Here is a 72,089-nt window from a genome sequence, read left to right as displayed (position 1 = left end):
CTCTGAGAAAGACCCTATAGCTATATGTGAAACGGCTTTGAGATTTGGAGTCTGTTCTCAGCAATAGATAATTCGGTATTAAGAGTGAATGTGTTACAGCACCTAATAATATCAGATTGTCTGACAGTAAATATGTAGATCTAGTATACAGACAGCCAGCAAGCTGCAGCGCTGCTCGGTTTCCACTTGAGGTTAAGACAACTGTGAGAACGGAGATGCATAAATGTATAAAGATACCAGAAAAAAACCTGCACTCAGTCTAAGGTTAAACCTCCACTCTACACAAAGTTGACAGACCCTGTTTGTCATTGGCTGACAACTGACCAAACAAGTGGAACATATTTATGATTTTGGTTTAGCATTTCAGTTGAGTTTAACCACACTGTGTAGCCTGTATTTTTGTATGTAGAGTATATCATGCAGGCCTATATGCACGCACAAAACGGTACATAGATAATAGTATATATATTTATATACTATTTAACTATTAAAAACTATAGTAAATCTAATTGTAAATTTAATGTAGATCTAAGAATAAACAGTATTAAAGGGAATCATATTTGTATTGTTTAATGATTTTTATTAATAAAACAATGTTTTTCCATCCAGAAAATGTTTACAAAGGCACAAAATAAAAACAAATGAATAATAAATGAAGTTATTAAGCCCCCAAACTATCTAAGATGATTTACTGTTAATACAGATTATTTCACAGAGGTATTAATAAAGCATCAATATGAGCAGATTTCTCTCTATTTTTTTTATATGGAAATCTTCTAGATATTGCTAACTCATCGAAAAGCATGTAAACACTCAACCAAACATGCTACTACGATAAATAATGTTTACATTTCTATTTTAAAATCCTTCTAACAAAAGTTTCAACCATTTTTTAAGGTTTTTTTTTTTTTTTTCCAAAGATACAGTTATTGCAAAACAAAGGTCTTCCAGTTGAGAAATGAAAGTAGACCAACTAGTAAGCAAAAAACATTCTTAAACACACATATTTAATCTGAAGCGGGGTTCTCATATGTTTTGATGCCACACACTCCTGAATATTTCTTTTGCAGGTCCCCCTAAAATATAAAGACGGCAATATATTTTATGTATAACATTCTGACATTCATACAACATTCAAACTGTGAAAAAAAATAATATTAATTGAAAATTTTATATTTATTTTTTAGTAAAAAGCAGTTTTTTTCCCCTGCCCATTATTAGAATAATTTTAGATGTACTATATAAACCTAAAGACAGCATAATAATTTAATAATAATAATTAGAATAATTTTAGATGTACTATATACACCTAAAGAAAAATACAAAACTATAGCTTTCAATACAAATGTGATTAATTTCATGACTTCCAAACTTTTAGACCTTTTTACATCTTTAGAAAGCAGAATGAAGCAGTAATATTATAAAACAGCAGTAATATTGTACTGTAACACACGTTTATAATTTTGGTGGCTTTAATGCAGCATAGGTGGTGTTGACTTGGCTAGACCGAAAATTTCTCCGCAGCTTGGAAAAATTCACCTCGGCATACTGAAAGAGCAATGAGGACAACATATTTAGCATTTCAGAAGTTGTTCCTGAAGCAAAAATGAATGTTACAAAATACTATAGTTGGAATAATAGGGCAGCAAGAATCTTCACTTACAGAAATACATTTTATAAATGTAAAAGTTATAATTGTGGTTGCATATAATTTACCTGTAAATGGTTTGGGTCCTGATGTTGTTCTGTAACTTGGATCTGCTGTAGATCAGTGTTGAGTTGTTGTGATTGTTCTACAGACCTTCTTTTTCCAACAACAAAAACTTTTACTACTCCTAAAAAGAAGCAGTGATTCAGTATTTTCTAAAGTTGTATAATTATTTTTAAATTATAAAGTTAAAATATATGAAATAGTCAAATTTAAGAACTTTTGCAGGAGAACTGCATCATATCAAAATGTTTACTCACCAATCAGTACAATGAGCAGAAGTCCATTCATCAAAGCAGATATGATGCTAATAATCTGCCATTGTGTTTGATCCACCACTGTTTGATTGTGACACTCAGCTAGTTGAGCTGATTCTGTAAAGAAAGTGTCCACAGTCTGTGAAAGTAACAACTGTTACTATTGGAACAATGGCTGTAACTTTGTGAAACTGAAAATATAGATAGTATATTATATAAAAAGAATTATATTATTCAGAATTATTTAAAAAAACTGAGACAAAAATTTAAGTGATCATCAATATGTTTTGATCATTGAAGCAATAAATGAACTCACCAGTGATGTATATTCTGGTACTGTTGCTGAGTTTTGGAGGTGTATCTGTGTTCATACAATAATAAACTCCTAATTCATCAACAGTCACATTATTTATTACCAGACGATGTTTAAACTGCACTGAATATTTATTTCTAAATGTATTATTAAAGTAAAAAGGAGATGGTGTAGTTGACATTGATCGAAGAATCAGTGTTGGAGGATCTGCTGTTTTCAGTGAAATCCAATAAACCTCATCTTCATCAAATTCACAGTTTATGGTCACATTTGATCCCAAATCAGTTTGTAGATCTGACACTGCAGCTTGAAAACTGATTAAGACATCTATAAGATAAAACAATAATAATAAAATAAAGACATGCATCATAATTATGATTACTCTTATAAAAAACACTTTATCAAAAAACACTTTAACACTTTTTTTGTAAGTTTACATAGCACATGTAAATATATTCATATCATGTAATAAACTCACAGAGCTGAAGCTGAATGATCTTCATGTTGTTGGCGTGAACAAAACAGCTAAATATAATGAAACGTTTTTCCCTCCACACAGCACTGAAAATGAAGTCTGCTGCAGCTCGGAAGCAAAGACAGAAAAAAAAATTCTGCCACATCAATCAAAGGAAGTCAAGTTCGTGCAGACCACACTGTACACACTTTTTTCAACACCTAATGCTAAACACCTAAAGGACTACCATCATCACATTATATCAAGTTAAGCACTATTATTGTTTCTGTGTGTACTTGGTATTCCCTACATTATGAGGATCAAATGTCCACACAAGTAAAGCTTTCACCTTGTAAGATTTTTTTTTTTTTGGTCCTCATGAGGAAACAAGCGTATAAATTATACAGAATAAAATTTTCTTAATATGTAAAAGTGCAGAAGTTTTGTGAGAGGGGTAGGGTAAGGGGATAGAAAATAGAGTTTGTACCGTCGAAAAACCATCATGCATACAAAGAATCTCCTTAATGATCGAATACTAGTGTGGGTTAAAATTATATTTGATCGTTAAACATATAAACAGGTAAACCTGCTTCAAGGAAGGAAGGAAGGAAGCAAGGACGTGACGTGGCCAAGTATGGTGACCCAAACTCGGAATTTGTGCTTTGCATTTAACCCATCCAAGTGCACACACACAGTAGTGAACACCCGTGGCCTAATGGTATAACCAATACTAGTAACCCTTTATTCATTACCCCCTGGGCCCACTCACCAATAAGCAGCACAACAATGATTGTCTGATCTGATTCACCACTAAATGACTCTCATGAGCCAAATCTATTTAGTTATTTAAAAACATACAGTATAGCACATGCAGTGTAGTCCCATTCACACACACACACACACAAAAGATTATGATCTCAGCATTTTAATAAATAATAAATGTAATTAAAAAAACACTAATTAATGAAAGAAACATGACTAACTGCAGGTTAGTCTATCCTAAAGACCATTTTATAACATATAACACCCATGTATATATTACATATGTTTTTTCCCAATCATAAATTAATGAGCATTAAAAATGTTGGATTATTATGGATAAATATGGATTATAAAAGTATATGGATTATTCATTGACTGAAACTTGGGCCATTTATAGTCAGTGTGTGACCCTTGTCTGTAATGCAGATCTGGGCCACCACGGGAACATCATTCTTTGCTGTATGTGAGCTGAGAGAAAACTGGTTGTGTGAACTGTAATTGAAGCACAGGGTTTAACAGGTGTTACTGGATTAAAATAAATTAATCTTTCACATAACGAACTAACTAAATCCTTTACAGCTGGTAAAGATTTACCAGTGTGTATTTACGTGTGCATTTACGGCATGACAAGATACTTGACTAGCCTATTCAATTTATTTTGCAACGCGGAAATAAGTAAATCTTTTACCTTTACAGCCTCTGGAGGGCAGCAGAGGACAATAGCAATTTAAAAAACATGATACATTGGTTTTGGTTTCATCTACATGTAAGAAACAGACTAAGCAGAACAGGCCTCAAAACTATTTTGCTCAGAAAAGACAAAATCAAATGAGATTGAAACTAATGAAACTAAAGACAATTAGCATTACAACAATAACAAAGAATAGGTGTGAACACATTTCAGTGTTCAAAAGGTTCAATTTAATTAAAAAAAAAGCAGCACATATAAGCACACACAAACAAATGATCAATCAATCTCGCAAACCTTGAAAAGAACTTAAGTCACGACATGACAGTGTATTACAGTCAGAAATACAACAGGAATGTTTTTTGTGTGTGTGTGTGTGCAGTATTTAAACAGTCTGCCAGGATACAAAAACAAGAGAGAAGAAGTATGAGACAGTTCTTTCTGGAGTGAGCAAGAAAAAAAATCAATACTAGAAAAAAAGTAAACTATTTATTATTTTCAGAAGAGAGTTAGTGCTGTAATTCTGTTTTATCAGCTGCATCTTTTGGTGATGGTAACAAAATTTGAATGGCAAATTCCTAATTCATGGAAAAGACAGATTGTATTTCCCGGTTGTTTCAGCTAACCAGTTTTGTTCCCTCCCTCTCCCCCTCCCTCAGGATGCAACTGGAATCTCTGCATTCTTGTCTTGTTTTTACAGTGACAATAAACTGAAGACATGACATGGCATCAAAGACTCGTTGACAGCAGGAATATATGAGACGTCATTCAGAGGAACATTTCACTTGAGGATCAGAATTCAGAATACAGTTTTTCCTGTGCAGCTGATGAGCGGAAAGCTTCACTCTCGTACTCACTGTCGTAAGTTACTGATTAAATTCACTCATTATTATCTTTGCTGCCATTTTCATCAAAATAAGATTATTATTATTAAGATTATATAACATTATAATCTATTATGCCAAATTATATAACTGTTATTTGATTTCATTCATCTTAAATATAATAAATAAAAAAATTAAGCTTCAGATTTTGTAATGTTTCTTGTTTTACAAGCACTGGTCAATAGCTTCGATAGTTTAAATTTCAACGTAACACAAAGCAGCCAAACAAGCCTGACAAGAGTCAATGCTGTCATGGGGTGCCATAAAAAGAAGAGAGAAAGACAGAAAGATATAAACAGAGAGACAGCGAGAGAATGATTTTTTTTTTTTTTTTTTTCAAAACAGATCCAGGATTAGGGAAAATAAAAAATCTTCAGAGCAGAAAACAATGTTCTTGAACATACCCACAAACCTGGCTAAAATCCTAAAACCAGTAACTGAACCAACTGCATTATACTCAAAATTTGAAAGTGCATCCTAAAATATCAAATGACGCATGTACAGCTGAATTGGGACAATACACTTTATTAATCACATAAAAAAATGACCTGAGTTCATACTAGGCTCAAGCTCTGCAATGTCAGGAGCAGAACCTGCACATTAGTGCCCACTAGAAAGATGCCACTAATTCACCTAGAAGACAGAACTCCATTTCTGGACTTATTTTGGAAGAAAACTCCACAAGCAGCAAAATATGTATCACCCTGGCATAAACAGAGTCTCAGACAGTGGACAAAACAAAAGTCAGAAATATACATTTTAACATGTTTACAGAAGATAAAACAACAGGCAAATACAATTTTGGTCTGTAGCCTGTAGAAGTATATAGTGTATTTCTTGAGTACCATGCTAATATTTTGTCTTCTGCACACTGTATGAAGCAGGAATTAATAAATCAGATTTCATAAATGATGTGCAGGTCTAATTTAAATTATTATTTAATAAACTAAATAAAAATACATAATACAAAATGCATTTAATATTTGCAAACACAAAAAAAGGAAAACAAACAAAAACAAACAAACACACAAACACTTGTAGTACACAGGGTTCACACAGATACTGCAAAATGAAATTCCAGGACTTTTCAAGCACTACTTTTCGGGTTTTCAAGGACCAAAATCAGAGATCTCACCTGTCGAACAATATCATTATTATCTTTCAAATTCTAATAAATAAATGAAACAAATTGGTACAAAAAAAGTGCAGCACATGCAAAGCATGCAATGACTGAGGCAATTTTAACATTTGAAAGGACACTATGGCAAAGTTATCGCTTTCCTTATTAATTTTTTTTCATGAATATATGACTGACCTGATAAATTAAAGTTACATCATAATACTTGTCTTCTAATCACAAAAAGCAAAACAATGCAGTTGTATTTTGAAATGTTTTAACTAATCTAGGGCCATAACTAACAATTATTTTGGTAATCAAGTAATCTACGGATTATTTTGACAATTGAGTAATCTGATATTTTTAGTAATAAAAATAGACATATACTCACAGCATATACAGTAAAAGCCTGAACAATATAATGCAAGCACAATTAAAGGTTTCACCACAAACTCTGCTTTACCTTAAGGAGTATCACTGTCACGAGATCTCATGCACTCCTGAAAGCCTGGTTAAATGGCCCTGTATTTATATCAGATGTGCTGCATTGGTAATTTTGCTTCAAAAGACTGTTTAAAAAACAAAAATGAACATTAATTTCACATATACTGCCTTTGAAAAATTTGAGTACTTTTCAAGTACCTTTTACATAAATGTTGTTTTCAAGGGTTTTCCAGTCAAATTCAACTACTTTAGGCACTTTAAGCACCCTGTACGAACCCTGGGTACAGAACTGTTAAGGCACTAACATATTCACAGAATCATGTATCTTTCAACTAAAAAAAAAAAAAATTCGAGATCATTCTGTTATATACTAAGAGCAACGCAGTACAAACAGCAAGAATATAAGAGCACAAAACAGTGTCTCTGACACCAGAATGAAACAATGAAAGCTGTAACAAATTAGTTAAAATAAGTTTTGAAACTTTTACATATTTATTCCTGTCGCTGTTGTTTATCTTCAGTCGTAACAGGAGAGAATATTGCCGCTTTAATTTTTTTTCTATAGATGACGATCAAACAGGCTATAAGCGCTATTAATAATGCAGGTACTCCAATGTAAACCCAGAGCAAAGATGATGATGTAGCATCTTGTTCTGCTTCTTCGTTTCCTTGATCAGCTGATTTGGTTCCATATTCTGTTTTTGGTGATTTGGTTTCATTTTCTGTTGTTGACTCTGCAAAGAAAAAAAGAAAGACCATCATTGCAATGTGACAACGGCACAAGATCTGTCTGTAATGTATATAGAGCAGCATTCATTAATTGAACTACACACCATTGACAATCAGCTTTACAGATGAATGTTCAGATGAGTGTGAGATGAGACAGGTGTATTTTCCTGCATCAGCGTGTTGAAGATTGATGAGTTCAAGAGAGAAGTTTCCTCTCAGATACGCATCAGGAAAAGTTTTAGCTCTGCTCTTGTACCGTTGGACCTGTAACTCTACTGAATCTTTACCACTGATTATATCATACACAATCTCACGGTTATTGTGCCTCCAATGCACATTAATGTCTTGAAGTTTACGATCATGCTGAGTTGAAGAACACGGCAGGACAACAGAACCATCTATTACGGCCTCTACTGTGATCTGCAGACACACTGAAATCACCCAAACTTTAACTGTAAACACACAGTCTGACATTTATACATATTCTTTCTTTTAATGCCATGCCAGATTATTTGGAAATTCATGGCAAAATCCATACTTTAGTTAAAATGTTAAATACGAAATAAAGATATCTGACACATTTCGCTAAATATTCTAAAACAGGTATTAAGTTTTTCAAAAACCCTTTTTAAAGTAATAAGAATTAAACAACACAGAAATATAACAATCCAGTAAATGTTTTGGATGAATGTATCTATTAAATGTTTTTCAGATGCTCACCTTTATTAATCAGCACTGCAAATACACAGAAGCAGAAACTGCAGAAATAGAACAAATAATTTCCATTAATTTCTTGTAGCTCAATCAGTAGATTATCACACTAGCAAGTTTGAGATGATCACATGATCACCACAAGGTGCACGCTAGTAAAAATACTTTCTGACTTTATGGGTGTTTCTTAAACGGATGGCTGCATCCTACCGAGGCTGCATCCCTCCTAGTTTAGTCCTTCAGAGGTTTGTAGACTAGTAGGGGTGGGAACCTTTCGGTACCTCACGATACGATTAAAATTGTTTCTTGGGGTCACTATTTGATTAAAAATTGACTCACAATTTTTCAATCATGATTCACAAAGCTTTTGTGCACACTGGACATTAAATGCACCAGTATTTTAATACAAAAACAAACCAGTCTATAGTATGGATGGTCCTGACTCAAGAAATCAGTGTTTCCTATTGACTTTTAATTTCCTAATAAATCAAAAATATTCCACACTTCTTGTCAGGGATCATACCGTGTTCATAAAAATGTTCCTTTCTGAAGAAAGGAAATAACGTGTACTACAAAACCCCTAAATACGAGATGGGAGAAAAAAAAAAAAAAAAAAAAAAAAAAATATATATATATATATATATGTATATATATGTATATATATACTTCAGTGCTTTCTCTTGCAATTATATCGTTGGGTAATTATACTGTATATAAATTGCAGACATCAGGGAGTAGTTATTAATATGTTTTACGGAGTTGTGACCACTACATTTTTAGCGGTCATAACTTTTGGAGAAAAATTGAGCAGATGGTGGACTAAGATGAAGATTTCTAAAGTGCATGTGTCGACCATCTGCATTCATGTACACCTCAAAAGGAGTATACTTTGAAAGGCTCGCGTTTGACTGTGTGTAGGGCTGTCAAACGATTAATCGCATACAAAATAAAAGTTTGAGTTTGCCTAATATATGTGTGTTTACTATGTGTAATTATTATGTATATAAATATAAACACGTCCATGTATATATTTACGAAATTTATATAGTATATATAAAGTATATAGTATATATAGTATATGTATTTATTATCATTTCTAAATAATTTATATTATATAGAAATACAATTATTTTGTACATAAATAACAAATATCCCTTAAATATATACATTAATTTCTGTGTATTTATATATACACATAATAATTTCACACAGTACACACACATATATTAGGCAAACTCAAACTTTTATTTTGTATGCGATTAATCATGATTAATCGATTGACAGTTTGACAGAGTATTATTTTGTTGGATAGTCAACAAAATAATATTAATAATACTGTGCGTTTGTTGCGGCATTGATGTGACAATGTAGTGCAATATCCCAAATCAGGGCTGTACTTTTACTTTTCTTTTTAATTAAAAAATGTAGGAGCACAGTCAAAAATTTCAGGAGTACCTTAATCAGTAATCAAAAAATCAGATAAAAATTTTTTTGCCTTGCTATCACAAGGTGATATTTGACTCCTTAGAGTGATTTAATTTGTAAATCTGCTTTGCAAAAAAAGATATAATTTAGCAGTAAATGTTCTTAAGTGGTGTATCTTTACACATCTTATCCTACTAGTAAAACCTTGAGAACTCTGAATGCACTTTAAGATTTTACGAAACAAGTTACTTTCAAACAAACAAACAAAACAAACAAACAAACACACACACACACACACACACACACACACACACACACACACAAGCACTGTGACATAAAATGCTAATGTTTAATGCTAGCCGAAAAACTAAATAATAGTAGTTAGTAATAATAGTTAGTAATTTTCCCACGGATACACAAGTAAATATCATTAATTAGTAATTAATGTAATAATGCCGTCCAAAGGCTTTGATTGTAAATTTTAGTTGATATCAGTTGGACAACAACAATACAAAGAACAATAACAAACCAGGCCAGCCGCAGTTACAAGCACACAAACTACGTTAAGTCTTTTTGCACGGACCAGGGCAGTTTCAAAGTGAAACATGTGGGAATAGGCTACGACGTGTTTTGCATGAACAGAGTGTCGTTAAAAACCATAAAACATACCTGATGATCATGGTTAATCAGTAACAGATATTATATTGGAACCGAAAGTATGTTTTCCTTTTCACATTTCCGGGGTCGGCCTTAGCGGAAGTCGTCATAGATATATTTAAAAAATATGTTCAGGTAAATAAAAGACCTAAGCACAAGCTCTTATTAATTACTATTATTATTATTATGTTCATGCTTGCGCTTCCACAACTTTCCAAAACAAGAAAAAAATATAGAAAAATTGATTACGGTTATCAGAAGAAAGATGATGTCAAATTTACATCACTTCCTCAGTTGCTGTATTAGAAACAAGGAGGTCAGGAATTGACTGGTTAGCAGGTTCCTGTTAGACATTTCCGGTCACGTTCCTCTAAACCCCTGCTGGTAGAGGCTGGAACTACACCAACAGATGGCAACTTCCAAAATAGCCTCACATTGTTAACCAATTAAAGAAGGAAAAAAAAATTGCTAGTTTTACAGTGTTAATGAAATACTTTTAAAAATAATACTTTTTAAAAAAATGAAACTATGACAATATCCAATTTATCTGTATAACTTTTAAAACAAAAAAGGTAGAGTTACAGACAGGTGTTATTTCTCCATCCTTTTCAAGTGCCGATGTCATAATTGTGTCAAACATTGTTACAAGTTTTTCAGTTTCTGAGATTTTTAGTCTCAGTTAGTGTGGCCTACATAAATATTCATAAGCTTCATGCATGTAAAACTAAATATTTTACAGTGCGCTCATATCACATTTAAGTTACTGTAATTACAAGAGTCCAATTCAAAATAAAAAAAAAAAAAAAAAAAGAAAAACCCATCATGCCACTGGATAAAATAAAATTTCAACTTCAAATATAACTTCGTCCATTTTTCCTCAATTCCTTTCTACACATTGCATCTTTCTTGGAAAGATTTTATGATGGGGCCAATTTGGACACGATATGGACTTGAGATATGGGCCCTACATGGTTTTGTCCATGGGTTTCATGTCGGCCCTGTCTGAATTAACAGTATTGGCCCCCGTGTCCTTCTACATTTTCTTCTTTTGCCCACTTGTTTTCCTTCTATAGGGTGAGAGACTTTAGTCTCTAAAAATGGTTTCATCCCTTATTCTTGCTCCTTTTCATTTTGGACAATCACAGCCAAATATCAGCTCCATTCTTCCCATGTCTGGGTTTCTAGATCTTTCCAGCCTTGAAATGTCTGGATCACTGATCTCTCTAGTCTTTGGAAAGTGTCCCGGCTCTACTGTTTCTTCTGGCCATTCTTTTACATTTCAACATCTCCATACTCCGAACAAGGTTACCTCCTCATTTTCCCAACAAACCTAATAGAGCAACAACTCATTGGACATTTTATTTCCAAAATGCTTCTATATGTGCAAGCTATAGATTGACCTGCAAATTTCTTATTCTTTTAGTTTTAACTAGCAAAAAGATACACTTTAGTGACTGAAAACTAAAACGCGTGAAATTATTGGCACATTGTTGTCTGTAATTGTTCGATAATGATAAATAAACAACATGATATATTTTAAGTCCTTCCATCCATCCATCCATGCATCTGTTAGATCCTTCCTCCTTGCCATAAATATCAGATCCAGCCATGGACACCAGATCCTTCAGAAAATATCAGTTTTGTCTGGTAACAGAACAACAAGAGAGCAAATTGTCTAACAGCTAAAATCCATTAAAAGCAAGTCTTGTCTGGTCCCTAAAACCAGTGTTTTGTCTGGTAACCAAAACTGTATTAACAGTCTTATCAGCCAAGAAGTTGACTGAGCAAAGAGAAGAGCAGAAGCAGGAGATGAAGTGATGATAATAAAAGGAGCAGAGTCTATTGAATAATCTTAGTTGCATATGTTTTACATGTCCCATTAAAAACTTTGAAATAGATTCTCATATCTCTTACTCATGAACACAAATATCCCTTGAAACCACGCAATCATAAGACTAAACAACAGTGGGGATATATATGACTAATCAATAAAACAATGAAATGAGTACATAAATGGTTTAAAATTAATATTATAAATGATTATAGGATTAAATGGAATAATAAAATGAGTAAATGATAAATAATTATGAATGAATGAATGAAGAATAAATTAACATAAAAGAAAGAAAGTAAATCACAACACAAATGTTGGTCTCTTGATGCAACATCCTTCACATCTATACATACATCCCTTTGTTATCTAAACTGCTTATCCTAAAAAGAAAAGAGTACAGGCAACAGGGTCTTTTAGATCAGCTGTAACAATTCAGCTAAATGTAAAAGAAAGAAAGAAAGATAGAAAGAATATGTAGTAAAGAAGTGAAACTTTTATTACTGTTGCTTATTCTTCAGTCATGACAGAAGAGAATGAAGAGGCTGTATTTCATTATGAAGCACTACAAATAATAATAGTAGGCCTACAGCTAAACTGTAATGCCAGTGCCGTGATTTCCCCTCACGGTCTTGTCACGTTGTTGCTGCAGGATGGAAGACAGGATACAACGTACGGAACAAATCTAATTTTAATTACTTTCACGAGGAACAGACAGGAACACAGAGCGATATCCACACACGTAGAAACACACTAATCAACAATATGCAACAATAAAGACCGACCGGGAACTAAACACAAGGAGGAACTTAAATACACAAACTAATCAGAACATACCCAGGTGAGGACAATGAAACACTCAGGAAGAAACAAGGAGGGCGTGACTAGGGTGACGAGAGGGCTGAGTCCAGGGAGCACATGGTGAAATCACAACAAAAACACACGATGACAAAAAGGATACGTGACATTACCCCCCCCTCTCACAAGGCGCGACTCGCGCCGTAACACATACACTGGGGTGGGGGGGTGGGCGCCCTGGAGGTCCGTGCTGGACAGACACCGGGTACTTAGGGGCGTACCTCCAGGGCGGATCAGGGAGTTCAGGAGGCCATGGTGGATCAGGGAGTTCAGGAGGCCATGGCCGGACAGACAGTTCAGGTGGCCATGGCGGGTCTGGCGGCTCAGGTGGCCATGGCGGGTCTGGGGGCTCAGGAGGCCATGGCCGGGTAAACAGTTCAGGTGGCCATGGCGGGTCTGGGGGCTCAGGAGGCCATGGCCGGGTAAACAGTTCAGGTGGCCATGGCGGGTAGCCCCCCCCCAAAATTTTCTTGGGGGAATTTACAGTACTGCCAGCCGTAGGGAGCGCTGGATGAGGTGCTGGCTCAGGAGGGCGCGCTGAAGGAGGAGCCGGCTCAGGAGGGCGCTCTGAAGGAGGAGCCGGCTCAGGAGGGCGCGCTGAAGGAGGAGCCGGCTCAGGAGGGCGCGCTGAAGGAGGAGCCGGCTCAGGAGGGCGCGCTGAAGGAGGAGCCGGCTCAGGAGGGCGCGCTGAAGGAGGAGCCGGCTCAGGAGGGCGAGCTGAGCAGAGCTCCGGCTCTGGAGGGCGAGCTGGGCAGAGCTCCGGCTCTGGAGGGCGAGCTGGGCAGAGCTCCGGCTCTGGAGGGCGAGCTGGGCAGAGCTCCGGCTCTGGAGGGCGAGCTGGGCAGAGCTCCGGCTCTGGAGGGCGAGCTGGGCAGAGCTCCGGCTCTGGAGGGCGAGCTGGGCAGAGCTCCGGCTCTGGAGGGCGAGCTGGGCAGAGCTCCGGCTCTGGAGGGCGAGCTGGGCAGAGCTCCGTGCTCTGGAGGGCGAGCTGGGCAGAGCTCCGGCTCTGGAGGGCGAGCTGGGCAGAGCTCCGGCTCTGGAGGGCAAGCTGGACTTTGTCTTGGCTTATGAAAAGCACCAGGAACTTGATTTGACTCAGGAGATGTAGCCATGACGTGACTTGACTCAGCCGTGACGTGACTTGACTCAGCCGTGACGTGACTTGACTCAGCCGTGACGTGACTTGACTCAGCCGTGACGTGACTTGACTCAGGAAGGCTGGGCGGAACCAGCGGAGGGTTAAGAAGGCTGGGCGGAACCAGCGGAGGATCAGGAAGGCTGGACGGAACCAGCGGAGGCTCAGGAAGGCTGGACGGAACCAGCGGATGCTCAGGAAGGCTGGACGGAACCAGCGGAGGCTCAGGAAGGCTGGACGGAACCAGCGGAGGCTCAGGAAGGCTGGACGGAACCAGCGGAGGCTCAGGAAGGCTGGACGGAACCAGCGGAGGCTCAGGAAGGCTGGACGGAACCAGCGGAGGCTTAGGAGAATTAGGGGAGATAATAGGAGCAGTGAACTCCAGTGGGATTGCCCTGTCCATAATGTTCATTTCAGCAATCATGACTGGGGACTCAGGCTTGGGGGCCATCTTGGCTTGGGGCTCAGGAACGGAGGCCATCTTGGCCGGGGGCTCAGGAATGGAGGCCATCTTGGCCGGGGGCTCAGGAACGGAGGCCATCTTACGTGCAGATTCTGGTGTGGCGGCCATCTTGCGAGCAGGCTCTGGTGTGGCGGCCATCCTGCGAGCAGACGCTGGCGTGGCGGCCATCTTGCGAGCAGACGCTGGCGTGGCGGCCCGAGGGACAGGGCTCTGGGCGGTGGCCGGCGGATTAGAGCGCGGGGATGAGGCCGGCCGCATCGGGCTGAGGACAGCGGTGGAGCTCTGGAGGGTGACTGGGGATTTGGGACTGGGCTGACGGTTCGAGCCGTTGACACGGTATGTGGAGGTTCTCGGCTTAGGGCAGGCGGGCGCGTTGCGCTGTGTCTGGGAGGAGACTGGAGGATGAGACCTAATCGGACTCTGAACTTCTTCTACTTCAAAATCAGATCCGTTTAAATAGAGAATCAGATTGATTAGCTCGATCAAGGGGAAACTACAAGTGGGAAGCTCGCAGCGTATTGTCTCATCATCCAGCCCCAAAACAAACACAGCGCCAAGAGAAGTTTCGTGCCAGCCTACCTGGTGGGAGAGTTCGATGAATTCCTCCACATACCGTTCCAACTCACGACCGTCCTGCCGCAGTCTCCACAAAGCGTCCTCAGCCCAACTCATCTTCTCTTTATAGGGTCGGTCTTTCTGTCACGTTGTTGCTGCAGGATGGAAGACAGGATACAACGTACGGAACAAATCTAATTTTAATTACTTTCACGAGGAACAGACAGGAACACAGAGTGATATCCACACACGTAGAAACACACTAATCAACAATATGCAACAATAAAGACCGACCGGGAACTAAACACAAGGAGGAACTTAAATACACAAACTAATCAGAACATACCCAGGTGAGGACAATGAAACACTCAGGAAGAAACAAGGAGGGCGTGACTAGGGTGACGAGAGGGCTGAGTCCAGGGAGCACATGGTGAAATCACAACAAAAACACACGATGACAAAAAGGATACGTGACAGGTCTGCTCCTGTTTCTTGTTCTTTGTTTTCTTGTTCCATGGATTTGTTTCCTTTTTCCTTTGTTGATTCTGCAATCATTTAATCAGTCAATAAGAAAAACAACAACAACAACAACAACAACATTACTACACTGTTATAGAGCTAATAGATCCATTTGTAAAGTGTATATATATACAGCAGTATTCACCATAAACCTAACTAATGAACTTTAGTTTTATTTAAATCTTCACATAGTAAGTAGTTTCACACACCGTTGACCTGCAGCTCTACAGTCTGCTGTTCATTTGATGGTGTGATGAAGCAGCTGAACTTTCCTGCATCAGTGTGTTGAAGATTGTTGAGTTTGATGGAGAAGTTTCCTCTCAGATACTCTAAAGCGAATGTTTCAGTTCTGTTCTTGTACTGTGGGTCTTGTGTCTCTAGTGAATCTTTACTTTTGATTATATCAAACACAATCTTGCTGCCATTGTGTCTCCAGTGCACATCAGTGTCTTGAAGTTTAAGATCACGTTTAGTTAAAGAACACGGCAAGACAACAGAACTACCAATAAAACCTGTGACCTGCAGACACACTGAAATAACAAAAAACTTTAACTGTGAACACTCAAGCTGACATTCATACATGTGGCGTGTTTGTTTGTTTTAATGCCATGCCAGATGCTTTGGCTATTTTCTAGGCAAAAACCATAGTTAAAATGTTAAATACAAACTAAGGAAATTTTTTTAAAAATTCTAAAACAAAACGGGTATTAACTTGATTAAAACATTTTCTCAAGGGAATTAACAGTACAGTAAATGTTTTACATGGATGTATCTATTAATTGTGTTGTACAGTTGCTCACCTTTGTTAATCAGCACTGCAAACAAGCAGATTAAGTACAAACTGCAGAAACAGAACAAATAATGTCCTTTAATTTCCTGTAGCTCAACTGGACTAGCAATCACATTTGTTTGGGATGATCACATGATCACCACAAGGTACATGCTGGTTAAAAATGCTTTCTAACTTAATGTTGTTCTGAAATAATCGTGTGAGAGCCAGATGGTGTAGTTTGTAGAGGAAGCCGCTGTTTAGCAGATGTACAAAGAAAAAAAATCTTTTAACACCCATCAGTTTAGAATTGGTTGTTGATCTTTTAACTTCTACAACCAAGTCAAGGCAAAATGGGTTTGTGTTTAGGATGTGCTGGATTTGACTTTACACTGCCTCTCCAAAAAAAGTGTACACTCTAATATTTCGTTGCACCACCTTTAGCTTTGATAACATTGTGCATTTTTTGATCTTGTGTTGGCACTTGACTCCTGAAGACTTTCAAAGGGTTAAGCTCAGGACACTTTGGTGGCCAGTTTATGTGTGAAAATGATTCCTCATGCTCGTCGAACCACTATTTAAGAATTTGGGTTAAACTCATCTCTAAATGTGTTACAGTTTAGTAGTAAATGTTCTCAAGCAGCCATCTTCACTCATCTTATCCTACTGGTAAAACCTTGAGAACATTAATGCACTAAAAGAGCTGACAAAGAAATTACTATCAAACAAACACACAAGTTCACATGCACTGGGACACAAAATACAGTAATACAAAATGGTAATGTTAACTGCTAATAGGTAAATCAAAATAATGGTTCATTTGTTAGTGTTTAATATATTAATGACGTCCAAATGCTGTGTTAGGTTATGCCATAAAGCGGTAGAGGAAAACAACAAACCAGGCCAGATGTAAATATGTTACATGAACTCTTTTTGAACAGATCACAGCAGTTTCAAAGTTAAATATGTGGGAGTACAACATATTTTGTATATACAGAATGTTGTTAAAAAATCATAAACATACCTGATCATCATGATTAATGTATGATTTCTTTTTAACACTTCCGGGTTTCCTAGCGGAAGTCGTCAAAGAGACCACAGCAAAAGTTATTGTTATTATTATTATTTTGTTCATGTTTAGTGAACAAAGTTTAGTTGTTTAGTTGTGTTTAGATGACTTTCTAAAACAATAAAATAAAAAAAAAGAATGGATTATGGCAATCTGAAAAAAAGATTGTGTCAAATTTACATTACTTCCTGATCCGCTGTATTAGAGACAAGGAGATGAGGAATTGGTTGGTTAACAGGTTTCTGCTAGGCATTTCTGGTTGATTCCTGTTAAACCCTGCTGGTAGATGCTGAAACTACACCAACAGATGGCAACTCTAAAAAATATGTTTTCTAACATAACAAAGTTCTTTTAGAGCTCACTGTTAGAAACAACCCCACAGGAGTGTAACTATTTAAAAAAACAACAACAAAAACATGTTGCTAGATTTACATTGTTAATTGTGGAAACATTTTATTACACACAGGCATTAATTCTCCATCCTTTTCAAATGTGGATGTCATGATGATGTCAAACATTGTTAAAAGTTTTATGCGCATGGAACTAAATATTTTACAGTGTGTTCATGTCACATATGAGTTACTGTAATTAGCAGATTCCAGCGTAAAAAGTGTCACATTCCTGTGAAACTTGAAATTACAACTTCACATGCAACTTGGGCTGTTTTGCCCCAATTCCTTTTTATATATTGCATCTATCTGGTAAAGTGTCCAGCGAAGAGACATACTCATCATTATCCCAGCCAACATTTTAAGATGGGGCCAATGTAGCCATGATATGAACTTGACATATGGGCCCTACATGTCTTTGTCTATGTGTTTCATGTTGCCCTGTCTAAATTAACCCCAGTATTGGCCCCACTGTCTTCCTACATTTTCTTATGCGGTCAGCCGTAGCCTAATGGTTAGGGAGCTGGGCTTGTAACCGAAAGGTTGCAGGTGTGGGGAATGAATAACCAGCGCTCTCTCCACCCTCAATACCACGAAAGAGGTGAGTCCCTTGAGCAAGGCACCGAACCCCCAGCTGCTCCTCGGACGCCGCAGCGATAGCAATATGGCTGCCCACTGCTCCGGGTGTGTGTTCACGGTGTGTGTGTGCGCGTGTTTGATCACTTCTCACTACTGTGTGTGTGCACTTGGATGGGTTAAATCCAGAGCATTTTCCTTTTCTTTTTCTGATTACGGTTCCTCTCAACCCCTGCTGGTAGATGCCGGAACTACACCAACAGATGGCAACTTCCAAATTGAGTTGTGTTTTCTGTACTGTAGTTCACGTTTCAGCTCTCAAGCTTGTATATTGTGTATCAGTATTTTGTGTATATATGAATCCAGGCACTGGATTAAGGATATGTAACACATCTGTTACATATCCTTACAACATTTCAGCTGAATATTAATTATAAATCTTAACTTTCTGTGTTTATAGTGACACAAAAAAAGCAAAAGGTTTTATCTTTCACATTGAATTGAATTGACTTGTGTGTTTTATGTTTCACGCTTCAGAAATGTGACGTGATAGGATTTGCAGGATGGATTTGCAATTAAGACGGCCCTTCATTTTTTTTTTTTTTAATTTAAATTAAAAATTTTCTTTAAAAGAAAAAAGGGTTGCACACAAATGCTGACTCACCTGCCTTTACAAGTGTCCAGTGTCACTTTATACTAAAAATTGCGGTAATTATAGGATAATTAGGACTCTTAATGGCTCTTGGGGGCCGCATTTGTATCTCAGCAGCAGAGTTTTGTAGAGAAATGTGTGTGGGCTCTTTTGACTTCTGACAGTGTTTATATCTCCATCTTCCTGATGCCGTCATAGTAACACCACACCTTAGTGAATGCAAAACATTAAACAATGGCATTATGTGACGGCTCTGGAAGCGAGACACAATTATAAATTTAACAACCACTAAACAAACATATTATATTGCATTTGATCTATATAATATAAAATACAATAGAACAATGCTATAATCCTGGGCTGGGCAACTTTGGTCCTGGAGGGCCTGCACAGTTCAGCTCCAACCCTAATCAAACACACCTGAACCAGCTAATCAATGTTAGCTATAATACATATAATACAAATAATACAAAATGTGTGCCAGGTATTTGTTGAATGAATAACTGAACTGAAGACAAATACTAACAGGATAACAATGAAAGAACACACAAAAAGCACACACATGTTGTGTTTTCATGTTTTATGGGGACATTCCACAGGCTTAATGGTTTTTATACTGTACAAACCATATTTTCTATCGCCCTACACCAACCCTACACCTAAACCTTACCCGTCACAGGACACTGTGCACACTTTTACTTTCTCACAAAAAAAAAAAAAAAAAAAAAAAAAGAAGAAAAAGAAAACCTCATTCAGCATGATTTAAAAGATTTATAAACCTGTTTCCTAATGGGGACCTAAAAAATGTTCACACAAGGTCAAAATTTACAGGTATATTACTGTCCTTGTGGGGACATTTGGTCCCCATAACGTGATAAATACCAGGTACACACGCACGCACACACACAGTAACATTCTGCAGTAATGTTCTGTAGCTTCATGAAATGTTCTGTAGTTGCTAAACTATTTTACTAATAAAATCACCTCAGCGTGCCATTGTGTGTTTTGGTTCTTTTGCTGTTTTAGGCTGCAAGAAATAAATGAAATCATTCGGCGATGTGATACGGACATGTAAAGTCAAGACCTGCCTGAAACTACTTTAGCTGTGCATTTCCCAGAAAATATATTGCACACCTCTGAACGTTCGTCGGCCAATCAGATTCAAGCATTTGACAGTATTATAATCCACGTTTAATATATTAAAGATGTCCAAAGGCTTTGTTTGATAATGCTAGTTTAAATGAAGCAGGTGAAAGCAAACAAGGTTAAGCACAAATACAATCATACAAACTACCTGAGGTGTTTTTGCACAGATCAGTTTCATAGTGAAATGTGTGGGATGAATGGCATGTTTTGTGTAAACTGAAAAATCATAAAAATACCCAATGATCATGGTGCCCTGATGTCATTAATATAAAGTGTACACATACGAAAGTATTGTTAGATGTCTCCTTTTTCAGTTCTCAGTATAGCGGAAGCTGTAGATGATAAAACAACAACAACAACAAAAAAAAATTAACGAGATGATCTTCTGGTGAACTACAGACAATTATTATTATTATCATCATTATTATATTTTGTTCATGATTGCGTTTCCGGATCTTTCGCTTTCTCAACCGCTGTATTATAAAAACCAAGTGGTTGAATAGGCTGTTTAGCAGGTTGTTGTTAACCTGCTGGTAGATGCTGGAACTACACCTACAGACAGCAACTTTACATGGATAATTCTCCTGCCTTTGCAAGTGCCAAACATATGATTAGGCTAGGTCAAAAAATTGTTCATTCTTGGTGCGGAAGACTTCTTTACATTGTTAGTTATTTCATATTTAATGTATTACTAAAGTCGAAATGCTTTGTTTGTTAGGCTACTAGTAGGCTATAAACAGAGCAGATTGGGCTCAAAACAACCCAGGTTAAATGCAAATACACTTTTTGCATGGATCACGGAAATTTCAAAGTGAAATGTGCAGGAAGTATGATGCGTTTTGTGTAAATATAATTTTATTTAAAAAACAAACTCAATGATCATGGTGGCCTGATGTCTTTAATATACACGTGTATCGTGACTAACATGCATTCCTTCTCACATTTCTCAGTAGCTTAAGTCATAATAAATGATGTGTTATTATGTGTTAACCATGAGGTTAACATTTTGTTTCATAAGGTTTTCAAACAAGGGATTTGTTCATATGTTATTTGCCCTATTTTATGCAACATTTTATTTCTAAAACATGGTGAATTTATTTATTTATTTATTTATTTATATATTTTTTTTCCTGCCTGACATCAGTATTTTCTGATTTGTGGAGTTACGAAAACAGATATTCAGAATCCACTTCTGTAAAAACCTCTGTTACAAACCACCAGGTTTGAATTTTTCCACCAGTGGTTTGTTACAAAACACCAGGCTCAGGGCACAGTAACATAAATAGGGAGGCCACATGCAAATTAGTAAACCATAACTAAACCTAAAGGAATAGTTCACCCAATAATAAAACAACCTGTCAGTAATTACTCGCACTCATGTCCTTCCAAATCTGCAAGACCTTCATTCATCTTTGAAACACAAATATAGATATTTTTCATTAAATCCGAGAGCTTTCTTGAAATATTCAAGGCCCAGAAAGGTAGTAAGGACATCGCTAAAATAGTCCATGTGACATCAGTGGTTCAACCTTCAATTTATGAAGAATACTTAAAGAAAACTTTCTGTTTGCAAAGACAAAAAACAAATAATGAAACAATTTAATCTCTTCTGTGTCAGTTTTTGACACACAATCATAATGAATGCGTGTGATTTATTTGTATATAATTTTATGCCTTTTAATATTTAAAATGCACATCATTTACCAAATCTGATTCATTCATTTCCTGTAACACATCATTCATATTATTATTTTAATGTACATTTTTTGATTTGGGTCAGTCACAGGGGCTTTTTTTGTAATAAGGTAATAATCAAAATAAATAAATATATGACAAAGTGTACCAAAGATTTCAGTTTGATTTAAACAAGCTTCAAGGAAACACACGCACAACCAAATCTCTATGCCTGTGAACAAATGTGAATGGAATTTGAATGGCAAATTGATGAACAGGTTGCATGTTTGACCCTTTTGTTTTTCTCTTTCAGTATCTCTGCAGTATCAAATGAAGGACGTCACTGGAAGATCAGCATTCCTGTCGTGTTCAACTCTGACGATAAGATTGACACTTGAAAAATGTTGTAAAGTGAGAATGTTTTTTTAGTTTGGTGACACATGCACTAACACGCACAACACTGTGTGTTTACATGGAGTAGGACAGAAGACAAGAATCTTACTCAATAAATATGACAGTATCAGTTACATTTATCTTCATTGTTCACTGGTATAAACTGTAGTGTTAAATGTCTTGATGAAGTGTTTAGTGCCTTAAATGTCTCCTCAGTTCAAGTAGGTGTTTCTGTGAGCAGTAAGCAGACATTATGGGTCTAGAGAGCCTCTAGTGGTGAAGTGTGGTGTAGGTTTAGGGTGTGACAGTGATTGACACGAGGAGGGAGGGTTGGTTTTTCTCTCTAAACAAATGAACCCGTCCTCCATTTCATTTGAGTTGTTCATTTCTGTTAACAGTTACACTGTATGAGCAGTATATATGTGAAAAACACAGTAATGAAGAACAGTTATTTCAATTATTTCATAGCATTGTAAAAAAGAGAGCTACAAAGCATGTGAAATGATAATAAATGACATGTACTTACCTCAGAAAGAAAGGCAGAACTGAAGCTGTGTGATTCTTGTGCTGTTGTCTTGGTATAAAATCTCTAAACTATAATTGCCATTTACTGTGCGGTAATATGTTTTGGGAATTTCAAATAAAGGAACAGCTGAAACTAAGTCCTCTGCTGCCCTCTGCAGGACCTTTATGATGTTTAGTTCAGAAATAACGTGAACCTTTACAAACCAACTTGCATATACACGTGATTACACACTGCACATTGTTCATCTAGAGAAAAGTTGTTCGAGACCTAAATATCCTTTCACAATATTATCAAATGTCCATGAATAAATTGTTTTTAAATAAACCGGAACTTCCGGTGTGAGCAACGTGGTGTCGCTATTTTTTCTCCACTCAGGAACAGTAAAGACGGACTGATAAACCTTTACATACAAAGATCAGGTGTAAATATTTGCAGTTTATTTGCTGTTGAACATTCAAAATAATACAAACTTAAGTTTGTGTGAAGGCGCTTTACATGCATTTAAAAATACTTGTCAAGCACTTTGACACTAGATGTGTAGATACAGTAGACAAAACAGACAAACTGCTATACTGCTGTTTCTATTTGAGTTTAAGAAAACTGAGAACTGAGATACATACATGCATAAAGGTACTGGAAAAACACTGCACTCGGTTTATGGTTAAACCTCCAGTCTAGACAAAGGTGACAGAACCTGTTTGTCATTGGCCAAGTGACCAATGGCACATATTTTTGGGTTTGGTTGGAGCTTCAGTTGAGTTTAACCACACTGTGGTTAGTTACACTGTGTAGATGTGTAGATGCTGAATACAAAAACTATATAACAAATATAAAATTATATATTATATAATGATATATTATATAAAATATAAGAAATGTAACAGCAGCATCAGGGTTCATTCAGAGGTCTTAAACTCTATTACTGACCGTAAGATACAAGGATGCAACCTATGTTAAATGTAACAGACTGAAACAAATGAAGAAATACACATCAACATGTCAAGATTAACTGAGGCTTAATATGAGGCTAACATATATATATATATATATATATATATATATATGAAGAGCTCAGATGCAAAATCAGCTAAAAGCCATCTTGTTCAAAAATGAGATAATGATACTGAGTGAATGCTCCTGACACATATTTTACATCCATCAAATACTTTTACTTCAGACTCGCTAAATTCCAGCCTCAGCCCAATCAGAAGTACCGGTACTTACATAGAAACCTATACAAAGTAGCCAGAAAGAGATGCTCATTTTAAAGAAATACATCAGATGGATTTAGAGGCTTTTGTCATCTGAACTATATATATATATATATATATATATATATATATATATACACACACACACACACACAACTTTACAATTGGTTTGGTTCTTACGGTTGATATATAACTTTTGTCTGCAGGTCAGTATCATGAATGTGTTTCTTCAAACATTCTGTTTTTCCAGCAGCAAAACCTAAGAATGAAACAGAGAATCCAGATTCAGTCTTTACTAACGGTATATTATTGTTTCTTAAATGGTAAAAATATATACAGTATTAAAAAAAACCCAGTCAAATAAAAACTAAGAATAGCATTATATTGGTGTTTTTACACTAATTCATATTTAACTTGATAATTTTTAGAATAAGAATAATAACTTACAGATCACAACAATGATCAGAAGTCCATTCATCAGAGCAGATATGATGATAATAATCTGCCATTATGTTTGATTGTGATCAGTAAACTCCACCACTGTATGATTGTGACACTCAGTTAATTGAACAGGTTCTGTAATGAAAGTGTTCACAGTATGTTACTTTCGCACAAAGACTGAAGGCTACTATCTACAACACAGGCCTAATCATTTCAGAAACAATCAGTAAGAGGGATAACTATGATGACTATGAGTAAAAAAGATGAAATAAAGAACAACAAATAACGAAAATTAAATAAACACTGTTTATAAATGAGTAAATAAACTCACCATTGAAGTATATTCTGGTGCTGTTGCTGAGTTTTAGAGGTGTGCGTGTGTTCATACAGTAATAAACTCCTAATTCATCAGCAGTCACATTATTTATAACCAGACGATGTTTAAACTGCACTGAATATTTATTTCTGAAAGTTTTATTTGGGTAAAAAGGTGATGTTGTGGTTGACAGTGATCGCAGTATCACTGTTGGAGGATCTGCTGTTTTCAGTAAAATCCAATGAACCTCATTTTCATCAAGACCACAGTTTATGGTCACATTTGATCCCAGATCAGTTAGTAGATCTACCACTGCAGTTTGACAACAGATTAATACATCTATTAAAAACAAACAAACAAACAAACAACAACAACAACAAAAAAAACTATAAGACTATAAAACATTATAAACCTGTAAAATAAAACAATTTTGTCACTACATTATATGTAAATATACACATAAAATATTATACACTCACAGTGCTGAAGCTGAAGGATCTTCATGTTGTTGTCGTGAATAATACAATAAACAATATAATGAAAGCTTATGTCGTCCCTCCACACAACACTGACAATGAAGTCTGCTGCAGCTCTGAAGCAAAGAGAGAAAAAAATTCTCGCACATCAGAGGAAGTCAAGTTTGCTCTGACCACATTGTACACACTTTTCTTCAAAACCTAATGCCCAACGCCTCCGTTATTAATCAAGCTAAGCATGTTTTTCAATCATTTTTAGTTGTTAAACCAGTACAAGACAACTGTTAAAAAAAAAGAAAGAAAGAAAGAAAAAAGCTAAAAGGTCTGATCTTGGCCTGATGGTGACTCAGGCTGCCACTGCTGGACAAAGCTGGGTCATGTGTGGCATCTGAATTGTTATAATGAGGTCTTTCATTAACACCATTTTATATTGTGTAACACATATGTATTGCACGTATTTTTTTTAAACATAAATATTGAAAGTGTTTTTTTTTTTTTTTTTAATTTATTTTGTATTAAAATATTGTATAAACCACAACAAATTCTAAGTTTAATCCAAAATATTCAAATATATACAAATATATTTCATTTGAGAGTGTAGAAAGACCTGTCTCTGCTAAATTTAGTATCAGCCTTCAAACATTAACATTTCATTTGGGATTAAGACTGGCACAATGCCTGAGCGGGTAGCAAGTAAGTCACTGGTTTGAATATTATTATTATTCAATAACTAAAAACACTATTCGAATTTTACTGCGTGTTGCTTTGCTGGCCGTAAATACACGGAATCCAGTTATATCTAAATGCACTGGGTGGCGCTGTGGAGCGACTTAACAAGTTGATTGTATTTAAATTTCATGTATTGTAAGTAAGAAAAACAAAATAACCAAACAGATTTGCACTGTCAGGTTATTTGAAGATCATGATTAACTGGTAGCTTGACGTTCTTGTTATGCTTTCATGGTAACACGTTGAAGTCAAGAGATGACAAGAATCTGTACCTGCTTATACGGTTTTAATCAACTTTACAAGTTAAACTCTCCTCCCACTACATTGTCAGGGACCATTTCTCCTTCCGTACAGGACTTGAACGGTTATTAAGGATCAAAACAAGAGACTAAGTCCAGATATGACAACAAAAATCACAATACAGGTAACTTAAAAATAGTTGACTACTGACAACTAATGTTTTTTTCTCTGTCAGCTGTATCTGCTGTTAAAAAACAGAATTTGAAAGGCAAATTAATGGACTGTACGTCCCTGTTCCTCTGTTCCATTTTTCCTGCAGGTCAGTAGGGAGGATAAAATTGGCTCTCAAACAAGAAGTAATCTTAAAAAAAGATGATAATTTTAGGGTTAAGGATTAACAAAATGCTTTCCCAGAGGAGTTTACAGAAGGAGACATCCCTCTCATACGCAAGTAAGTTTACTTGTTATTTACCTGTATCACTGTTCATTTCACCTATAGCCAAAAACAAAATAAGGCACATCCAACTGTATTTCAAAGTCTACAACAGCAAAGTTTCTATAAAACCTGACATTTAGTTTTTCCAAAATAGGACAAACATTTTTATCTACTGGAAATTACAATATCCAGACAAGTGACTTTATTCTTCCCTGGAATGATTTCATTGCCTGACATCAGTGTTGGGGAAAGTTTCTTTTAAAAGTAACACATTACAATATTGAGTTACTCCCCCAAAATTAACTAATTGCATTACTTAGTTACTTTTTTTATGGAAAGTAATGCATAACTTTACATTTGCGTTACTTTATATATCTGAGCTGGGCTTGCTTATATGTTTTTTAATATAAAAATATATATTTTTTGGCATATATAAAAGCCCTTTCACACCAAAAGTGAAATAAATAAGCCTCAGCCTGAAGGAAATGTAAATTCAATTAATAACATATTTAATTACTGCAGGTTTGAGTCACATTCTGAGTTTGCATTTCACTGCTTTTTTTGAGAAATCCTGAATCTGTTTTGTGAGATGAGTATATGCATGTTCACATTTAGCCTAGAACTATCATGTTTTCAAAGTGCACATGATGTGTCTGCATTTACTCCTGATTTCTCTCAACACGGGGACAGGAGATCTGTCAGTCAGTAAATGGGAAAACATAATAACTGGTGTTACTTGAAAAGTAACTTAGATATTTTACTTTAAATTAAAAAGTAATGCATTACTTTACTAGTTACTTGAAAAAAGTAACCTGATTAAGTTGTCAGTGGAGGGGGGCTTCACATGTATCAAGATCAAATATGTAATCCTTACAATAATATGAACACACAAAAAAATTGACTGATGAATTAAAAAAAAACATGACCAGGAATTAATCAATCATATTCAGTAATTTATTTAAATAAAAATACACAAAGTAGTAAAGAATGCAAAATATATTTAACATTGCAATAAAGACCACCTGTGGTATAGATTTATTAAGGCAGTAACATAGAGACAGTAACACTGGTCCCTGAAACAAAAACCAACAAACAGAACTGAACCATGAAAATCTACTATACAATTTAAATAGGAATATAAATATTTGATATTGATTATACATTAAAAATTTATATTAGTTCACAGTGCAGTTTTGCTTTTGAAACAGTCATGCTTAAAGATGACCTAGCATTGACAATCTTGCACACCGGACAAGAAGCACAGCTAAAACACAACTCACAGGCAGGGCTTGACATTAACTGTTTTGCTCACCGTGGCTAGTGGTTTTCTAACGCTACAAGCCGCTTGGCATTTCACTGGCCACAATTATGTTGTTGGGAAGTTATGTTTTACGTGGCTAGTTGACAATGGTGTGCAAAAATTTGCATGAACTACATTTACAACCCTTTAAATGTAAATGACCACTGTACACACCCATATCAAGAGAACATGAAATGTAACACCACAGGTCATTCTGAAATATTTATCCCTGATAAAGTTGTGTAAAGCACTTTTTTTTGAAACATGCAGTCTATACATTCTCGTTCTGTATAATAACAGCAGACCCATTCTCAGCTGCTCCAACAACAGACATGACACAGAAATAAATATGAGTGTGAACACAGCTAGAGTGAAAATTTTAAAGGGATAGGTTACCCAAAAATGAAAATGTCCTTATGATTTATTCACCTTCAAGCCATCCTAGGTGTATATGACTTTCTACTTTTTGATGAATACAGTGGGACACATTACATTAAAAATGTCCTGGCTCTTCCAAGCTTTATGATGGCAGTGAATGGCTGTTAAGATTTTGAAGTACAATAAAAGTAAAAGAGAAAGTGACAACATATTGTCAACTATGGTGAGCCATAGTGGAAATTGGTCCTCTGCAGTGAGAAGTAAACACACACACACACACACGCACAGCAGTGGGCAGCCATTGCTCCAGTGCCCGGGGAGCAATTGGGGGTTCGGTGCCTTGATCAAGGGCACTACAGTCATGGTCCATTGAAGGTGGAAAGTGTTTGTGTAGCGCTGTTTATTCACAAACACCACCTTCAATTCCTGCTGGTGGTTTTCCAGTGGATGAATCAAACCAGTGACCTTTGCGAGAACGGGTTTTGTTTACAGGAAAGCCCGAAACTCTCTAACCATTAGGCCATGACTGCCCCCCTGCTATAAATTGCATCAATCTATTTAAAAAGTGAATCAATGTGTTTGTGTTAGAAAAACAGCTTTTTTGCGTTCTCTCAAAGATATTTGCGTTCCTTCGCAAAACGTTTGCATTCTCTTGCAAAGTTCCTTCACAAAACTTGTGTGTTCTTGTTTCGGAAAGATATTTGTGTTTCTTCACAAAACCTGTTGTGTTCCCGCAAAACTTTTGCATTCCCTCACAAAAATATTTGTTCCCTTGCAATGATATTTGTGTTCCCTTGAAAAGATATTTGTTTCCTTACAAAACGTTTGCATTTTTTCACAAAGATATTTGCATTTATTCGCAAAGATATTTGCATTCCCACACAAAGGTATTTGTATTCTCACGCAAAACTTTTATTTTTTTGCAAAGATTTTTTCTCTCACAAAGATATTTGCATTTTTAGCATTTTTTTCGCAAAACTTTGCATTTCTTTGTTTTGCTTTTGCAAAGATATTTGCATTCTCTCACAAAGACATTTGTGTTTCTTTGCAAAACTTTAGCATTTTTTTCGCAAAGATTTTTGCATTCTCACATAAAGGTATTTGTGTTTCTTCACAAAACTTTTGTGTTCTTTAACAAAGATATTTGTGTTTCTTTGCAAAACTTTTGTTTTTTCACAAAGATGTTTGTTCTTCGCAAAACTTTTGTGTTCTTTTGCAAAGATATTTGCATTCTCTCGTAAAGGTATTTGTGTTTCTTCACAAAACTTTTGTGTTCTTTCACAAAGATATTTGTTTCTTTGCAAACTTGTGCATTTTCTTGCAAAGATATTTGCATTCCATCTCAAAACCTTTGCATTTTCTCGCCAAGATATATGCATTCTCTTGCAAAACCAGTTGAGTTCGGACAACCACTTCCTGTTTACTGTACATTAGTGGTTCATACAGCTCTGTACATTCACAGTGGAGCAGTTCATAGGAGTTTTATTTTGAACTTGGACTCAAGTATAAAGAAATATAGTCAATGCTTATTGTTCGGTTTTGGGACATTCTAAATTACTCTTAATGTGGCTTAATGTACTAAAATAGTGACATTGGAGACCCAATTCAGTATTAATAAATACTGTTAATATTAATAACAATTTTAAAAGTAATAACCTCATTAATAACATTTTATTAATAAAGCATATAGCCATGAACTTAACACGCTAATGCATGTTAAAGGAGAAGTCCAATTCCAAAACAAAGATTCACATATAATGTACTCACCCAATTGTCATCCAAAATGTCCATGCCTTTCTTTCTTTAGTTGTGAACAAATTATGTTTTTTGAGGAAAACATTTCAGCATTTTTCTCCATATAATGGACGTGTATGGTGCCTAGAGTTTGAACTTCCAAAATACAGTTTAAATGCGGCTTCAAACGATCACAAATGCGGTTGTAAACGATCCCAGCCGAGGAAGAAGAGTTTTATCTAGCGTAACAATCGATTATTTTCATTAAAAAAAATACAATTTATATACTTTTTAATGGACTATTTTTTTAATGGTTCATGACAGTTAGTGTATGTTGAAAAACTCCCATCTCATGTTCTCCCTCAACTTTAAAATCGTCCTATATCACATGTTCACTTTGCAAAGACTGGGTCGGTACTTCTGCAGTGATGTAGGATGATTTTGAAATGATTTTTGAATTTGAGGGAGAAAAAACGATTGGAGTTTTTCGACACACCCTAACTGTCTTGAACTAGAATACACAGTTCAGGGAGAGTGAGACAAGACGAGCATTTAAGATTAAAAAGTAGTTAAATTGTATTGTCTTCTTATATTAATTATACTGTGCCTTGAACTAAGCACTGGCTGCATTTTTTATACTTGAGTCCAAGTTCAAATTAAAACTCTATGAAACACTACATTGTGAACGTACAGAGCTGTATAAACCACTGCAAGCTGTAAACAGGAAACATTTGTCCGAACTTTTGAAAATGAAAGAGAAATGGAAGCAAATTTTCTGGAAAAGAATGTAGTACAAAAGATTTGCAAGAAATTTTTAAACAAAAAAAACATTTGGGCTTTTTCATAATAATAAAATAAATAAATAAATAAAAACTTTTTTGTGAACCTCCACCACTGTAGACATTTGTCCCTTTTGTGGGAATGCAAAAGATTTGCAAGAAAACGCAAAAATAAATAAATAAATAAATAAATTTTTTCCTCCCACCACCATGTCCCTTTGGGGGCTCCATACCACTACGTTTACATCAGCGGTGCTCAACCCTGTTCCTGGAGATGTACAGAGTTCAGCTCCAACCCTGATCAAACACACCTGAAACTAATAATTAGGATCTGAAGGAGCACTTGATAATTACAGACAGGTGTGTTTGATCAGGGTTGGAGCTAAACTCTGCAGGAAGGTCAATCTCCAGGAACAGAGTTGGGCACCCCTGATTTACATCCTACGTTATCCGTTGATATGCCACTCTCTCGTGAACGTGTGTACAGTTTATAAAGTTTTAAATATTTGAATATTTTTCTTACCCAAACATGATTTGCTTCAGGAGGCCTTTATTAAACCCCCGGAGCTGTGTGTAGCACCTTTTTTTATGATGGATGGATGCAGTTTCTATTGGATTATATAATAATTTAACTCAGATTGTATTTGTCTGAAAGTCATATACACCCAGGAGGGCCTGAGGGTAAATCATGGTGTAATTTTCTATTTTGGGTGAACTGTCCCGTTAAGCCTTATTTAGACCAAATCAAATTTTTGTGAATATACAACTGGAGCACACATTAAGTGTGAATGGCAAAAAAACAACAAAAAACTTTAAGTTTCAGTTCACATTACATTGTTTCAGCCTGACTGTTCTCATTTCACACACCACGTATAATGTAAAAACGTCAGGCGTTTTTGTAGAAAACATGCTGAAATGCTGAAAGTCTTTGCAGAAACAGGGTCAAGTTGAGTGGAAAATTACAATATACTAATACTCAAGCTGGTCTATACATCTCTTTGAATGTCAAGACTGGCAGAAACAACAGCTGCTGCCTCTTGAGATGCAAAAATAATCCAGTGCAATGGCAACATATTGCAAAACAACACCTGTATTGCAAACCTTGTTGCTGTTGATGTATTATTTTTTGGCATAGGCATATCAATGCAATGTCATTGCATTGCCATATAAGTCACTTTAGATCAGATTCCAATCAGATACACAAATAATTGGATTTAAACTGACAGTGTGAATGTAACTTTACATCTGACATTTCATTTGTGTCACTATTCTCCAGTCGTAACAGACAAGAATGAGAAAGTTTGAGGTTTTATTCTTTTGTATATTATGAAGGAAATGGCTATAAGCCCTATAACAGCTGTTATAATCCCAAACCAGACCAAAGCTGAGAATCCTGTATATTCATCTTGGTGTCCTTCATAAGTTGATTCTGCAACAACAACAAAAAAAAAGTTTCAAAGAAAACATCGGCTCACTGTGGTAAAGCAAAACAAATAATCTATAATCTATATTAATTAAAAACATCACATATTAATAAGCCAGTTTAAACACCTATGATCAGCTGTACAATCTGAGGTTCATCTGAGTGTGCGATAAGGCAGCTGAACTCCCTGCATCAGACCGTTGAAGTTTGTTGAGTTTGATAGAGTAGTTTCCTCTCACATACTCCGTCTGAAAAGGTTCGACTCTGTTCTTGTACTGTTCCGCTGCTGAACCAATACCATTGATTATATCAAACACAATGATGCTGTCATTGTGTCTCCAAAACACAGTAATATCTTGAAGTTTAAGTTGTTCAGTTGATGAACACGGCAGAAGAACAGAACCACCATGAAAACCGGTGACCTGGTGAGACACTGAAATAACAGAAACTTTCAAACAAAGTCCAAGTCCATCCACAATTTCTCTTTTAAAGGTGCTGCTCAGATGCTTACCTTTAATCAGCACTGCAAACACACAGATGAAGCACTGTAAACTGTAGAAACAGAAAAACAAAACAAAACAAAACAAAACAAAACAAAACAAAACAAAAAACAAACTTTAACTTTCTTTTGCTCAACCACTACAGCACAACAATGGCAACAGATTCGGTCACAATCGTAAGGTTTGGTCCTGTCAAACATGTTTATCGTCACATAACACACATATGGTAAGATGACCTCCCCACCTGCAATTAGACTATAGGTTTTTTCTGCAGGTTTATGCAGGAAGTTAAATCAAAGCTTACCTAAATTAAGGCTTCTTAAATACCTTTCTAACACTAATATGTCCTAAATTTGAGAGAGCACATCATCATAAATAATTTCAGTTTAAATGACTATATCGATATGGTAAAAATTAAAACTTCGTTTTAGAAAAAGTCTTAAGTAAAAGTGAAAGAAGGAATGTCTTCCATGCTAATTAGAGTTTTTGTCCTAACTGCCTCCAAGCATGATAAGCAACAAGCTATACTACATGATGTCAATAGCTCAGTTTCGTTATCTGTGACCTTGAGTCAGGGAGCACTACCCACACTGAAATCTCACTGGACTGTGTCCAGAATGTGTATTAAACATTACTTTTTAGTGGAAGGTGGTGTGTGTGTGTATATATATCTATCTCTATCTATCTATCTATCTATCTATCTATCTATATATATATATATATATATATATATATATATATATACATACACATATCAAAGAATCCTGAAACAACAGTATCACAGGTTCCAAAAAAATATTAAGCAGATGCTGAAAATTCAGGTTTGATCAGGAATAAATTAGATTTGAATATATATTAAATAGAAAAACATTATTTTACATTGTAATAAGATTACACAATTTTCTTTTTTTTCCTGTATTTTTGATCAAATAAACACAGCTTTGATGAGCATAAGAAACTTCTTTAAAAATCCCAAACTTTTGAATGGCAGTGTACACACACACACACACACACTTTGCACTGCCTGCCAATAGCTGCTTGCATAAAATTCAACACACTGATGTTTGCCTACAAAACAACCACTGGCTCTGCTACCTAAACACAGTACTTTAGACCCCAAAGAGGCACAAAACTCACTTTAACTGACTGTTCCCTTTGCCTGTCCAAAGCAATCTGAGCAGCCAAGTCTTTAGCCATCTTCAAGAAAATTTATTCCATCTACACCTGACCTTCTAACACCAGCAATCTCTATTCTAATTCTATTTATTCTATGTTCTTATTTATTATAAGAACATACATTTATTATACATTTATTCCATCTACACCTGACCCTCTAACACCAGCACTTAGGGTACAATGGGGCTAAAGGCGCATGAGGAAAAAAGGCGCCTTTGATATTATGTTTGATTAACATTAATGACACAGTTAGCAGCAGGTATAGACTGTGTTAGTTTAAATTAAGCAGGTAAAACCCAAATAAAACAGGCCATTGTGTGCCATTTACACACACACACACCTACATATCCTACATATTTGACATTGAAACTGCACAGATCACTGCAGTTGTGTAATGTGTGTAATGTGAAACTAAAAAGTAATTAAGGTGAAAGGTAATTAAACTTAAACATACCCAATGATCATCGTGCCACAATGTCATTCATTTATAATATACACAACCAAACATACTGTGATTTAGATGCATCCATTTTCACATTTCTGGGATACTTATTATAAAAACAGACCTGACCCTCTAACACTAGCACTTAGGGTACAATGGGGCTAAAGGCACACAGGGAAAAATGTGTCTTTGATATAATTTTCCTCTAAACCACTAGATGGCAAAAAACTTGGCATAGCACTTTCTAAAACATTCGCTTTTCAAGATGCACTTGCAAATTTAGCTGATCCTTGACACGATTGTGGGCAGCATCGCAAACTTGATTCTAATTTGATCTAATATTTGATATCTTTTTTAAAGGAGAAATTCATTTCCAGAATAAAAAAAAAATTACAGATAATTTACTCAACCCCTTATCATCCAAGACGTTCATGTCTTTCTTTCTTTAGTCTTTAAGAATTTATGTTTCTTGAGGAAAACATTTCAGGATTTATCACCATATAGTGGGCTTCAAGTCTGAACTTCCAAAAGCAGTTTAAATGCAGTTTCAAATGGCTCTAAACAATCCCAGCCAAGGAACAAGGGTCTTATCTAGAAAAACGATCAGTCACTTTAGGAACAAATTGACAATTTATACACATTTTAACCACAAATGCCCGTCTTGTCTCGTCTCTGTGATGTGCATGTGTAGTCTGTGTAATCCGGGTCAATACAGTTTGGTCGAAAAACTCCCATCTCGTTTTCTTTTTCAACGTCAAAATGGTTCTAAATTGCTGTTTTACCTTTTTTTTTTTTTTTTTTTTGTAAAGGGCATTTGATTTTATTTGCATGTTCGCTTTGTTAACACTAGGTCGGTACTTCTGCAGCGATGTAGGACGATTTTGAAGTTGGGAAAGAAAACGAGATGGGAGTTTCTCAACCTACCCTAACTGTATTGACCCGGAAAAAAAGTTCACGCAGAATTAGACAAGACGAACGTTTGAGGTTAAAAAGTACATAAATTGTCAATTTGTTTCACTAGATAAGACCCTTCTTCTTCAGCTGGGATCATTTTAGAGCCATGAAGCTGCATTTAAACTACATTTTGGAACATTCCTGAAATTTTTCCTTAAGAAACATAATTTCTTATTGACTGAAGAAAGAAAGACACGAACATCTTGGACAACAAGGGGGGTGAGCCAATTATCTGTACATTTTTCTTCTGGAAGTGAACTAATCTTAATGACATTCAGTTTTGTTTAAGATAATTAAAGCAACAGGTTTTAAATAACAAAAGAATATGTAAAAGTTGAGTATTTTGGGTAAAAAGCACCCCTGCAGTTGGGGCAAAAGGCACAATAATTAACATAATAATTAATAGACTTTTCCATTTGTTGACATGAAATTGTTAGATTCAGATGGTAAATATCATATATTATGTTGGGTGTCCATCTCAGAAATAATCACCATGTTTAGAATGAAACCATCATATTTAAAAACATGATATTAATCATAGCATGTACTAAAATATAATTTGTTGTTACTACTGTAAATCTACATTAAATTATCTCCGTCAATACCTTTAGAATCTTTACTTATTAAAATGATTTTGTTTCTGTATATTAAAATATATATTTTATATTAACATACTTTAATGACCGTATATTTATTAACAAAAATTAACTTTTATTCATCAAAATAAGCAGAAAATAGTGTAAACTTTGCTTAAGTGCTTGTTTTGAACAAGTATTAACTTAAACATTATTTTTAAAAAAACTACTTATCTTACTTTTATTCATTAATATAAAACATGACCCTCCAACAATAGTATTTGCTATTCTATTTAGATTCTATCTACTTATCAACTTTTTAAAAACTGTTTTTCAGTTGCCAGACTGCATCAGTTTACAACCAAATTTGCGAATATTTCTATTTAGTTCCCTTAATAATAAACTGAATGGTGCATCATCATCATGTACAAGATGAACATATCTCTGAATCTGATTTATTAGTAAAAGCAGTAAATGTTCTTAGGGGTCATCTTCAGCCTTCTTACCTTACTGGTAAATGTTTAATATTGCTTTAATTTATTTTATTGTATTACTATGAAAAAAAAGGTAAAAAAAAAAAAAATAAATAAATACTAATGCTAATGACAAATTATAAATAATAAGTTATTTTTAAGATAGCAATGTCCCTCCAGATAAACAAGTCGTCAATTAATCAATTAATAAATCTACATTTAATGTATTAATGATGTCTGAAGGGATAGGTTTGTTCATGCACATTTGAATTAACGTGCCAAAACCAAAACAAACCAGGCCCAAGCATGCAAACTACATTAGGTTTTCACATATCGCAGATGTTCCAAAGTGAAATGTGCAGAAAGTAACGTAACGACTTGTTTTATGCAAACAGAACTTCATTAAAAATCATAAACATACCTGATGATCATGGTTAAAAAATGACAATTCTTTCCGACAACCAAAACTATCGTGACGCAGACCTTTTTTTGCACTTCCTTGATACGGTGGCCGAGAAGCGAAAAACTCACAAACAGATTGGCCTCACGAAACGAATCGGCTGATTCGACACAACAATATTAATCGATATAAATGTTCCACCAAAAACATTGGTAGAGTAAAAAATGCTCGAAATCGGAATGTTAGCATGATCGACATGTTAGTTTTAACGCACCTTCAATGGAAGTTAAGCGCAACAAACCGTTACTCTGAAACACAGTTCACAGATCGCTCCAGGTGTTGTGCCCACTTTCGACCCCTGCCAAATGATTACCCCCTCTCGTTGAAACCGCTACCTGATTTGCCTAATCCTAACCCCACCCCTAATCCTAACCCCTCCCCCACACCTAACGCTAAACCTACCGATACTAGCGGGGTAGTGATCTGGCGGGGGCAAGAATTTGGCATAACAGGTGTTCCATCCGTCTCGGTAGGTGGGTAGATTACTTGCCAATTGTAATCCGTTACTGATTTCAAATGACATGACTACTATATGTTACTAAATTGTAGTTAGTAACATAATCCATTACATTACACATTTTAGGTAATCAGATTAATTTTAGATTACTTTTAATTACTTTTGACCTAACTCATTTATCACATTGATTTAACTAGGATAATACTGTACCATATTGACATAAAAAGACAAAGAGTAAGAAAATATGTTACATAAGTGTATTCAACCTTATTACGTCAATATTATAGTGTTTGTGGTGTTTGTGAGGGAACTGTAGGGGTTTATGAGTTAAATGAAAAGCTAATAATTAATCAAATCATAAAAAAAATGTTGAATAAAAAATCAATCCAAAAAAAAAAAAAAAAAAAACAACTTACTAAAAAAATTAATATTTTATGTGTTTACCTGCATGTCATGTGACCATAACCAACATCAGTGAACCACGAACATGCAGATGTGGTACTTAATTATTAAAATATTTATTTTAAAATCTCAGGGGTACTTCAATTAAATATATTAGGTGAAAGAGGATCAGATGACAAAAACATTTTGTGAATTTGTGAATCTATTTTAGTATGTTGAAAGACAAAAGCCATCCAAAGATATAAAAATACATGGTTAAAGTAACCCACTGAGTGATAATTAAAATAAAAATAAATGTGTTCATCTGTAGTTGATGCAAAATCACTAAGTCCACCTCTGCATCACGGTTTTGGTCTTTTGCACATGCTGTGTTACGCAGCTGTTTTACTTGGGATGTCATCAACGGAGCTACCAAACATGATCGTAAACTATGGTCATGACATACTCAGATTGATACAGGTTTTTTTTTTCTTTATAAAACTCACAATTGCAACTACAACCTCAGCTCTTTGGCCTCATTTCTAGTCATACCCATCATCTTCCCAGCCAACATTTCACAGTGAGCCTGGGCTTGAGAAATGTGACCAACATGGTTTTGTCCATGGGTTTTATGTTGGCTCTATCTGAATCATGTGCAGTTTTAATAATGATTAAAAAAAGAAGAAGTTAATATTACCAAACACATCAGGAAGAAAGATCACTTGTTTCAGTGTTTCAAGACATCCTATACAGTAAGAACAATGCAGAGCACACAGAAGGAATGTAGCAGTGTCTTTTACATCAGAAAGAACCAGTGAAGACTGTAACAATTTAAAGAAACATAGTCTAAACAGAAAATAATTAAAATTGAAAAATGAAACTTTTAGACATTTATGTCATTGTTGACTGTGTCTTCAGTCATGACAGGAAAAAACAAGGCAGCTTCTTTTTATACAGTAATGTACAGTTATGATTAAACCAGCTAAAATTAGCACACCTATGCACACAATGCAAACCCAAAGAAAAGGTGACGAATCCCCCACACTGTTTGTTCCTTTTCCTTCTTCTTGGTTTTCTTGTTCAATGGATTTGATTCCTTTTTCTGCTGTGGATTCTGTAAAGAAGTAGGCAAAAAATAAATAAATAAATAAATAAATAAAAAAATAAATAAAGCTACATTACTACACTTTGATGAAGACAGCAGATCTGTCTGTTATATACGAGCAGTCTTTATTTATTTATTTATTTTACTTATATTCTTAATAGATTCACCATCCAGTTTTACACACCGTTGATGATCAGCTGTACAGTCTTAAGTTCATTTGAGGGTGTGATGTAGCAGCTGTATTTTCCTGCATCAGTGTGAGTCAGATTGTTGAGTTTGATGGAGAAATTTCCGTTCGGATATTCATCAGGGAAAGTTTCAGCTCTGTTCTCGTACCGTGGGTCCTGTTCTGCCATTACATCTTTACCTTCAGCTATATCATAGAAATATACGCTGCCATTTTGTCTCCAGTGAACATTAATATCTTGAAGTGTAAAATCATGTTGAGTTGATGAACACGGTAGAATAACAGAACTGCCAATAACAGCCTCTATTGTGACCTGCAGAGACACTGAGATGACAGGGTATCAACAACAACAACAACAACAACAACAAATAAATAAATAAATTAAATACAAAAATAAAAATTACAGTCTAGCAAAATCTTTCAAATGTGTTGTTCAGATGCTCACCTTTAATCAGTGCTGCAAGCACACAGATGAACAAATGTGAACTACAGAAATAGAAAACACAATATCCCTTAACACACTGCTAACGTTTTTAGCACATTGCTAATGTTTCAAACGTGATTCAATCCATAATCAATAGCTCCCTCTATTCTAAATGTTTTTTTTTTTTTATCTTTCCTTTTATCAACATTTTTTTTGATCTTACACTCTGGAAAAATCTTTAGTATTGCTTTTATATTATTTTATATTATTACTATGAAAATAATGTACACTGAGAAAAAAGGGTGGTAAACAGAATGCTAATGCTGATTGCTAACGACTAATTCAAAATAAGTTTTTTTTTTTTGGCTAAGCAGTGTCCCTCCAGATACACTTGTAAGCTGTCAATAATAAATCCATGTTAAATGTATTAATGATAAAATAAAATAATTTGTTCATGCAAATTTGAATAAAACAGGCCAAGGCCAAAACCAAAACAAACTAGGCCCGAGCACACAGACTACATCAGATTTTCACATATCGCAGCTGTTCCAAAGTGAAATGTGTAGGAAGTATGACTTATGTATAAACAGAACTTCATTAAAAATCATAAACATACCTGATGATCATGGTTAAAACTTTGCCCGAAAAACGCAACTACTGTGACAACGACATTTTGACATTTCCATGATATGGTGGCCAAGTAGTGCGAAATACAAAAAGATTCACCTCGCGGCTGATTTAACAGTAAAAATCAATAAAAATAGATTTTTTTTTATATGAATGATGTAGATGAATCTTTATTAAAGTTATAATAAGGGTCAATACAGTTTGGTTATGTCGAAAAACTCCCATCTCGTTTTCTTTTTCAACGTTAAAATCGTTCTAAATCGCTGTTTTACCTTTTTTTTTCTTTTTTTTTTTTTGTAAAAGGCATTTGATTTTATTTGCATGTTCGCTTTGTAAACACTACGTCGGTACTTCTGCAGCGATGTAGGACGATTTTGAAGTTGGGAAAAAAAACAAGATGAGAGTTTCTCAACCTACCCTAACTGTATTGAAAACCAGTTAGGTACCCATACCCGAAAGAAAGTTCGTGCAGACTTAGACAAGACGAACATTTGAGGTTAAAAAGTATATAAATTTTCAATTTGTTTCACTAGATAAGACCCTTCTTCCTCGGCTGGGATCATTTTAGAGCCATGAAGCTGCATTTAAACTGAATTTTGGAACATTCCTGATTTTTTTCCTTAAGAAACATAATTTCTTATTGACTGAAGAAAGAAAGACATGAACATCTTGGATGACAAGGGGGTTATTTATTAAAAAGATTTTGTTTCTGTATATTAAAATATATATTTTATATTAACATACTTTAATGAATATATTTTTATTAACAAAAATTAACTTTTATTCATCAAAATAAGCAGAAAATAGTGCAAACTTTGCTTAAGTGCTTGTTTTGAACAAGTATTAACTTAAACATTATTTAAAAAAAAAAAAAACTACTTATCTTACTTTTATTCATTAATATAAAACATGACCCTCCAACAACAGTATTTGCTATTCTATTTAGATTCTATCTACTTATCAACTTTTTAAAAACTGTTTTTCAGTTGCCAAACTGCATCAGTTGACAACCAAATTTGCGAATGTTTCCACTTATTAAGTTCCCTTAATAATAAATTGAATGGTGCATCATTATCATGTACAAGCTGAACATATCTCTGAATCTGATTTATTAGTAAAAGCAGTAAATGTTTTTAGGGGTCATCTTCAGCCTTCTTACCTTACTGGTCAAATCTTTAATATTGCTTTAATTTATTTTATTGTATTACTATGAAAAAAAAGGTGAAAAAAAAAATGCTAATGCTAATGACAAATTATAAATAATAAGTTATTTTGTTATTTTTAAGCTAAGTAGCAATGTCCCTCAAGATACACAAGTCGTCAATTAATAAATCTACATTTAATGTATTAATGATGTCTGAAGGGATAGGTTTGTTCATGCACATTTGAATTAACGTGCCAAAACCAAAACAAACCAGGCCCAAGCACGCAAACTACATTAGGTTTTCACATATCGCAGCTGTTCCAAAGTGAAATGTGTAGAAAGTAATGTAACGACTTGTTTTATGCAAACAGAACTTCATTAAAAATCATAAACATACCTGATGATCATGGTTAAAAAATGTAAATTTTTTCCGACAACCAAAACTATCGTGACGCAGACCTTTTTTTGCACTTCCTTGATACGGTGGCCGAGAAGCGAAAAACTCACAAACAGATTGGCCTCACGAAATGAATCGGCTGATTCGACACAACAATATTAATCGATATAAATGTTCCACCAAAAACATTGGTAGAGTAAAAAATGCTCAAAATCGGAATGTTAGCATGACCGACATGTTAGTTTTAACGCACCTTCAATGGAAGTTAAGCGCAACAAACCGTTACTCTGAAACACAGTTCACAGATCGCTCCAGGTGTTGTGCCCACTTTCGACCCCTGCCAAATGATTACCCCCTCTCGTTGAAACCGCTATCTGATTTGCCTAATCCTAACCCCACCCCTAATCCTAACCCCTCCCCCACACCTAACGCTAAACCTACCGATACTAGCGGGGTAGTGATCTGGCGGGGGTAAGAATTTGGCATAACAGGTGTTCCATCCGTCTCGGTAGGTGGGTAGATTACTTGCCAATTGTAATCTGTTACTGATTTCAAATGACATGACTACTATATGTTACTAAATTGTAGTTAGTAACATAATCCATTGCATTACACATTTTAGGTAATCAGATTACTTTTAGATTCCTTTTAGATTACTTTTGACCTAACTAGTTCATCACATTGATTTAAATAGGATAATACTGTACCACAGTATTAGAAGTTCAAATGTATAATGTAAAATAACAGTACATAGGTTTTTCATTTATATAAATGATGTAAATGAATGAAGTTAAAATCAAATGAAAAATAACAAAAAAAGAGAGAACATAACTTCTAGTGTTTCATCCATGTGCTTCTAGGGGAAATATCATCATACTGAGCAAATTATGCGAGAATAGATGGTAAACAAAAGGCTAATCTTTGTAAGCTAAGCAGTGTCCCTCCAGATACATGCGTAAGTCATCAATTAATAAATCCATGTTAAATGTATTAATGATGTCCAAAGGAATAGTTTGTCCATGTGAATTTGAATAAAACGGGCCAAAACCAAAATAAAAAAAAAAACAGGCCCGAGCACGCAAACTACATCCGGTTTCAGGATTTTACGTCATCATATCGCAGCTCTGCCGAAGTGAAATGTGTAGAAAGTACGACTTGTTTCGGGCAAACAAAACTTCAGTAAAAAAAATCATAAACATACCTGAAGGTCATGGTTAAAAAACTTTGTCCGACAATCGAAACTAAAGTGAGACAGACGTTTTACATTTCCATGATATGGTGGCTGAGTAGCGCAAAACACAAACAGATTCGCCATGTGAAATGGCTAAAGGCTAAATGGAATACATCTCTGGCTACTGGGCATGCGCACATCAATCCAACATTATTTTTTTCACACTGTACAACAATAATACTGTTTTTATATTATAGTAAGGGCTAAGTTTAGGGTTGGGGTAGGTGTAGACATTAATAAAACACAATCTAATAGGTAGAACAATTAAATTCATTGTTAGTTCAAGGACTTCTTCTTTTGATGTTTTTTGGCAAACCAATGTAAAAAGTACATCATTACCTCCACCTACTGATCTGGAGTGTGGAGTGAACATAGATTTGGAAGAGAAGAGGAAATATATATGTATATGTATTATAAATATATATATATATATATATATATATGTATATAAGGAGTTCAGATGCAAAACCAGCTAAAAGCTATCTCGGTCAAAAATGAGATAATGATACTGAATGACACATAGTATATGTCCATCAAATACTTGGGTGAAATATTGCTGTCTGTTTTCTCAGAAAATGGTTTCATGCCTTATTGTTCTCCATTTTTAAGACCTTTTCAAGAAGCAGTCATTGCTCTTGTTCCAACTAATGCCATTTAGTTCCTCCCATCCCATGGTGGGACTCTGGGTTTCATGTGTTGAAACGGCTGTTTGTAAGGCCCTTGATGGCTCCTGGGGGCTCTAGCTCTTTCTCAGCAACAGAATTTGTTAGAGAAATGGATGTGGCCTTTGTTTATGACCACAACATTCTGATGCCAAGTGTTACCAGAGTGACACCATCAAACAATGCCATCAGCTGATACGTCAGTGCAAATGAAATTGTGTGCGTCTATTTGAGAATCGGACTGATCACTATGAGAACACTGTTTTATCTTGTGAACACTGATAAAACACTGTTATTTCTGTATGAATCAGATTTAGTAAATCATTTGCAGTTTTAATTAAAAAAAAAAATAAAAATACATTTAATACTACCAAACACAACACAAAGTAAGATTAATTGTGCTACAGAACTGTTACAGTTACACATTGGCAGAGTCTTTTTTTCACACTGTACAACAATAATACTGTTTTTGTATTAAAGGAAGGGCTAAGTTTCAGGTTGGGGTAGGTGTAGACCACAATAGAACACAATCTAATAGGTAGAACAATTAATTTCATTGTTAGTTAAAGGACTCCTCTTTAAAAATGTTCCTGTTTTAGTGTTTCAAGATATACAATAAGAACAATCCAGTGCACACAGAAAGAATATAGCAGTCTTTTACATCAGAAAGAACCAGTGAAGGCTACAACAATTCAAAGAAAAAAACAATTGTCTGAAAATTAAAAAAGTGAAACTTTTAGACATTCATGTCATTGTTGTCTGTGTCTTCAATCATGACAGGAAAGAATAAGGCAGCTTGAATTATTTTCACACAGCAATTTATGATTAAACCTGCTAATATAAGCAATATAATTACAACTATCACAATGCAAACCCAATAAAAAGGTGACTATTTCTCCACACTGTCTGTTCCCTTTCCCACTCCTTGGTTTTCTTGCTCAGTGGATTTGATTCCCTTTTCTGCTGTGGATTCTGTAAATAGATAAATAAGCAAATACATAAAATACAATAAAAAAGCAACATTATTACATTCTGATAAAGACAACAGATTATTATAATATGTTATGTGATGGGAAAAGGAGAAGCACGGGATTGGTGTGTGGATAAACAGCACTGCAAAAGACACGTGTTTTTCTATAGTATCAGTTGCACGGAGTAAAATACATGACACATGCTTTTGACGTTACTGACCAGCCTTTTGTTAAACTCGCACTTCTCCTTTTCCCATCACATACCAGATCAGAAAGGCATTTATCTTCAATAAAAATAAAGTAAATATTTGAAAAGTGGAAATAAAATGCCTCATTAATAATGATTCAGCTGATTTAACACAACAGAAAAAAGTCAATAAAAAAGTTCTAGGGCATAAATTTTCAGCATTGTTAAAGACAAGTAAATAGTCACCAATAGCTTAAAATAAGTACAAATAAATAAATTAGCAATTAGTAAAATTGAATTAGCAAATTAGCACAAGTAAATACAACACAAGTAAATATATATATATATATATATATATATATAAATGTGTTGTAGATAAATCTTTATTAAAGTTATAAAAGGTATTCAGCAAGATCAGTGAGTGTTTGTCTTTTTCTTTTGTTTTTTGATTAACATTAATGACACAGTTAGCAGTGGGTATAGACTGTGTTAGTTTAAATAAAGCAGGTGAAAACCAAAATAAAACAGGCCATTGTGTAAATTGTATTTACACACACACACACCTACATATCCTACAAATTTCACGTTGAAACTGCACAGATCACTGCAGTTGTTTAATGTGTGTAATGTGAAACTAAAAAGTAATTAAGGTGAAAAGTAATTAAACTTAAACATACCCAATGATCACTGTGCCACAACGTCATTAATTTATATTATATACAACCGAATATATTGTGGTTTAGATGTACCCATTTTCACATTTCTGGAATTCTCAGATGTGGAAGTCATCTTAGATGGATAAACCAGGAAGCAAACAACTTTTTTCATATGATTTTTACAGAGAGGTTTGTTCATATATAATTTGTCTGATTTTCTACAACATTTTATTCCTAAAAACATCTTTTTTTTTTTTTTTTTCTCTCTGGCTGTTGACAGTATTTTCTGATTGAAGTTCTCAGCAATGCATATTACTACTCAAAAGTTAAGTTTTGATATATTTACGGTAGGGAATTACAAAATATCTTCATGGAACATGATCTTTACCTAATATCCTAATGATTTTTGGCATAAAAGAAAAACCTATAATTTTGTGTTTTTGCTACAAATATACCCGTGCTACTTATGACTAGTTTTGTGGTCCATGGTCACAAATATCAAACTGAGGACAAATATTAACAGAATGAAACAGAATGATATTGAAATGATAATGAAAAGGAATAGATATACAAAAAAATGTGTCGAGGAGTTCAGAATGATTCAAACGAAACACACACAACCACACCTACATGCTGATACGTGGAAATATGAATGAAATTTTAATGGCAAATTTATGAGGAAGCTGTATGTTTGACCCTTGTGTTTCTCTGCAGGTCAATCTGAGGACGTCACTGGAAGATCTGGATTCTTGTGTTCAAGCAGTGATGATAAACTGTCAAAACATGACAGTGCATTGAAGACACAGTGACAGCAGGAATGTGTGAAAAATACACTGTTTAAATATGTGCAAAACAACTTTTCATTTATGGGTGAGACACTCCAACAATTCTATAAGAACTTGCAGTGAAAAGTTGGTGTCACGTTGAGACATGGATGAAACACACGGCGAAGGAAATGAATCAACATAGTAATAATGTTTAATAAAAGCACCCAAAAGGAACGCAGGAGGGAACTGATAACGTCAACGCGGAAACAGAACCAGGTGCAGGGCTAATTAACAATCAAACTAAAGAGAACAGGAACAGAACCAAATATGGACAAACAGGAACCAAGGCTGGGGAGAACATCTTGTAAAAACAAAATGCTGTAAAGTGAGGATGTATTTAAAGAATAATACCATTCATAATAGATTATTTTTTTTTAGTAAGTTAACCTCTGTTACTTTTTTTAGTAAGTTGATCTCTGTTAACTAAATCAAATAATGATCAGCTTTTCCTTTAAAACAGTTTTTTTTTTTTTTTTTGCACTGTACTATATATTTACATGCAGTATGACAGTATGAATAAATGTGTGGTGTAGGTTTAGGGTGTGACACTGACTGACACAAGGAAGTGTGGATAGTAATTTTCTCTAAACAAATGAACCCGTCCTCCATTTTATTAGTTGTTTATCTCTGTTAACATCTGCTATCCGTTTGTTATGTCGTGACGGAGGAAAGCTGTTTCCAGGTCCAAACCTCTACTCGTTTCACTTGAGAATAGCTCAACAGCCGGTTATAAGCACTGTTTATTCATATTACGTAATTAAGTTTTAACATTTAAAAACCCTATGATGTAGGCTATAGTATCCGTGCTCAAAGCATCCCAGGCACAAATAATTTATCGATTTATAAAAGATGAATCATTTAGCCATCAGGGACTTTGATATGGATGTAAAGGTTAGGATTATAATTTTTTTGGTAGTATTATATCACATTGTGAGCACTTAATCGGACAGCTACACCAGTTACACTATACGTGTAGACTATGTAAAAACGAATTAAACATACAGCAAGTTTTCTTGACAATTTTTCGTAGCGTTGTAAAAAACACATGAAATGATATTAGATGACATGTAATAAACTTAGGTCTGAAGCTGTATGATCCTGGTGTAGTTACCTTGGTTTATGTATAGGCTAGTCTGGTTTCCTCCTCTATACCCTTCCAAGCACAAAACATACAAACTTTTTTTTGAAATTTTGAAAATGAATTAGAATAAATAAATAAATAAATAAATAAATACAGTAAAAGAGGTGGTGCCATTCTATATATCATGAAATGCCTGCAGAACACAGCAGAGGATTTATTTCTGTCTGTTCCATTTTTTGAAATGTCAAAAACATACAGTACACAGCAATTGTAATTTATAGAGAGTCTGTCTCTTATCATTTTCTTTCCATTTCAGTTTGCTGAAGCTGTTTTGTTGAAGCATCTCGGTCTTGATAAACCATGTGAAGACTCTCTTCTACAGTCAATAACAGATGAAGGAGGATCAGAAGAGTCAAAGAATCATACTGATTTCTGGGAAACGGTCTAGATATAAATAAACAATGAGTTAAACATTAATTAGATTCCATATTCTAAGAAAATTTCCTCTGTTGTTCAGTGTCCATAATATGCACTTAAAGTCTCCAAAATTTTTACACAAAACTTAAAAAGGAAGTGTATGTCTTAAAAATGCTAAAGAGGCATTAGACAGTTCTAAGAAATAAGAAACCATGCGTGTTCTCTTGCACATACACATGATTGTGTGTTGTTCATCCAGAGGAAAGCTATTTGTGACCTTATATCCTTTCACAATGTTATTAAATATAATGTCGTTTGAAATCCTGATTCTATTAATAATTTGTTGGAACTTTTAATAAAAAGTTGGAACTTCGGGTGGAAGTCACTTTTAGTCACATTATTATTATTATTACTATTGTTTTGTTTTTCCACTTACCAAGAACAAGCACATGGAAGACAAAACAGGCTTGAGACTGATAAATCTTTACATACAAGTATCGAGTATGAATATGTAATAACGGCTTTGACAGTTGCAGCTTTTTTAAATTTGCTGAACATTCAAATTCAATGTGGTTAGACCTTTCGTTTTTTAAAGTTAGTTTCCTGGCAAGTTTCTTCTAGTTGGCTATTGGGTATTGCTTGTACTCATTGCACAATGCATGCTTTTATCACCACAATTTCCCCAAAATGTGAGAGTGCTGAGCTGTAGAAAAGTCTTTAAATAAAAGCCATTAGGTTTCAGTTGATGCTTGACTAAAGGCAGCAGACTTCATCATTAACCTATAATGAATCAACTTAGGCAGTTTACTTTCTAATACACATTCTATCAGTTTATTTTTTTACAAATAATTAAACAAAAATACACATTTATCATCTAAAGAATGTCATGTTTGACTTTGTTAATGTTGTTTGTGTAAAAGAACTGCCAACCACTGTTTGTGGTTAGTTTGACAGCTGCAAGAACATCAAGAAACAGTGAACAAACTGGAATGTTTACCAAAGGATTTATCAGTATTTATGATGTATATGCTACATACATCAGTTTCTAGTATCCTTAATTAAACTTAGCTGGAGCTGATGAATAGATAATCAAGAAATATAAAGTTTACATGCTATTTCTTAAGGTGTCAGAACTTTAAAAGAGACATCCAAAACTTCGGTGGCTTTAGTGCAGCATAGGTGCTGTTGACTTCTTGTTGGTTGGTATTAATCTTTTTACGCAGCTTGGCAAAGTCAACCTCAGTGTACTGAAAGAGCAATGAGGAAAATGGTATCAGTATTTCAGCTGGAGCTCTGGAATCAAAATGTATGTTTCTTACATCCTTACTTTAATAACTGTAATAAATAAACTTGATGGTTTTATATTTTACCTGTAATTGGTCTGAGTCTTTCTGTTCTGTAACCTGGGTCTGCTGTAGATCAGCAGGTTGTCGCGAGTGCTTTATGCTTTCGAAAACAAAAACCCTTAATAATCCTATGAATAGAACATTGATTCAGTCAATAAACTTCAAAGATATATTTGGAGACATAAATGCCAAAAATTATACTAAATAGTAACTCACCAATCACCACAATGATCAGAAGCCCATTCATTAGAGCAGATATGATGATAATAATCTGCCATTGTGTTTGATTCTGATCAATAACCACTGTGTGATTGTGACACTCTGTGATTGTTGAACTGGTTTTGTAATGAAAGTGTTACAGTTATACTAACAAATACAGTCTCCACTGGAGCACAATATTTATAACATTAATCTCTGTGTAGAGCAACCAATGAGAGAAATAATTATGGTTTTCATAAGTGAGCAAATAACAAATAATGAACAGAAAATATTCACACTGATCATTAATATCTTTTGATTATTTGAACTCACCGTTGAAGTATATTCTGGTGCTGTTGCTGAGTTTTGGAGGTGTTTCTGTGTTCATACAATAATAAACTCCTAATTATTTATAACCAGATGTTGTTTAAACTGCACTGAATATTTATTTCTAAATGTATTATTGTGGTTACTGCACAATCTACCTAGTGTTGGCACACTCTGTCAGATTAAATCTAGATTAAAGACCCATCCCTTTAACCTGGCGTACCCATAACACACTAAAAATTTTTTCAAATCTGTTAAAAGATTGCTAGGCTGCATTAATTAGGTCAACCAGAACTGGGAACACGTCCCATAACTCCTGATGCACTTGTTACATCGTTAGAAGAATGGCATCTACGCTAATATTAGTCTGTTTCGTTCTTATTCTGAGGTCACCATAGCCACCCAGATCCAGTCTGTATCCAGATCAGATGGTCACTGCAGTCACCTGGATCCAGACCATATCCAGGCCAGATGGTGGATCAGCTCCAGACCAGAGATGACCTCTACAGTCCTGAATGTCAGCCCATCCACATCTTGTTTTGACCCGTTTTGTTTCTTGTCTTTGTGTACCCAAATGTAAGACCTCTTGAAATTATAGCTAATAGCGGTGGGAATCTTTTGGTGGGAATCTACTTGATTCATATTGATTCTTGAGATCATGATTTGATTAATAATTGATTTCTGAATTTGATTAAAAAATGATTTGTGGATTTCGACTTACACAGGAGATTCGATCTGTGTGTTTTTTGGTGTTTGCAGAGTTTTCAGAGACAAAAGGTGGTCGTTTTGAAGAAAGTTGAGACTTTTAATGGACTGAAATAACGGAGATGGTGGTGGTAAAAGGAAATGGCGGCGAGGCATAACTGCTCCACGAATGGAGGAGAGAGGTATGAATGAGTGTATAGTAATGGAAGTATGGATGTAGGAAGTGCAATCTTTTCATTAGCCAATACAGGGGAAATTATGAGAAGAATAACAATGTGCAGTAAATGGTAAAACTGTTTGCACTACAAACCAGTGTGTTCATAATGAAGCTAACACATTAAAATAATATGGTAAGATGCACCAATTTGCAATATTAAGCAGCAAAAATGAGCTGTTTTGTACAGCTAAAAATAGCTGGAGACCAGAAGTGTGAAAGTGCTTTCCTTTTTTCCCAGCATAGTTATCAAATGCCCTGATTAAATGTGTAGATCGAGATACAGACAGCGAGCATTTTGTCATTAAGTGTTTAACTTTAAACCATAGTAGACATAGGCATACTACAGCTGTTTTCATTTGAGGTTAAAACAACTTTGAGAACTGAAATAGGCCTACCTAAACGTCTAAAGGTATTGGCACGTGGTTTAAGGTTAAACCTCTACTCTAGAAAAAGGTGAGAGACTATTTGTCATTGGCTGCCGAGTGACTAACCTGTGAAAGATATTTTTGGTTTTGGTTTAGCATGTCAGATGAGTTTAACCACACTTTTCAAAAGCTTGTGTAGCACTTGCTCTGGGATGCGCGTCCACGACGCTATGTACTACAGAATCACGTTGAAAGGTCACGGGCGACTCACCACCTGACTTGCTGATTCTTTCCGACAGTGGAATAGATATGGTCAAGTCTTGACCAGTGTTGGGGAAAGTTATGCATTACAATATTGAGTTACTCCCTAAAAAAGTAACTAATTATGTTACTTCGTTACTTTTTATGGAAAGTAGTATGTTACTTTTGCGTTACTTTTTAAATCTTGGCAGGGCTTGCTTGTTTGTTTTTAATAGAAAAAGTTATATTTTTGGCAAATGTAAAAGTCTTTAACACCAAAAGCCTCAGGCTTTGAGAAAAGTAAATTCACGTCTGTACAGTAGACCGCAGAAGAAAAAAAAAAAGTAAACTCTTCAGCAATAAAAAAAGGAAACCAAATGTTAGATTATCTTGAGTAATTTTTGCTTATTAGTATGGTTGAATTGGATCATCGAAGGTCAGCAGCAAAGACATTGGTTAATAAAATGGGATTAAATGCATAAAGGCTATTTGTATTATTTAACATTTTTAATTATTGCAGGTTTAACGTCATTATGTGTTGAATTTTACTGTTTTTATTCATTTTGAGGAATACTGAATCTGTTTTTTGTGAGATGAATTAATGCATGTTCACATTTATTCTAGAACTAACATCTTACTCCTGATTTCTCTCAACCTAGGGACAGGAGAGCTTTTAATCAGTAAATGGGGGGAAAAGTAATTGGCGTTACTTATTTGAAAAAAAAGTAACTCAGATATTTTCTTGTCAATTAAGAAGTAATGCGTTACTTTACTAGTTACTTGGAAAAAGTAATAATATTACATAACTCGCGTTCTTTGTAATTCGTTACCCCAACACTGGTCTTGACAGCATTGAGATTCCTGCTCCGTTGGCAATGGTTGGCATTTTCCACACGTGCACCACCATGTCTTGTTTGATCGTGGTCTGCCCGAGGCTTGAGAGACTTGTGTCGCCGCAGCAGTCTCCTCTCTCTGTCTAAGTGGTGAATTGGGTGGAAAAACTACGTTTCGCAACCACTTGATGGCAGCAGAGAACAACTGCAGCATCTCATCTACGGAATCCACCCAACACTGCACATTCTGCATGTCTCCTTATCTAAACATACCTTATACAACTCTGCTGTGCTGTATTCAGAATAACTTTTAAATAGTTTGTGCTTGCTATCATTTGCAAAAATCATTTGAAACTTAGCAAACTGGCAGCTCCAGCAAGTTATGCTTTACCCAGTGAACCAGTGGTTTGGAAAATGGATGAATGGATGATTGGATGCAATCTTCTGGCAGGACACAGGAATTCATTCAGCACAACCCTCACAGTGCATTATGGGTATGCAAAGGAGACATGCAAAATGTGCAATGATGGGGGGGACTAGAATAACTGTAATTATTTTAAATACTGTTTGTTTTCTTGTTTAAATTATATTGTAAATACCAAATTTCCAATAATTTGAACCTGCTCTGTGGTTTTACCAATTGTTTGTCTGAGGTGCATCTGTTAAATATAGTTTTGTAGTGAGTGTTTTTTTTTTGTTTTTTTTTTGCTGGTTTTGCATGCTCCCCCCACTCCTTTCTTTCTCTCTCTCTCTCTCTCTCTCTCTCTCTCTCTCTCTCTCGTGCCAGTACCCTTCCACACACCATACTGCCGCCCCTTGCCCTAGATTCACTTGAAGCTGCTTTGACAGTTACAAGACAGTTGTCAGATGATTTTGTATTAAATGTATGTCTACAGTAGATACAGAAACAAAAAGCATAATCTAATATACATTTTAAAAATCCCAACAGCATACTCTAAAAAACCTACTAACCTACAAATGTGCCTTATGTGGTACCATCTAAATTAATTGATTTTGTGTTAGTTTTATTTGCTATAAAACATGTTATTTAACATTACTCAATCAACTTAAATTTATTTTACTTTATTACCAACAAAAGTAAATGTAAGAGTTAACATCAGATAGAAATTGCTTCTTAATTTAACAATTGCAGGTTAGCACAATTTGCAATGCACATGCTGCTCAGCTTTCAATTGAGGTTAAGAAACTGTGAGAACTAAGATACGTGAATGTATAAAGGTACAGAAAAACACCGCACTTGGTTGAAACCTCCACTCTAGACAAAGGTGACCCTGTTTGTCATTGGCTGTTAAGTGACCAAAAGAGTGGAACACATTTATTGGCTTTGGTTTAGCACTTCAGTTGAGTTTAACCACACTGTGTATGTATTTGTCTCAGATTTCCTGTTCTTGTCTATTTAAATTTGCCTTTGAAATGTAAACATTTTATGCATTAAAAATTACTTTGCACAAACATTCCCTACATAAATATTTCTATTGAACAAGTATCACAACTGATAAAATCTGCTGTCACTACTACTACTAATAATATTAACTTATGGGCTATCTATGAATATAAGCTCTAGAAGGCTTGTTAAGACATCTCACCTAAAGAACATGGCAGTATGAGTCAAACACAGAACAACACAACCATAGAAACTTTACAAATATGAGGTGCCAGGCTATGTTAAAAGAGTATACAGTGCTGTGCAAAAGTCTTAGGCCACTAGTATTTTCACCAGCTAAAAAATGGTTTAAAGTAAGTTATTGCTATCTTTTGCTGTAGTGTATCAGCAAAAAAATATCGGTTTACATTTCCAAATATTCTGTTTGCCATTAATTGTAATAATCTAGTGAGATTTTTGTTTGCACAAGGAGTCTGACAACAGCCGGCGCTCCACACTGAGATCTGATCTCACCATCATCCAGTCTGTCTCTGGAATGACATGAAGAAACAGAAAAACTGAGACAGACTAAATCCAGAAGAACTGTGGCAACATCTCCAAGATGTTTCAAATAACCTACCTGCAAAGCTACCTGAAAAACTATGCACAAGTGCACATAGGGCAAAAGCTGCTTTAAACGCAAAGGATGCTCACATCAAATGCTGATTTATTTTAATTAATAGAAGTTCATTGATAAAGAAAATCTATTTATGATTTTTTTTTGACAGCATCCTCATTTTATGTGCCTAACTGCCTAAAAATGTTAACAGTACTGTAGCTTTGTAGGTGTAGGTCTCTTAAAGCATCTTGGAGATGTTGCCACAGTTCTTCTGGATTTAGTCTGTCTCCGTTTTTTCTGTTTCTTAAGACAGTCTGGATTGAATGATGGAGAGATCAGATCTCTGTTTGCACAAGGAGTCTGACAACAGCCTGTGCTCCACACAAAAATCTCACTGGATTATTACAATTAATGGCAAAATGAATGTTTAGAAATGTAAACTGATATTTCCTACTGACACACTACAGCAACAGACCAACTATAACTGACTTTAAACCATTTTTTAGCTGATGAAAATACAAGTGGCCTAAGACTTTTGCACAGTACTGTATATTTTAGCCTTTCAAATACTTAAACATCAGTTGTGCAAATCAGCGATTAAAAATAGTAAATAGAGGTAAAACACAGAGGTAAAACAACAAAAATATATCTATTCCGTGTTTAACCTTATCACATCATTATCAGGATGCTTCATATTTTCACCATAGGGACCACCAACAAAGTCTCCTTGATGTTTTCTAACCAGTACATTTTATGGCCTTCATTTGCTAGAATATTTTTTTTCGTAAAACACATTTTAAGACTTCACACTTTTACTGTGTTAAAACACAAAGTGAAAAAAAACTGAATAAGCATAATGTGAGAGCGCTAAGCTGTGGAAAAGTCTTTTAACAAGACACAAAATGTTGCCTAAAGATGGTAGATATTATCATCAACCTATACTGTAGTTAATTAACTAAGGCTTTATATTTTTTTTAAATATTTTAAAATCTTTTCGCAAAATAATTAAACAAAAACACATTTCACCACCTTAGAATTAAAAGGTTCTATCTGACATTTTTGTCAAAATTGAGTTATTCACATATTCTTATTCATTCTTATTCAACTTATTTACATTATGTGATGTTTCTTTTGTAAGCTGTGTACATTTTTGGGCCTTTTCTAAGACAACAAAAAGGGTTCTACAGAAGTGGAAGGCAAAAACTTTGAAGCTTAATATCTCAAAAGTGCGCAGAATGCAGATAGAACCTTATCATTTCAAAGCGGCGATTTATCTTAAACAGAATGTTAGAACGTTGGTCTAGTTATGATGTGTGAGTTAAATGCTGTTAACCAGTTTGTGGTTAGAAGTTTGAGAGCTGCATGAACATCAAAAACATGTTTTGAAAAATAACAGTGAAAAAAACAGCATGGTTATCAAGACATATTTAATATTTATAACTGATACGCTACATCACACATCATGTTTCTGGTATGCCTGATAAAATTTAGCTGGAGTTAATGAACAAATAATCAAGACACATCAAAACACATTTATAGCAAGTTATAGCAAGTTTACACATGCTGTAACTTAGAATGAATTTAAGGTCTCAGAAATCTAAAATAGAAGTTCTGTTCTATACATCCTGTAAAGGCTAATAATATTCAATAATACAAATATACAAATATGAGATCAGTCATACTCATGTGTTTATAACTTTAACTTTGGCAGATTTAGGGCAGCATAGGTGCTGTTGACTTGGCTGGGCCTCATATTTTTACGCAGCTTTGTAAAGTCCACCTCAGCGTACTGAAATGTCAGCACAGAACACAGTTTTAGTATATAGTATATTAGTATGGAGCCCCTGAACCACAATTAATGTTTTATTATCCAACCAGTAGGTTACTTAAGTTCAATTAATAGTCATCATAAATAATTATCAAAGCTCACAGTAATGACTTAATTATATTAATGATGGCTTCAAATATTTTACCTGTAATTGGTCTGGGTGTTGCTGTTCTATTACTTGCATTTGCTGGAGATCAGCATTAGGTTGTCTTGAGCATTTTAAAGACCTTCTGCTTCCAAAAACAAAAACCTTTAATAATCCTATGAATAGAACAGTGATTTAGTCAATAAACATCAAAGATATATTTGAAGAAACATAAATGCCAAAATCAACAGGCATGCGTACAATATTAAATTCTAGTCAATACTTAATAATACACAACACACAATTACAAAAACCTCACGTGCATATGAAGAAAAGAGCATCATATTGATATTTTTATTTTTAGCATATTTACTTTCCTTTTTTTTTAAATGGAATAATAACTCACCGATCAGCACAATGATCAGAAGTCCGTTCATCAGAGCAGATACGATGCTAATAATCTGCCACTGTGTTTGATCAATAAACTCCTCCATTGTATGATTGTGACACTTAGTTGATTCTGTAATAAAAGTGCCCACAGTCTGTTAAAATAATAACTGCTGAAGCACAATGCCTGCAGTTTCATAGATCTAATTTTAGATTTAATATCTTAACATATTCAGCTGTGTAATACAATGAATGAGAAGGATAATTATCTTTTTGTGTTTAAAATAAAAAGTGTCTACAAACTCAACTGATAAATGACATAATCAATACCAAATCACACTGATCAGTTTACTTTGATTGCTGAAGGAGTAAATGAACTCACCAGTGATGTATATTCTGGTGCTGTTGCTGAGTTTTGGAGGTGTTTCTGTGTTCATACAGTAATAAACTCCTAATTCATCAGCAGTCACATTATTTATAACCAGACGATGTTTAAACTGCACTGAATATTTCTTTCTGAATGTTTTATTAGGGTAAAAAGGTGATTTTGGTGTTGGGAATGATCGTAGAATCACTGTTGGAGGATCTGCTGTTTTCAGTAAAATCCAATAAACCTCATTTTCATCAAGATCACAGTTTATGGTCACATTTGATCCCAGATCAGTTTGTAGATCTGACACTCCATACTGACAACAGATTAATACATCTATAAGATATAAAAAATAAATCAACATAATAATGAAGATTAACTTCTTAAATTTTCTTAAATTACTGTTTTAAGTTTAGAAAGTGCATGCATATTAAATGTATGTATGTCATGTAATAAACTCACAGAGCTGAAGCTGAATGATCCTCATGTTCTTCTTGTGTTTAAAATCTGCTTCCCTCCACACAACATTTAACTCACTGCAGCTCTGAAGCAAAGACAGGAAGAGCAAACTTCCCACATCAAGCAGAGGAAGTCTAAGTCAAGTGTACTCTGACCAAATACTTTTTTTTCAACACTTTTGCATCACCATCATCAATTCAATAATTCATTAAAAGCTAAACATATTCACTGTTAACTAAGAGTTTTCCCTCAATAAACTCCTAATTTCTGCTTATTGACAGTAAGTAGTTGTTGTAGTAGATATGTTTAGGTATTGTGGGTTAAGAAATATAGTCATGCAGAATATGTCATTATTATGTGTTTTATAAGTAAACAAACAATATTTATACGTAATATATATTTATATGTAATATGCATTCTAATAATCAACTTATTAATATTGAGAAAAGTTCCCTAATCTAAAGTGTTTTTTTTTTCTCAAAAAAAAAACAAAACAAAAAACAACAACAACAACAACAACAACAACAAAAAACATTTGTTTTGGTTGATTCTTCACTCCAGCTGTCACTGGTTGTTTGCAAGCAAGGAAAGTAGTTGAGGCAAGGATATGAATGTATGCAGTATCTTCATTAACCAAACAAAAACACTCTGGAGCACATAAACACATGAACACTGCAGGAGTGTAGCAAACCATCCAAACAAAGATAAGAATGGACAAATAACAACTGAAACTGAGGGCTATATTCTTTCAACCCAAAGAATACAGATGTAACTGTACACTCCCTGCTCCTATAGGCACCTCCTGGTGGTGCAAACAAATTACACTGAAGTAGCGGGAGGTGATGATGGCTTTCAGATGATGGTGGGAAGGAGGGCTGAGGTACAAGAGAGGAATAGAAGAACCCAGCCACAGGCCCAGAAGGCTGTGATGGAGCCAGTCAGACGACAGACCAAAGGTGAAGTCAGAAGGATGTGAACTTCCTGAGTGAAGCGAGACTGAAAAGCCTCAGTGGCTGATGTGGAGTCATGTGCTTGGAGGGCCAAGGTGAGGGTCCTAAATCCCAAGTTGTGACCATGAAGACCACAAAGGCTGTGACTATCTAGGACACTGTGGTCATGCTGGTAACACTGGGGGACTAGGGAGGGCCAGCTGAGCAGGACTCTGAGGAAGACCCAGGAAAGGCCACTGTCATCTTGTGCTCATGATGTCATTTGGAGGCTGAATCTGCACAGTAATTAATCATGAGGCAGAGCTATTATATAACGGTCCCATCTATACTACCGCAGACACAATCACAAGCACACAATTATGACGTTGTTCTCAGTCTATCACGCCACACATCTCTTTTCTCACACAATGACCCCTGGTGAAAAAACCAGCATATGCTGGTAGGCATGTTTTGATGCTGAGATGCTGGTTAGGTATGTTTTGGTGCTGGTTTAACCCTCTGTCGTCCCTGAACTAGGGTTTACGTTAATGTTCCTTGGGGTCAAATGGACCCCAAACATTTACAGAGCGATTGCATAAAGAAATATACATTTTTAATACTACAAACTATATATTATTATATACTATATATATTATTAATATATATACTATATATATTATTAATATATATACTATATATATTATTTTTTTCGTTTACTTCTCAACTTTACATTTTTGCTGTGTTTTCATGGATATTTGGTACTTTTTTTTTACCTGTTTACTGCACAAATACTCAACTACGCCATCTTGTGGCTTTTGAAAATAATTACTTTTTTATGAAAAAATCACTTTAATGATGATCTAAATTAAATCTAAATGGTTTTTGGGCATTGCTCTAGGTGTTAGGAATAGAATCCTGTCATCTTGGAGGTTGGTGGAAAATTTTTTGAAGTTCCAGTTAAAGAAAGAAAGTGCAATGACCACATATATCCAGCCGAGTTATTTTTTTACTGATTTTTGGCATACCTGAAGTGAAAAGTGCACCCTACTCACATACATTGGAGTAAATTGATTAAAATGGCCTTATTTTACAGAAAACATCCTAACTTTTAACACATGGGTGGAATAATTCACATTTCTTATTGTATTTTATCATAATTTTATGATAAACACAAATTTAAAAAATCACATTTAGATTTTTATTATTTTTTTTATAATTAAGTTTTTATTTGAACATCTGTTATTCTGGATCTGTTCGGTCTATCTCTCTGCAGAAAGTTTCTTTTGATTCCACTGTGTGCCAGTAACCAGGGAAAAAAAGAGAATTTTCTTTGTATCATTTTATAAAATTTGTCCCCCAGGGGTCTCCATTTTGCAAGATAAGGTATACCTGAATTTAAAAGACTTCCATTCCCACATACATTGGGCTAAATGGATAAAAATGGTCTCGTTTTAGACAAAACACCTTACATTTTAACACATGGGTGGAGTAATTCATAATTATTATTGTATTTCTTCACAATCCATAGTTTCCCAACTCTGCATCGCTGCGGCCAGCGCGCTAGGGGGCGGTGCGCATTTCGCACGCATTTCGCACGCTCTCCTCAATCGTGTTTGGCAAGGAGAGATTTGATGGAGGTCTCTTTGGACAGATCTGATTGTTGGCTTTTCAAACATATCACGCATTACGTGATGACGTAAACGCCCATCAACACAAACGTGTTAAGGCAGAACTATAGAAAACACATCATTCAACTATATCGCATGCATTGATCGGAGCATCTGAAATATTTTAGGGTGTCGTTTGGCTGGACAAGCTCATAGAAAAGTAAGCATAGTGTCATTTTAAAGATAATAACTTAATCTAAGAGCTGATATAAAGTTTTGGCCACTTTTTGCACAAAGAAGTAGTAATCGATGCAGAAATATAATGTAAATGTTTGTTTGTTTGTTTATTTGTTTGTTTACAGAATTAATTTCCATCCTCGTGATTATTTTGATAATTATTATCTGTAATGTGTTAGATCAATTAAATAAATCACATAATCACAGTTTGGAGAATGAGAGCTTTCATTTGATATATGACTCATCTATATTTGATAAGTCTGAGCGATATGAATATGAATATTATTAGGTCATCTTCACAAGAGGGAGCTTGTTTGTGAGGGGGCAAATTCAGACCGTTTTATGTTATTATATGTAACATAAATGCAAAAGTGATGGGATGTACTAGAAAGTTGAGGTTCTAAGCTTTCAAATGATACCATATATGTGTGGTTCACTGCTCTAAAACTTTAATTTTTTTATGTTTTTTATGTATGCATTTATGTCTGATTTTATTTTCCAAAATCTAAAAAATGCCCCGGACACCTGTGTGTGTGTGTGTGCGCGTGCGTGCGTGCGTGCGTGTGTGTGTGTGTGTGTGTGTGTGTGTGTGTTTGAGTGAGTGAACATGCTTGTTCCATGTTGCATTTGTGCTCCAGTACCAGTTCTTCATTTATGTGTGAAAATTTTCAGATTTATGCCAAATTTGTTGATTTTATATGCCAATTAGAGGGCTCTCTGTTGCAGTCACACACATGTGTGTGTGTGCGCGTGTGTGTATGAGATAGAAAGTTTGTTCCACTTTGAGAATATGCTCTAGGACCAGGCCTTTAAATAGATGTATTTTGTTTCAGATTTAAACTGGATTTACCACTGTGTTTTGACAAACGAAATGAAAAAAAAATAAATAAATTTTCACTTTTCCCATTCATTTTCAATGTGGGGTCAATATGCCCCCGAGGGACAGTAACGGTAATTTTTACACACCTTTAGAAAAACCAAATCAAGTCCCAAGTCACCAAGTCTTATGCCTCAGAGATGAAAGGAAATTTTTTAAAAATTGAAAGAAAAGTCCAGCGGGGTCAGCTGGACCCCAAGGATCGATTAAGGGTTAAGCTGGTCCTTTGCTGGTTGATGCTGGTCGTTGACCAGCGTAAACCAGCAAAGTTCTCACATCATTAGCAAGTTTGGATCACTAAATCTTGAATGACTGTCAACTAGTGAAATGACATTTGAACCGAGACATCAGAGCTTGTGTTAAAGGGCATGCCAGATGAAGCCTCGGTTCAAGGCTTGTTAACGTAGAAATCCCTTTTGTAGAAGCCTCATTTTCTGTCCAGTCATGTGCACAATTCACTTTGCATGTCCTAATGTTCGACCCCCAGATCTTACTTTGCGAGTACATTTTCATTGGGACCTATTTAATAATAACATTTTTAAAAACCCAGTCATACAAGTAATATGAAGAATACAAATTATTTCAGGAAAATTAAATATATGCCATATGCAATTAATATATGTGTACATTATTCTTCTATTACATCATATTGATATTCGTACTGGCATTTAATGGCACTGTTTGTAACGTGGAGAGGGAGACGAGAAATGAGCGGATCCAAATTCAAGCCTTTATTATGACGAGACAGGGTCATAGTGAAAAACGGGCAGGGTCGGAACAATGGCAGACAGGTACAGTGTAGACAAGACGTGGGGATAGTCTGCAGCAGGTGAGGGTCGATGAACGGCGAATGTAATCCAGGGGCAAGGCAAAGGGGTCATCTGTGAAACGAGCGAGATGGTGAGAAAGCTAAACACTGGGAGCTAGGAAACCAGGGGACTAGGGAATGCATGCGAAACAACCATCCAAAACACCACAATACTCTGTGAGATACGAGGGGAAGTCCAAGGCTTATATAGGGTCTCTGATTGGCCACAGGTGTGATTAGCGCAATGGGTCATGGGAAACGTAGTCCGGAGTGAGATGCAACAGTCTGTGTGGTGTAACTTGTTAGTGAAATGTACAGGCAACCTCTTTTGGCAGGCAGACCGGACAGGATTCATGACACTGTTCAGTGGGTAAATTAATTTATCGGCATCAGAAATTCAACAAACAAACACACAGACACTTAGGCTTTTATTTGTGCATATAACATGGATCGATCTATGGAAACTGGTGAATGCTTCCGACGGAGCTTCACAGGGTTTTGGCTGCTTTATTTTTTACTTAACCACCAGATCTTTTCCTGAAACAGTCAGAGGAAAGTCTCGGTGCTTCACGAGGCTTCATTTGCCCGTCACTCCTGTCAACTGTTGAATTAATGAGTGTCATGTCCCACTTGTTTACTTTGAACCGGATGACGCTCCCACTTTTGACGCAAGGCCTCATGGGGCGTAGGAAACTTGTGGATACCACCAAAGAAATAATTCCAAATAAATCCACAGCAGAAGCATTGTGCATCTCTAATCACTGAGCAACACGGAGTTCGGTTCCTGAATTAATCCACATTTTAAACAAGCCAATGATTCAATTACATAACCAATTCATAAAATCATTACTGCATTCCTGAATTGATTAGTACTTTTATCAAATGCTTAAAGCAGTGATGTCACTTCCCGTGTGTTGCTGCCACACACTTAGAGTTTGAGCTCCGTCAAGTTCTTATTGTCTATTTTTCAATCTAAAATAAATTTTATACACCATTACTTTTGCTTCTTTTAACGCGTGAATATACCCCCTGTTGTGTTTTACAACTTAAACAACCGGATTGCCTTTGTTATCACTAGTTTTGTTTTGATTTCCCGAGTCCGCTAGCTTATAGCCCGTTAGCACCACCAGCATGGTTGCCGCTAAACTTGCTTGCATTGTTTACACACTATTTACAGACATTACCATTGTTACTTGCTTTAATGGCGAATTTGTGTCTACCTTTCAGTGCAGGTGAGGACACGTTCAAACTGCACTCAGTAGAGAAGCAGATTCATGAGCTGTTGGAGAGGCAGGCTGAGCTGAGAGAGCGGAGAGCCACTCTGGAATCCTCCTGAGCACCCAGGACGCGATCTTCCCAGGTGTCTTTCACTTGCATTCTATTTTATTTTTACTTTATTTTATTTATTAAATTTGTTATTATCTTTATTATATTTATTTATATTTGATTATCGTCTTTGTGTGCTATATTGTGACAGTGCAAATGTCTAGATGACGCACTGCTAGATTCATGTCACTTCTACTCATTAATTGTTTGCATGCAGTGTGTATTATGTTTGCCGATCTAACAAAATATTTACTGCTATGTTGTGTATTGTATAGTTGAATACTTTGAGTAGTTCAATCAGTAATACTCGCTAAAATCTGTGACGCACTTCATATATAGTCACGTTTTCGAACGTGATAGTGCTTAGCGGCAGTTATTATTGCTTTGACGATGCTGGTAGTTCATTGCAAATGTTACTGTTTAGTTTATTTACTGTTTAGCTATTGCTAGAATGTATATGAATGATAATTTGTAACGCTGTGACTTATATTTGTTTAATTTCAGAACCACACACACCCCCATATAAAGCCAAATGCAAGCCCATGCCTACTTCAACTGTTCATTAAACACCCTCAATTCATCTATTGGCTATTGGTTGCGTAAGATCACGTGAGTCGCTCCCTCCATCATGATAATCTTAATAATATTAGCGTGCGCATTAGTGTGTGATGCGCCATGGTTTTCAAATCTTATAGTGTGTGGATGTTTAAGATTTCTGTTCAAAATAGTCTATAGGCTAGGTATTGTGTTTATTGTTTGTACATTATAACATTTGTCTTTATTTACCGGCATTATTAAAAAAATGTAACAATTTTGTGCTTATCTGTGTTTAACCTAAACTATATCGTTAATTTAGACCTACATACCGGTAGCCTATCTAAATATGATTTTATAATTTTATGCTATATAGACCTACCTCATTACCCTCCACTGGATGCATAATAGGCTGCAGTAAACTACATTTTGATATTTTATAATGCCTAGTCCTACTTATTTTGGTGAAAGTAACTCAAAAGTAGTGTAAGGCATTAAAATTCAGAGACAGTAATATTGTAATGTAACTAATTATTTTTAAAAGACAGTAACTAGTAATATATAATGTATTACATTTTGGAAGTAACCTAACACTGCTAAGCATATTGCTTGTTGGCCAAATGCTGTAGCTACTTTTTGTCAGACTACAATAAAATTTTCAATGACTAAAACTAGACTAAAATGTCATCAGTTTTCGTCGACTAAAACTAGACGAAAATAGTCATGGATAATTCTGACTTAAATAAGACTAAAATGCTCAGACTTTTAGTCGACTGAAACTTGACTAGACTAAAAAGAGTATGAACATGACTAAAACTAATAAAAACCAAGATGACAGCTTCACACAAAGACTAGACTAAAACTAAAATTAAAACAGGCGGCCAAAAACAATACTACTGTGAAGAGCTGATCACTAATGTGCAGGGTAATAAGTATCATGATGCAGACTGGCCAGAGACAAGGGACCCACAACTTCAGGCTGTCAGTAGTGAGCTCATTGTTGACAAGATGATGAGTGAGCTTCAAGTTCTAAAACAAGCTGCTGTTAGTAAGAGTAGACCTCTTGTTGCACATACACAAGGCCCTTCTGTCGTTGAAGATGGCCCACCCACAGCAAAGATAAGCAGGATGCTTCCAGGCCACTTGAGTCAACAACATGTCTTCCAACCTCAGCCACCTCTTCGAGCCAGTCCAGCATATAACTTAAATCAGTATATATACAAAGGTTACCTTCAAGGTGAGCCTGCAGTGATATCACAGCCCTACCTGCTGATGAGGGCCCATGCAAGAACTGTAATAGATCCTCGGCACCAGATTCCTCTGCCTTCACTGTAAAAATGTTTTCATTCACATAAATAAAACATTTTAGGGTAATGGTTCACATCTATATTTTACATTTTAACCAATGAAAAATAAATAACTTGCCCTAAATAATATTTTCTATGTCTATGAAAACTATTTTATAAAACTTGACACAAAGTATATTTTTCTTGTTGAACAAAGTCAATTAATTTAAATTCTTTTTTTGTTTAGATCAAAATAATATTGTTTAGAACAAGTTATTTATTTTTCATTGGCTAAAATTATAAAATATAGATGTGAACCATTACCCTAAAAAATTTTTAATTAGTTGAATGAAAACATTTTACTACATCTACATCAGTTGTTTTACTATTCCAATTTGTTAAACTATAAAAATAAGAAAAACAAAACAAAGCGGTATGCAATATTCTGTTTTATTTTAATTCAATTCCAAATGTTAATTTAAAAACACAACAAAACATGATTTTTTTCTGAAAACGTTTCCACATAAAACATGAAAACAATAGTTTAACAAACTTTTTATGGTTTTATTCCACTCTCAGTTCACGATATTGTCAGTGCTGAATTTTAGGTGCTAACTCCCCTTTTCTGAGGTTGAGCATTACCTGCTGAATAAAGTCTAAAGTGCTTTTCATACACTTAGTCCAGGTGCAGGGCATAAATAAAAGCAGGGATAAAAGTCCAAAACCTGACTTAAAATAACCTAACAAATCGATCAGGACTAAAGCGGTTTCATAAACGACAATTTGAGTTCACACAATCTCACTAAATTGATCCAGATCCAGTGAGTCAAAATAATGTCAGCCCTTATGTCGATCATAGATCAAATCGATACACCATGGCAAACAGCAATATATTTGTGTTGTTTAATGCATTTAAGACGTGGTGTTTTCCCCAGTGCATAGTGGACATGACTCACAATACACTGAATACAGTCGGTTGTAGCCTGTATTTTTATTTATTGGATTTATTTAAGTTGCATTTTTTGTGTAATTTTATTTTTGGACTGGTAATAAAGTCGAATAATTGTATGTGAGAGACAAAGGGCTTACCTTAGCTTGACAGTTAGCCTGCACTGGACCAGGTTAGTTTCCCAGCATAACTTGCCTCATAGTTACTGAGCTTGAGCTATGGTAAATTTGCTTTCTGAAACCAAACAAGTGACAATAAGTCAGACTAACTGAAATAATCCTGGCTTATTTGGTAAACTTGTTTCATGAAACAGCCCCCAGGTCTCAGTTAATACACGACATACAGCTGATCTGGAGTTTTGGTATGAAGGTGGCGTAAGTTTACAGTTTTTGTGCATAAAGTGATTTAAATGTACAGGTTGGTAATGCATTGCTAGTGTTGATAAGGTAGGCCTTTGTTTACCTTTGTTCATTGTTGTTTTTTTCATGATTTTAAATAAGAATCACCCAATGGCATTTTTTAGTGCAAACCATTAGCCCAAATTATGCAAAGTAATACTTGAGCATTAATTAAAGCCCAAACTATGCAAAACAACTAATTGAGTTGAAATAATTTGCTGACAGCTTAGTCACCCCCAGTTAAAAATCCCATATGCGCCCCTGCAGTCACCTGATTCATTTCTGAATGAATCATCTGTTTGAACGCTTCCTTTGAATGAATGACTACTAAATGACTTACTTATTAAGACAGAGATTTACCACCACCTACTGGCGCTTTTAGTTTTAAATTTAGGGTAGGCCTAGTCTATCTTTTCTTTCTTTCTTTCTTTCTCTTTCTTTCTTTCTTTCTTTTATGTTTTAGTATTTATTTGTTTTTTTGTATGTTGAATTATAATATATCTTTCTATAAAAAAATCTTGCTATTTTTTGTAATATCTATTCATTGCTTTTCTAAATTAACACAATAATGACTTTGAATTATCTTTAATAATAACTTTATATTTAATTAATTGACATATGATGTGTTAATTTATTAATCTCATAAATTTGAGTTTAATTTTGATTAATTAATGGGCACATTAGTTAATGGGCACAGTCTGAATGCTGCTGTATATAAATGTAAGATGGATCTTTTGTGTTGTAAAGTTGTATGTTCTTTTCTGTTCTGTTGCAGAATCAACAACAGAAAAAGGAAACAAAACCACTGATCAAGAAAACCCAAACCAAACAGAAACGGTACCAAATGTGACATCGCCTTTTCAGTGGGTTAGCATTGTAGTATCTGTATTAGTATTATTAATACTGTTTATTGCCTGTTTCATCATACTTTACTTGAGAAAAAAAAGAGCTCAAGCTCCCTTTTTCTCATCAACCGTGATTGAAGAACGAACAACAGTGACATAAACAGGTCTAAAAGTTTCACTTTACACCTTCTCCGACAGTTAGAAAAGTTACATTTATTCAAATTGTTACATCTTTTGGTTCATTCTGGTGTAAAAACAGATATAAGACAGTGTTTTTTGTTTGTTTGTTTTTGCCATGTGCACTGCTTTGTTTTTATTCTATGAGAGAATGAGATTTTGAAAAACTGAGATCTTGTCACAGATAGCACACGTACGTCTGCAAGATGTCTGTTAAAGATCACTTGATCTGAAAAGCGTCTGCTGTGTACAAACATCTGTCAGACGTCTGTCAGTAAGATGTCAATTTTACATACATTCTAAATCATAAACATCTTAAAGACATCTGATAGACGTCTATTTGACATATTGCAGATGAGCAAACACTCAAAAAATATGTCTTGCCAATGTAAATCCAGATGTCAAATAGACGTCTCCGAGATGTACGTGTGCTATCAGGGAAAAGTTTTTTTTTAATGATGACTGAGTCGGTCAGTATATTGCTGCCTTAACATTTCTGTACCACAAGTGCTCTTTCTATTTGTGTTTGCCAGTATAAATGTATTTTGTATTCTTTATGTATTATTTTATATTTGTTAAATTGTTGCTGCATATCATGTAAAATGTGCAGAAGATGAAACAGATAAACATGTTGCTCAGGGTTATGTTGAGATGCAATGTCAGAAGAGCACAACATAATGTCTTTGTTTGCATCCTGAATTTGAATTTACTTCTTATGCACTATTCAAGTTTGATAGGGTTATATCTAGTTCTAATATGCTTATTCACATAAAAGCATGAGCTTCACGAGAGTGTGAAAAGATACTGCCTTTTGCCTTTAGATCTCTAAAATCTAGTGGAATATTCTCAGGAACATTTATAACTGAATTGTATTCATTGTGTGAAAGGTGGTCTTGTATTAAATTCTGCAGATGAAATAATGCATTGTGCAATTATTGTATTCACATGTTCATATTTCTAAACTTGTGATGCATTATTAGATTAATGTTGGATGTTTTGGATTACTCCAACAAAGTTTAGCCCTGAACCAGCTAATCAAGGCCTTCCTTTGCATACCAGAAACTTCCAGGCAGGTGTGTTGAGGCAAGTTGGAGTTAAACTCTGCAGGACACCGGCCCTCTAGGACCGAGTTTGGAGACACCTGGATTAGCTCTCCTCATTCCCTGCATTGGATTTTGCAGAGAAAAATTTACCAAAACTCCCCATTAAAGACCAGGGCATTTTAGGAGGTCGTCCTCCAGGGGTTTAACAGGGCAGATTTGTCATGAACTTGTGCACTCAGTGCCAAGAATGATCAGAGCATTATAATTTTACATTTGTTTTTTAATCAAAGGTGTAATCTTTTCATTAACCCAAAATTGGTTTACTTATTTTATAGATGTTAATGACATATTTTTATCATAATATCATAAGTTTTTATTAAGTAATATATTTAAGTATAATTTTATTAAGTAATATATGTAAGAAAATGTTCATTTTGCCAACTTTACATTAATTGTATTAGTGACCATTAAGAAAAACAATACTTTGTATTTGTTCAGAGGGGGTTATGCTGAGTACTTTATATCACAACTAATAATATAGATATTATACTTCAAATTCATGATATTATATAGATCACTACCTCGTCTTGTGCTCACTTGGTAGAGCTGTCAATCAAACCACTGAAGGCAGAAACTTGTTTGATTTCTCTGAACTGCTTTGCTTACCTATAAATACAGATGAACTCAATGTAGTAACTATTAATATGGGCACGGTTTTCTCTAGCATTCTAGATACTGTTGTTCCCATCAGGTTAGAAAGGTTAAGAAACATCCTGAACCAAGGTACAAGTCATATTTATGCTCTCAAAAGAACATCTCATAACCTTGAGCTCAAGAGGGTTTTGTTTTGACACAGTTTCTAAACAGATTGAGCATTGAGACAAAAAGAGTAGAGTTACACGCAGGTGTAATTCTCCTGTCTTTGCAAGTGCTGATGTCTTTTTTCCCCCTTAAGGTTATTACAGTGGGGTTTGTTTATATATAGTTTGCCAGATTATTCAGAGTTACAAAAACATCTAAAGTCCACTTCTGTAAAAACCTTTAACTCTAATATGTCAACAAAATGAAACCTGGTTTCATAATGTTCAGATTTCTGTTCTGGAAATGAATGCAAATATCTGGGGTGTGGATTCTTTTGACTTGTGACAGTGATTATGTCTACAGGCATCCTGGTGCCCAGTGTCACCATAGTAACTCCACACCTAGTGAATGTACAACATCAAACATCAGCTGACACGCAAACTAAACAACACATATCAATGTATTGAAAACCAGTCTGATCACAGTGAGAACAAGCTTCAGTGTCATTATGTTCATACAATACAGAAACACAATACAATGAAATAATACAAAATGCTCTGCTTTTGCATGCCTGGTGTTGTTGGAGGAATAATATGTCAAACTGAAGACAAATATTAACATGATAACAATGAAAAATAATAGATATACATCAAATGTTTACCAAAAAGTTTTGATGTGACACACAAAACCAAAGGCAAATATGCTGATATAACTATAAGACAACCTGAATGAAATTTGATTTGCAAATTCATGAGGAGGCTGAATGTTTGATCCTTTTGTTTCATGTTAGGGTTTAGTTGTATAATTTTTGGAGGAATATAAGTACAGTCCCATTCAGACAATAAACATGAAAATGTGTGTGTGTATGTGGTCCTGATATTCCCTACATTATTGAGACCAAATGTCCCCACAAGAATAGTACAACCAGGAAATGTTGTCCTTGTGGAGACATTTTTGGTGCCAATGAAAAAAACAAGCTCATAAATCATACAGAATTATGTTTTTTGAAAATCTAAAATTGCCAGTAGCCTTGTGTGAGGGGTAAGGTTAGGTGTAGGGTTAGGGTAATGTGATAGAAAATACAGATTGTACAGTATAAAAACCATTACATCTATAAAATGTCCCCATAAAACATGAAGACCCAACATGTTTGTGTGTGTGTGTACTTGTTTTTGCTACATTGTGGGGACCAAATGTCCCCACAAGGATAGTAAAACCTGAAATTTTTGACATTGTGGGGACCGCAATTACTATTTTTAATAAAAAATTATTAAAAATAGTAAATTATGTTTATCTAAAAGTGTAATGATGCAAACATGTTTTCTGTCAGGGCTAGGTTTAAGGTTAGGGTTGGGTTAGGGGATAGACAATATCGTTTTGTCAGTATAAAAACTATAGAAGTCTATGGAAAGTTCGCACAATTCACAAAAACAAACGTGTGTGTGTGTGTGAGGGCAAGTCAGAAAGGGAGGTGCTGTAGTGCCTACTCACTTGCTCATCTGGTCTGTTTAGAAAGTTACTGCTGTCAATCCAATCCAGTATGACACTCTGAGAGAGGAACTATGGGGCAGATTTTTCTGGATGTCTGAAGCCCAGATATGAAGAAAAAAAAACAAAAAAACAACACAACACAGGTAATTATTGTTTTAAAAAAGTCAACAACTGATTTATTTTAGATATTTATTTATTGATCAATTTATTCAGTGTATGTTTTTTCTGTTCTAACAGCTGTTGGTGCTGTTAAACAAAATTTGTTGTCTTGTTTTCAATTCTCTCTCTTTCATTTCTTTTAATTTCTTTACAGCTCTTGAATGTTGGTCTGGTTTTGCTGGTGGATCTGTTCGGCCGTCATGGTCTTTCTTGTGATTCTGATTGACCAGGCAAGCCAGCCAGTGTTCAGTACATTTGGATGTTGAAACACTGTGAGTGCATTTTCACTTGTCTGTGTGTACTTTAATAATAATAATAGTAATAGTTATTGTTTTGTTTACTATCATTATAGAAGGCTTTGTATTTTGAAAATTAGGTGTGAAAAAAATAACCGAGTTTTCTTTTAATTTTAATCTAAAACAGATGCTATTTGTCTGACTGATATGACTCGTTAGTTGAATCGTTACCAAACATTTGCTGAAAAGCATGTAAAAGTCAAATTCTCTCTCAGGCATCTTAAATATGTATTAGTAACTTTGGAAAAGATGAACTATAATCGTGAGCCCGATGATTTCCAATCATCTCCGATCATCTCACGTGTTTGCTTGTGACGTCAGTTTTGTCTGATGTCATCGAGACGCGCATGGCAAATTGACACGGAAGAGTTACGATACATTCTATTGTGTACTATTAGTACTAATGTACTATTTCACCTTCATATAAGACATATTTATGTTATATATTTTAATATATTATAAATTAATGTTATTTGGTCATCATGATTATCAGGTATGTTTGATGAATTCAGAACGAAACAATGTTTGGACAAAAGTGAGTCATAGCTTCTTAGTATCGACGGCCTGATGTATCTGTGTTAGGCCTGGTTTGTTTTGTTGTTGTTTTATTTTAAACAAGCATTAACAGAAACAACATTAATACATCAAACCAAAATTTGATTAATGACTAAGTGGTCTATCAGTAGGGAAATAACTGTATTTATGTTTGTAACATTTTTATTTTGTAATTAGCATTAGCATTTGTATTGACAGTTGTTTGTACTTCATAGTTTGTGCAGTTTGCTTTAATTGATAATTTGACTTTCCTATAGTATCACAGTGCATTGGAGATGAAGTAAAAATGCTTGTTTTAAACCATTTACTGAACTGTAACATATTTAGAGATTAGTTTAGTATGTGCAGGAAGAAGATGATGAAGATGATGCAACATCCAATATTATATTAAAGGGAGTAAATCAACACATTTGCTGATTTAGTTTTGCCCCAGTTCTGAGGGTAGAATCACCCCAAGTGTCTCAATATAACTTTACACTTAAAAATAAAAACAATATTAAAGAATTAACTAGTCCATATACATATCCCTCATTAGCAAACAGCATAATATCCAAACATAAAGTAAATTCACAGATTTATCTGATGAGTGTAATGCTCTGCTGGTTGAGATTAAGAAATGTGTTTTCTTTTTCTGCAGTTGCTTCATCTGTGTATTTGCAGTGCTGGTGAATAAAGGTAAGCAAGAAGCAAAACTGCGTTTGAAAGATTAATTTATTCAGCATGTACTGTATATTTACAGTTTGTGTGATTATAGTGTGTCCGCAGGTCACAGTAGAGGCTGTTATTGGTGGCTCTGTTGTCCTGCCGTGTTCTTCAACTCAACATGATCTTAAACTTCAAGACATTGATGTGTATTGGGTGTATAGTGGCAGCACAAATGTGATTGATATAATCAAGGGTGAAGAAT

At 35.0% G+C, this 72,089-nt stretch overlaps 4 protein-coding genes and 1 long non-coding RNA gene across 7 annotated transcripts in view; 2 read left to right on the top strand and 3 right to left on the bottom strand.

Moving 5' to 3' along the window:
* Positions 1–1,455: 1,455 nt before the first annotated feature.
* Positions 1,456–2,850, bottom strand: LOC127161666 (uncharacterized). The gene is made up of 5 exons (XM_051104389.1): positions 2,757–2,850; positions 2,282–2,605; positions 1,969–2,082; positions 1,717–1,835; positions 1,456–1,548 (listed from the first exon to the last, which is right to left on the bottom strand). Exons 1-5 carry the CDS (start codon positions 2,779–2,781, stop codon positions 1,456–1,458), a joined length of 675 nt encoding a protein of 224 aa, XP_050960346.1. The 5' UTR covers positions 2,782–2,850.
* Positions 2,851–5,575: 2,725 nt separating this feature from the next.
* LOC127161676 (CD276 antigen homolog) lies at positions 5,576–10,240 on the bottom strand. 2 transcript variants are annotated; one of them, XR_007827140.1, is made up of 5 exons: positions 10,162–10,240; positions 8,077–8,114; positions 7,461–7,787; positions 6,647–7,361; positions 5,576–6,201 (listed from the first exon to the last, which is right to left on the bottom strand). XR_007827140.1 is itself a non-coding variant. In XM_051104391.1 (4 exons), the coding sequence occupies exons 1-4, from the start codon at positions 10,170–10,172 to the stop codon at positions 7,120–7,122; spliced, it is 618 nt and encodes a 205-aa protein (XP_050960348.1). In that variant the 5' UTR covers positions 10,173–10,240; the 3' UTR covers positions 5,576–7,119. The 2 variants fall into 2 exon arrangements, 1 of the variants encoding a protein (XP_050960348.1); XM_051104391.1 differs by having other exon boundaries at positions 5,576–7,361.
* Positions 10,241–13,911: 3,671 nt separating this feature from the next.
* On the bottom strand, positions 13,912–15,222 carry LOC127161664 (uncharacterized; the record flags this gene model as incomplete). Its single annotated transcript, XM_051104388.1, has 1 exon — positions 13,912–15,222. A coding segment is annotated over exon 1 (1,197 nt), but the record flags the coding sequence as incomplete, so codon positions are not given.
* Positions 15,223–26,233: 11,011 nt separating this feature from the next.
* Positions 26,234–46,441, top strand: LOC127161668 (uncharacterized). Its single transcript, XR_007827133.1, has 3 exons — positions 26,234–26,301; positions 26,437–26,568; positions 45,891–46,441. It is a non-coding gene; the product is annotated as an uncharacterized LOC127161668 (long non-coding RNA).
* A 23,719-nt stretch (positions 46,442–70,160) lies between these two features.
* LOC127161667 (uncharacterized) overlaps positions 70,161–72,089 on the top strand; it is a 3,404-nt gene continuing 1,475 nt past the window's right edge. The window contains exons 1-4 of one of the 2 annotated variants that reach the window (XR_007827131.1): positions 70,161–70,315; positions 70,486–70,603; positions 71,820–71,857; positions 71,937–72,089. The exon at positions 71,937–72,089 is cut by the window's right edge and continues 177 nt beyond it. Coding sequence is in view for 1 of the 2 variants with exons in the window: in XM_051104390.1 (XP_050960347.1) it covers positions 71,110–71,120; positions 71,820–71,857; positions 71,937–72,089 (202 nt within the window). In the remaining variant the exon portion in view is untranslated. Of the gene's footprint in view, positions 70,316–70,485; positions 70,604–70,675; positions 71,121–71,819; positions 71,858–71,936 lie in introns of those variants that run through there. The other variant, XM_051104390.1, reaches the window with a different exon arrangement.

Source organism: Labeo rohita, unplaced genomic scaffold (assembly GCF_022985175.1).
Source record: "Labeo rohita strain BAU-BD-2019 unplaced genomic scaffold, IGBB_LRoh.1.0 scaffold_71, whole genome shotgun sequence".
NCBI classification, from domain to species: Eukaryota; Metazoa; Chordata; class Actinopteri; order Cypriniformes; family Cyprinidae; genus Labeo; species Labeo rohita.
Note: the sequence above shows the minus strand (reverse complement) of the source record. Positions and strands in the feature narration are given on the sequence as shown.

Coding starts and splice junctions, on each gene's coding strand:
- LOC127161676 (XM_051104391.1), bottom strand. Junction 7,788..8,076: donor TGCAGTGCTGATTAATAAAG/GTGAGCATCTGA, acceptor GGGTGATTTCAG/TGTGTCTGCAGATCACAGTA. Junction 7,362..7,460: donor TGTAAAGCTGATTGTCAATG/GTGTGTAGTTCA, acceptor TTTTCTTTGCAG/AGTCAACAACAGAAAATGAA.
- LOC127161666 (XM_051104389.1), bottom strand. CDS start 2,781: ATGAAGATCATTCAGCTTCAGCTCT. Junction 2,083..2,281: donor TACCAGAATATACATCACTG/GTGAGTTCATTT, acceptor CTTTCTTTACAG/AATCAGCTCAACTAGCTGAG. Junction 1,549..1,716: donor AGGACCCAAACCATTTACAG/GTAAATTATATG, acceptor TTGCTCTTTCAG/TATGCCGAGGTGAATTTTTC.